We start from the raw sequence: 72,089 nt of genomic DNA, 5'->3' as shown, positions 1-72,089 counted from the left end.
GCCTGAATCACAAAGAAGCTGTACACTAACATCAGTACATTTGTCAATCGTACATGATTGAAATCGGCATATAGCAATTCCCATTAGTCAAATAACCTCTACCCACCAATCAGAAAATGGCATCGTCAACTCATTGTACAATAAAGAAAATGGTGTTCGAGCAAGTCTTGTCAATCACAAGTACATAACCCTTATGGCTGCACTCCGCCACATCATATGAATCTGTGCAGACAGCCAAACAATTTTTAGAAAATGACAAAATACAAACCCCCAACATGGGATAAAGCTGCCAGAAAGGGGGCGGGAAAGGAAATAGAGCCCGCAAAGAGGTGTGGGAAAAGACGCAGGCTCCCTTAAAACCAAACGGGAGAGCCCATCAGTTAACTCAGAGATGCGCATCTAAATCGTTATGAGCGAGGACCGTCCAGTGCGGAGCGGGAGTGGCCCCAGTTGTGCAGCAAGTCAAAGCACATGCCAGAAAACTACCCAGGTATCACAGTCTATTTATCCGATGTGGGAACATCTGTTTGGTCATCCGGCAGCAACAGCCCTTGTAACGCGCACCACATGTTATTCCATGCAGCGGAAATAGGGAATTTACGCAGTCCCATAGTGTCTTCCCGAACCAATGAAACTGCTTCCGCTTTCACCCAGTTCAACATTGACAGAAAACAGGCTTTGGTTGGCAGGGGGTCTGCCGCCTTCCATCGACGGGTGATCAATCGCTTGGCCACCATAAAACCCAGATCCAAAAACCGGGTGGATGCTTTGTGTTCTTTGTTTCTGGGGAAGACGCCAGTAATGCAGGTCTCCCATGTAGTCGGCACTTCCCTATCCGTACATGTGGCCAATGCTTCAAACACCCCCTCCCAGTCAACACGCAGATCGGGGCAGGCCCAGAGCATGTGCAGGAGGTCCGCGCCCATCATCTTACATCGCGACAAACACGCATCTTATATTAATCTTGTCCGGGGAAAGATAAGCCCTATGGACAATATAAAACTGTATCAATTGAAAAAGAGCATTTCTGTGGACCTGTTTGGGGCTTTCCAAGGCCATGGACCGTTCTGTGTCCGAATAAGGCCTTCCTTGGTCAATCTCCTAGTTAGGTCTCAGCGGCGTTAAGTCTGTCAAGGTATGTTCCCTAATGGACTTGGCAAATCATTTGACCAAGTGACGCCCGTACCCAAAACGTGCACATATTGTATCATAAGATGCGTCGGAAGTTCCTGCGCAACATCGCCCCACCAGCGCCTCATCACGACCACCCAGGAGGCATGACTTAGGAATTGGCCTGGAGACACCCCACCCTCTTCCACAATATCCAGGAAGGTCCTTAATGCGCCCTCTCCGTAGAGATCCCCCAAAGTAGATATGCCTGCTCCTTCCCGTTCCATCAAATCAGAACTGCATACACATCCCCGTATGGTCGGCATACCCAATAAAGGCACTACAGGCGCAAACAGTATAACGCTCCACCCACTCAACTCTATGCCACGCCACACCACTATACTCAATGCCATGCCACTATACTCCACCCCACCCTTCTCCCCCCACTCCATTCCACTCTACTTCACGTCACTTCACTCTGTTCCACTCCATGCCACTGTGCTCTTCGCCACCCCACGCCACTCTATGCAACTCTAATCTATGCCACTCTACTCTACTCCACTCCACACAATGCCTTCGATGCCACTCAATGCCACTCCACTCTGTTCTATTCTACACCCAGTGGCGGCCCGTGCAGGTAAGAGCGGTGAGGCAGGGCATGTTCGGGGGGTTTGAAGTGACAAATGATGGAAAAATAAATACATAAATAAAACCACTGTTGTGGCGAGTGCAAGTTAAGTGGTTTTGTTTATTTATTTTCCATATTCTATCGTTCGTCACTTCCACTTCTTTTGATGTCATTCTGCTTTATGCCACTGTATGCCGCTCCACTGAATGCCACTCTACTCTATGCCACTCCACTCTACGCCACTCCTCTTTGATTATCCAGTCAATGCCACTGTACACTACTCCACTCTACCATATGCCACTGTACTGTATGCACCTTTACTGAATGCTACTCTACTCTATGCCACTGTACTCTATGTTACTCAACTCTACGCCATTCTACTCTACGCCACTCTATCCTACACCACTCCACTCCATGCAACTCCACTCTGTGCCTCTCTACACCACTCTCCTTTTTACCACTCTACTCCATGTCACGCCACATCACTAACTTTTAGCCATGCTGAACAGTGGCCACGCTGCTGTACAACATGGCTAAAAGACATTAGCAAAGCCAATAGCTCTCACGTGCCAAAAACATCACTGTAAAGAATAGAATTATGTAGAACACACTTTGACTATGGTGCTAAATAACACGTGAAAGTAAATCAGCTCCACCTAAGCAGTTTGTGTAATTAGCCAACGGACTATGTTTTGGAGATTGCTGGTGTCGTTTGACGGACACCAACATGATGAGTTTCTTTCTTTCTTTTTAATTTTTATTACCCTTGCACTCAAGGTAGGGCTCTAGCGATTTTTGGGGATTTTCCTGTGCCTATGAGTGGCAGGTACATTTCTGGAGACACCTGATAAGTGTCCCAGAAGGGCAGTACATGGTTCTGGGAAACATATTTAATTCAAGTCACAAACCACCAATCAAAATTTCCAAAAAATAAGGAAAGTAAGGCAGCTATGAAATTATTTATTAGTGTATGTGTTAACAATACTTTGTGAAGAATCATAACAATACTTTAAATTCATATTTTACATACAATCAGATGAATACAGTTACTAGACAGTGACAGAGAGTACAAGTGAGCATTTTTAAAATGAATGCACTGTCAAATAGGTGCATAAGTAAACAGTGCTTCAGTAACTATATAGACAAGAGCATCGATACATTTCTGCTGGTGTCGTCACCCTGCTACTGTTATGGATCCACCGACATTCTAAAGCAGTAATATTGTACACCAAACGCTGTTAAAAGTCCAGTTATTTGTGCCTGAAATAAATATGTGATTTAAGATAGTGAGAGGCGATACCTTTTGGCTTCGATGGATCACAAAATAACCCTGGACCTATATTATCATAAACACGTGCTTCCCAATCATGGAAGCCTGCCCTGCAAGTTACACACGCAGGGAGCTCTCTACCCTGGAGAGAGGTTGGGTCTTTCTATTCTTTGTTTACTCCCACAAAACCTACATCGAGCAGCTTTGTACCTGCATCATTTCAAAGTTACAAAAATTCGTGACATTCATGAAAGCCTTCACGAAATGTGCTAAAGCGAAGTCCTGCAAGTTTGCAAAGCGCTAATTCAAGCATTTTACGAGGCCCCTGAAATGAACAAAGACAGAGAAAGGCACGAGGAAGAGAGATGGAATGAACATGCTAGAACACTCTTGGTAAAGCGCCTCACTAGTGAGATTTCTCACAGAATGTGAAAATAGTGTTATTCCACTGTCTGCAGAGATTTGATTCAAGTTTGCTGTAGTGTTCCACAGATTTCATAGAGAAAAATTATAGACTTCCTCAAGGGCAGAGATGTTTTAAGGAATGGGCAAAGTGGGCAGTTGCCCAGATACCCCACCTCTCAAGCGCAGCCACCCTTACCCCACTCCCCCCCTCCAGTAAAGTGATAGGAAAGGTGAAATTCCTGCCAGAATAACATTGCTCATAAACAGCTTATTTTTCGAATTTGACCCCCAGTATGCTCAACAGAAACTTAGGGCCAGGTTTATTCAGGGTTTCTGCTTGGGCAAAGAGAGCAAACGGAGGCAAAGAAGCGCACATTCTTGTATTTGCTTTCTGGCACCAAATGTGCATTGCACTCAAAGGTGTCCTTTTCTCAGTGAAGACAGTGCTTTGTGTTGCTTTGGGTCACTTTGCACCCCTTTGCACCACTTTGCACCACTTTGCACCACTTTGCATCAAGTGGTCGTTACTTGGGTATTTTTGGGCGGATTAGATTAAGCACCCATAGTTTTTGATGTAAAGCTGGTGCTAAAATAGACAGACCAGCGTTTGCGTCAAAGAACATTACACACAATGCATGTGTGCTGCACTGTACAGAACATATACAACATATGGCACATTTACGATTTTATAGAGGCATAGGATTTTGTACTGGAAGGGTGTGCTTCTGGTACAAATACCTTGCCAGACAGCGTACACACACATCATCATCATGGTGCAGATTGTGGGTGGCACTAGGCAGCTTGTTTGTGCACCAGTTAAGGGGTAGTGAGCAGTGCCAGGCCATATTTAATTAATATAGTTTGCCTTTGCTTTTCCCCACATTGGGGATACACAGCACAGAACTAAAAATTGTAAATCTGCCCAGAAGTGCACATGCCTGGCCTGCCCTGCCTTAACCCTCACACTCACGTGCAGTTGGTGGCAATTAAATTGAAGACGTATCTTTAAGTGACTCTTTTCTCTCCTTACTTCACCTGACCTCTTCTATTAAAACCCTCTCTCTTTACCTCGCTTTCTTTCTATACTTCTTTATGTAACTTTGTCCCCTGTCTCAGTTCCCTCTACCTCACTTTTGTCCTCCGTACCTTTCAACTAATATACCCATTATACCTCAATTAGACTCCATTTTTTACTACCTCCCTCTCACAACCTTTCCCCTCTCTGTCTATCTCCGCTTACATCTAGCTGCCACTCAATCCCCTCTCTCTACCTCAAATCTCTTAACATCATCCGCCGCCCCATACCTCACTGTTCTTTTTCCATTTGACCTCCCTGTATCTTTCTTCGTTCTACTTCACTGATCACACCTCATCTCTATCTTTACCTCACAATCTCTCTATGACTCTACTACTTTTCCTTTCTCTATCTCATCAGTCTCCGTCACCTGTTTGTTTAATTTCCCTACCTCACCTCTCCCTTACTACCTCATGTCTTTCTACCCCACCACTCTCTCTTTCTCACTACGTAACATCTCAATTTACTACATCATTAGTTCACTAGTTCACCTCTCTTTCACTCGTTGTACCTCTGTTCCCTTACTTTCACCTCTCTAAATATCTTACTCCTTTCTGGCTACCTCTGTTTCTCTACCCCCAGCCCTTTTTATCTATCATCAACCCCCCCCTCTCTCTGTCTCTCTATTTCACACAAACACCTATCTCTCTGGATGCCCTCCATTTCAATTCACCCCTCCGCCTCAACTATACCTCTCAGCCTCTTTCTTTATAGATCTCTCTACCTCACCATCTATTCATCTCACAACTATCTACCTCTGTACAAAACACACCTCTCTTTCTCCATTTCATGCATGTCTTAACTTTCTCTTTTTGTTATACACCTCTTTTCTCTTTCTGCCCTCTACCTAGCTCTCTGTCCCACTACGGTTTACCTGACAGTTTTCTATACCTCTTCTCATTTTACATTATACCTTACATCTCTTTGTTTTTCTGTCTACCCCTTGCTATCTTTACCTTCTGTTTCACTTCTTTTCTTCTACATAGCCTCTCTATCTCCTTCACCTTTTGAAATACTGTACTCCTATGTCTCGCTCTACATTTCCTTCTCCCTGTGTCTATCTCTGCCACACTTTAAAACCATATCTATTTCTCAACCACTCTTCCTCTACCCAACTATTCTTTCCTCTTTCTACATCTCTTTACCTTTCTTTCTGGCTACCTCACCTTTCTCTATTTATTTCCCTCCCTACACATGTTTCACACTTATTCAAATGCTAATTCCTGGCCAGAAGAATTTTGATATCAAATGCAAATTAACCCCCTGGAACCACAGTCCAGGGAAGATGTAACTTTTTGAAAGATACTTTTCCCCACTATTTATTGAAAATCTCAGTTCACCATTTTTAACCACTATTAAAAATAGCTGTTTAAATATTTTGCTCTCTAGTCTCATTCACGCAATACAGCGAATATCCTACAATGTTGATGTCTTGAGGCTGCTTTTGACAGCCATGTTTTTATGTTATATTTGGTATCCTCTCAACACTTGTAAAAACATCACATAGCCTCTCATTTTGCTCACATGTAATGTATTTCATCCACTGTTAATACTTTTTTTTTAGAGGTCATTGTTGTATTGTCTGTACCCAGACATCCGAGGATGTAAGATTATTTAGAGATGGTAAGTCCAGTTGGTTCTCAGTAGAGTTGATCAATTGCAGTCCATCCTTTTTGAAGAAACCTCATTTAACATTGGAAAAGGCCCTTTGTTAAGCAAATCCAAATCCTGCTTCATGGCATCTTCTCTTCTGCTATATGTTTGTTGAATTGTTATTATTCTTTTGCTAACGTTCACAGGAACAGGCAGGAAGCCTGAGATTACAATTTCCTTCCAGGATTTTCCTGGTTTCTTATAATTTCTTGTTTTCTTTTCGAGTTACCATGTCAACAAAGTGAAAAATATTTAGCATATTCTTCTACACCTCTTACATAGGGGCCTGTTCATTCTTGATGTCTTTCCTGGTTAGTTTTCTAGGTCTGTCTCTCCTGGGATCCATAACTCACTGTAGTCAGTGCAAATCTTCCCGTTAGAATGACTAGTGTATTTGTTGTTAGTTCTTATTTAATTGCTTATGTAAGGCTCTCCTGTGACAGAGGACTTTGGGGTTGTGAGTGGCACCAAGGACATTATTAGGGCACAAACTCTTGGTGGAGTAACTGAGCCTACAGATGGATGCACAAGGGACACATCTTGGTTTCCTCATGGAGAGGCAGTGGAAGAGAGTTCCAGAGGTATGAGGCCTGCTGACGCAATTCCCTGCCACCACACCATTTGAATACTCGCATGCTTGTTGAGAGAACGTGTTTGGAGGCCAACTTTAAGATTCTTGTTAGGCATTTCTGTGAGGAAATGTTTGAATCTGTATGCAGGCGCTCATCCGCGAAGGACCAGGCAAAGAGTTTGGAATTTGATTCTTCGTTTAATGGATAAACGGTGTATAGATCTTAACACAGAGGTGATGTGATCTGAGCCCTTCAGGTTAAGGATCAGTCAGGCAGTGTAATTTTGAGCTTTTTGTAATTTGATTAAGTCAAAATGCAGACTCCATTGCAATACTTGATAAGAGAGAGGTCAACAACTACGGCTAGGGAAGTTACATTTTGGTGAATGGAACACAAGGATTAGTGAGTTTGTAACTATGCCACACTTGGCAAATTAAGGGATTTCATATATGTGAAGTCTGAAAGTCAACAGAATTGTGTGTCTGTACCCAAGTCTACTCATCACCTTTCCTTAACCTGCCACCTATGCCATTTTCATTCTGATTTCTGTGCCCTCCACTCCTCAATGATAAATCTCACAGTTCTCTAACTTGATCACCTCTGCCCCCCACATCTTCCCCCCAATGTTTTCTTCCATCATAGGTACATCAGTCCCAACATATTATACACACTTGTAATCTGATCTAAACACATTTTGATCTGAATTGATGAACTGGTAATCATACTGATATGTTTTTGCAAAACGTCATAATTCATGTCTGCTGTTTCTAAGCAATGTACATGACTGGTACACTACCACCCTGTCGTGTAGTTCCTACAAAGCCCCCTTACCTGGGCATTGTTCGGACAACATAAACTAAGGGATTGGTGTGAAGACTGATTCCAGACACCCCAACAGGATATGTTGGCCTGTAGACCAGCTAGCTCACAGTGCCACAAAAAGCCCCCCTAACCTACCAGGGTTTCTGGCAACCACTTAACATGACAACCCTGATTCCTCAGGAATTGCGGAAACAGTACGGAACCTTTTTTCTCAGTCACTCGTGCTCACTTATTCTCAGAGAAATATACAGAGAATACACAGTTGGATGTTTTCAATAATATTTATTGAACCAAATGTTATTCTTGCATAAAATATGTGTGCTGCAATGATTAGTAGCCAAAAGTAGATAAACATGATTACAAGCACAAAGAGCGTAAATAGTAGATATAGTTCTACCATGTTGCTAAACAATTGTATACATTCAGGCATATAAACAAGGCAGTAATCTGCGGTACTCCTACTATGCGAATCCTACTCTAAGTGTACCTAGAGTGTATATAGGTGTAGAGTAAGCCTGGGTAGAGTTGGCGGCGTTCCGCAAAGTGGAACTCCGCGAGGTACAAAAAAAACCTCAGCCGCGCTACGTGGAGCTCTGCAAGTGGTGGAGTGCATTAGATAAATGCAGTTTGCCGTGATTTTCAGTGCCAGGTGTTTGTCCGCACAGTGCAATCATTGCGAACGGCACCATGCACAGTGCAAGTGGGCACTGCTTCCTTTCTGCCGCTCTAGTAGACATTTTACTCGAGCAGCAGCTTTCTCAACGCAAACGGACGGTTTCTCAACATGATCGGTCATAAGCATATGCGACCAAACGCAATGAGAAATCCGACCACCCATTTTGAGAAATCTCTACAGGAGGCTGATTTTCCACGCTCGCTCTCACCAACTTGACGTTGACGAGTGCTGGCGCAGAAAAAAGGTTTTGGAAACTCCGCAAGCTCCGCATAACACAGAGTGCAGAAAACTCTGCAAACTCCGCAAACGGAGCGGAGTTCACCACCCAGACTTTGTGTAGAGCCAAGAACCCCCTGAAGGGACGATCCAATCCCATTACCTTATGGGTGAAGGACCCTGTCTTGGTCACGAACTGGACACCCCTCACGAGATGTCAGACTGCTGCGTGGTGATTTCTCAGCATGCCAGGACCCTCTGTGTCAGCAGAAGTACCTCCTCTGCTAATCTATTCTGGATGCTCATCTTTTATAATGGAAAGCAGCCTGGCGATGCGGCTTAGATTAGTGATGTTATGGATATATAGATAGCTCTGTCACCCCGTGGATGAAGGTAGTGATACATTTGTATGTAGTACGGAATGAGACCTTGTGCAGGGCATTGTGATAATGTTGTGTGAAGCTAGATGTAAAAACAAGTTTAGTTTCAGGGAAACTAATCCAACATTGTCGTGCATGCAAATGTATACAAAAGGTCACCCCTTTGGAAATGGCATTCGTGAGGACAATATAAGAAATGAGCTGCTGTGCTACATGAGCCTAACCCGGGATTATAACAACCCAGTTACATGGTACTTAATTTGTTAATGATAGAAGGCTTGGTTTGCCTTGCCAGGACTAAAGCTTCTGACTTGCAGATCAGTACAGTGGTGAGCGTTCAGTCACTGAGCCATCTATTAAGCTTATGTCCCATAATGACTAAAAATCACTCATCGCTGCCCCTCCTCCTAGACTTCTACTCTGCCTTTGACACACTCTCCCGCTGCACAGTGACAGACCGCAGCCAGCCACTACACCACATTCCCAACTTAAGCTGCACCAAATCCTTTGTAAGTCACAAAGATAAACAAATCCAAACTGTATTTTTGTCTTTACCTCAACACCGAGCCTAACAGAACCCATATGTCCGATCAAGAGTTTGAGAAACATTTACAGGGGCCTGGGTTAAAAAAAAATCTCAAAACAAGCAATGGCAAGGCCCAAAGGTTTGACATTTGTATTGTGACTGCACACATGCAGATACCATGTGTATTTTGGAGGTGTGGGGCTCGGTAGGCTGCATATTGCCCTTGCCAAAATATGTGCAAAATTTAGCCTACAAGTTGGTTCACAGAGTTGACTGCATGCTGCTGGTGGTTGTCCTCACCTATTTGTTGGTCGTACATTCGGATCCTGACAGGACCAATTCTACATCTTATCCTTTCACGGTTGGTAAAGTATGTACAAGGGAAAGGGCAAACCAATAGGGTGGCCATCTTGAAGTTAAAACATGCACCAGATCCTTCAAAAAACATAACAACAAAATGCCTACAACAGTAAAAAGACAATCTTGCTTTTGGTGTATGATGCATGTAAGAGATTTAAACACAATTGGTTGAATGGGCTTTTCAGATAGAAAATATTCCCTTATGCATTCCACTGGAGTTGGAAGGATACATCCAAATACCTAATTCACTGACTGAGACTAAAATACTTCTGTGGGGTGATCGAAATTGTGATTGACTGTACCTGAAACCAATGGCTGAAGGGCCCTGAATAAGAAGAGGTCAAGGCCTGAAGAAGGTTGAACCAAAGCCCCTTTTTAGGTCTCGCCTAGCGATGCAGCACATGCGCTGCACACCTTGCGAGACAATTGTTGTCGGTTTGGTGGGTGAAGTGGGACAGGACATGTGCGCGGCTGGACAGGACATGTGCACGCGCATGGCGTCTCCTCTCTAGCGATGTTAGCTTTCACACGCTCCCACCGCGTGCTTGATTTAGCTTTCAGTTTCACTGCGCGCTGCAACTATACAAGGCAGACACATACATTTAAGAGCTCAAGCATATTTATTTATTTATTTATTTTATTTAATGAGTTTTATATAGCGCTGGCTAGACCCATAGGTATCAGAGCGCTTTACATAAGGTTCAACAATGTCACAACAATGATAATAATTACATGTTACATACACATTAAAGAGCGAGAAGGGGAGACAAATAGAGCGGATAGGGGGAGACGGGGAGTGAGAAGGGAGAGGAAGAGGGGGTAGATAGTATGAGAGATGAAGGGAAAGTCTGCCCAATGATCGACTGGGTAGGTGACGGCCGAGGAGGGAATCCACAGCCAGTCTCCCCTTTAGCTCTCAAGGTAGCTCCATCGGGCATCGGTCAGATAGCTAGGTCTCAACAGATAAGGGATAAATCACAGAAGAATGTCCAGATGTGAAACAGGATGGGAACTCACTACCAAGTGGGTGAGTGAAAAGGTCAGGAACAGGAAAGGAGATAAGTAGAGTGGAAACGGGTAGGGGGTAGTATGAGGGGGGAGGAGGGAGATAAGGTCAGGAGAGACGAAGGAGAGTCTGCCCAAAGACCGGCTGGATAGGAGACTGCCGAGAAGGGAATCCACAGCCCATCTCCCTAATAGCTAACAGGGTAGCTCCACTGGGCATCAGTCAGAATACCTAGGTTTCAACAGTCGAGGGAGGGTACCCAGAGTAAATGTCCTGGTGGGAGTGGAGGAACAGACTAGGGTGATGGCTGAGATAGAACACCAAGGAGGGTCCCACTGAGGTGGCCATCATGAGGTCAGGCAAAGGGGGGATGAGTTCTTGAAGTTCGAATTCCAATGGTCACCAAAAATCTCTATAACCCAGAGGGCAGGGGGTTTAAGTTAAGCAGTGGCTCAGCAAGAGGATAGAGGCAAGGACCACCAGTCTTCAATGGGGGCGTGTGATGACAAGAAATAACCACCAGAGGGAGAGACAGCCGCCATTGGTGGGTCGGGCAGGGTGCCTCTGGTGTGATACAGGATTGTCCCTCAAGGTCAATATCAAGCATATCAAGCATATCAACATCTTTTTTCTGTAGATTCGCGTGCTTGATTTAGCTTTTAGTTTAACTGTGCGCTGCAACTATACAAGGTAGACATACATTTCAGAGCTGAGATCTATTGTTGTCGGTTTCTCTTCCGAAGCGGGGGTGGCATGGACAGGAGATGTGCATGTGCGGTGTACGGCATCTCTTTCAGCGTTTCAGGACAGGAGATGTGCACGCCAGGACAGGAGATGTGCACGCGCGGTGTATGGTGTTTCTTTCGGCCACTCGCAGGACGCTGCTTTGTGATGGCGCACGCTCCTCGCAGGCATCTCACTGCCTTGACGCGTGCGCACCAATTGCGGGCTCACATGCTTTGAACAGCAGTGCAGTGGTGATGAACAGCGGTGCATGGGTGATGGCTTTGAACAGCGCAGTGGTGATGGCTTTGAACAGCGCATTGGTGATGTGCTTCTGGTCCCACGGTTCGACTAAGCAATGTATGTTATGTGCTTTTCTTTGGTATTTCCCTGCAGGCAGGCTCTGAAGAACAATAAGAGCTTGGCTTGTCCTCTGTGCTTGAAACTTAGGTTTACTGCGGACGCACCCGTTTCACAATGTACGGTGCGAATAAGGCGCAGTTCTGGTGAAACCTAATGGAAAAAAGCTTTCAATGGGAAGTGTCACAGCCTGGCCCAGTTCTGTCCCTCTTGGCTTGTAACAATGAGCTGACTAATTCAGTAAGTAGTTTTACTTCCTCTGCGTTAAGAGTATAACCATGGTTACAGGAACAAAAGTACAACTGGTGGAGGAAGGTAGGGAGTGCAAGCATTTCTGAGATGTGCGAGTGTGGCCCGAGCTAGAAGAGGGACGTATCCGACATGGAGGGTATTGCATGCGTGAATGCGGGGGTGTGGTGCGTGTACATACTTCTCACGAGTGCGAGGCATCCTGTGTGTCAGTCTTCATTCTGTACACATCCTAGGGGGTGCCTGGGTGAGTCTCTGCGTAGAGGGAGGCTCAGGTGTCTCCCTATGTACCCTGCATTCGTCACTGCTGAGGAATGTCAAACATTTGACTTGGATGTCCGAAAGCTTTCAGCTTTGAACATGTTGGTACAAGTCTGTGCTGGCGCTCACACCTCGGGAGCCTGGCTCGCACTGATGCCCTTGGTACCCACTGGTCCAGAGGAGGCGATTGAATGAACAGAACATGGCCTTGGACTCCTAGCGTGGATTAATACTGAAGGAAGCCAGGCAACTGGGTGAAGATCTGAATGACTGCCCCAGTTTGGCGTTCTCCAGGATGCTGCTCTATACTTGTACCCCATGGGTTGTCACGGGGCAGGTCTCAAGCAGTCCTCGGCTCTATTACGGGGATGACTGTTGCTTTTAATCTTTTGCGGCCCAGTGTACTTTCAGTAATAGAAAGGATCATGATGTGGACAGTCAAGCCCTGGCAACCAGTCACGGTGACTGTATAGGGCTGCCGTTCACTGGTAGTGGCGAGTCACTCCTGTGCAACGGTGACCTGGGTGAGTGCCGGACTCCATCCTTTGATGATCTGGTCAGTCACTAAGCCCAGTCGAGCCCGATCTGCCCTCCTTCATATCAAGCTAGAGTCCACTTCAGCGAGAACTGAGGAAGGTGAAGCAAAAGGTAATGATTTTACAGACCAGCCCTTTCCCTCCCCATTTGTGAGACTCCATTCAGGCCAGTAGAGCCTACAGATGTGGACTCACTGCATCGGCCACAGTAAGTAAGTACATTTTATTTGCACAGTTAATAAAAACCATTGCAATTCCACATTATAAAAATAAAAAGAAGATAAAACAAATACATTCTCTACGTTTCCCAACACATACTTAAATTCAGTCTAAAATAATAAAATCTTCCAGATTAAGACTTTCATTATATCATTTCCGTCACTTTGATAAGTTTTACAATAAAAACTATATAATTGTGTACAGTTCATACTATCAAGTGACTCCAAAATAAGTTAAAAAACAGGTTTCTGCATCCTTATCTCCACCTCTTTCATAAATTTCACCAAGTTGCAGTTTAGCCGCAAATCGTCAGGGGAAAAACAGGCAAGCACGGCATTCCTTCGGGTGCGTATTCCTCGTTGGTTAAACAAACATTTAAGCAAACATTTCCTTACTTCTAACAGTTTTTCACAGGAGCATAAGAGGTGTGGCATGTCCTCAATTGCCTTACCACAACACCTGGACTCACTGCATCGGCCACAGTGGTTTGTTCACAGTCCCACAAAGCACCGGGACACCTACCTACTACTGACTCGGTGTAGCTGAGCCGGCCCAAGCGAACTTGGGAGCATTTTATCAAGAACAGCGTTAAAAATTATCGCCGGTTTAGCGGCAGAAAACTGCAGCTAAAGCGGCGATAATGGGCTTGATAATATGCCCTTGAGAATTCCAATAGAAGTCCATGTTCTGGTGTGAACATGGGCTTCTATTGGAATTATCCAGGGTATATTATCAAGCCCATTATTGCCGCTTTAGCTACAGTTTTCTGCCGCTAAACCGGCGATATGTTTAACGCCGTCCTTGATAATATCCCCCATAATGCGCAGCGGGCGACCCGTCGCTGCAATTCAATCATTTCATCAAGTAGGTGTGTGCCTAGTCCTGCACATAACGCTGCAAGTCACAGACAACTAGTTTCATACATGGCACAACACCTTTCTCACAATAATCATGCTGCACTGTGCAGCTGTTAACAGAGACAGCAGAGTCAGTCAACTTCTCCCGTGCAGGCAGATAACGTGCTCTGCATGCACAATACGTTTGGAGCCTGCCAGTGCCTATTAATTCGTGCATGATTGATTAAAGGAGCGGTCGCCGGAGGTTGGAGGGATCCAAGCCGGTGACTAAATCTAATGTAAATGCACTTTCTCTCTTTTCAGCGTGTTATGTGTTGTTTCATTTTAAGACAGAGGACATGGCATACCCTGAAAAACCTGGCTGATCAGAACATACAGCAGCTCTAAATTAGGTTTCGTTCGCAGCAATTCCATCCCGGATATAATCCTTCGCCTCCGGGCCCAAAGTGGAAGGATCATTCCCCACAGCAGATATGGTGTGTACAGCAAAGTGGAGACAGGGCCCTGCACACAGCATGCCCCTCCCCTTCAATGTATGGAGGTCTTTACTGCAGATAGTGTCAACCAGGGAAAGTGCACCCGTTATAGAACTAGTGACCAGAATCGACCACTGATCCAGCTTCGGGGACAGACGTTTGTACTTTTACACTGTTATAGCGCCACACACTGCGACTTCTGGTCACTTGACTAAACACCATGGTATATGCTGAAAAATCACAATCAATCTGAGGACTGACCCATGTGACAGCTGTGCCTCAGTCACACTCTTATTCTGAGGCATAATCATCCGAAACCAAGTGGAATAGCTCGTTTTCACAAGTCCCTTAAGCATAAGATAGCTCAGTGGGTTCAGGCCGAATATGTGGTTTCAGACGTACCACTTGTAGAGCACATTCAGAGCCCTCCACAACCATATCCAGTCACCTGCATAAACTTCTTATCAATCAATCAATCAATCAGGGGTTTCTAAAGTGCGCTACTCACTCGTGAGGGTCTCAAGGCGCTTGGGGGGGGGAAGGTCCTGCGCGCCACTGTATTCTTTGCATGCGCCATACAAATGGGCAGAACAAAGTTGATTTACATTGAGTGCACTGGCACGAACACAAATATAACGTCATGCACCGGTACTTGTTTTCTTCTGTTGCTGGCAGTTACCAACAAGCATTTGCAATGCAATAGGTCTCGCATTTTCAAAAGTTTAAGCTATTAGCGTTGCTAATGACAATGCCTTTTATTTATGTTTTGGCTTTTAAAACATAAATAAAAAGCATTGTTATTTAGATTGTCAATAGCTCAAACTTGTTAAATGCGAGACCCATTGCATTGCAAATGCTTGTTTGTATATCTAGTATATGCTGGGAGTACAATGTGTTATCCAAAAGGCATAACAGTTTTCCCTTATCAGGCAGCTCCTGCATCTGGTACCTCCAAGTGGTCGACTAGAGCTTCTTGTACATTATATATACATTTTGCGGCAGGAGTATGAGGCTCTGAAAAGTGCAAGGCTCGGGGTAAAGAGGGCTCCCCCGCTCCTCCCTTGTGACAGCCCAGTGCTCTATATCTATCTTCCCTGTAATTAATCTACTCATACACGTTAGAGTCACATTCCACTCCTAGCAGACCAGACCCAGTGTACCTTAAGGGGTGAGGACCTCATGGTCAAGTTACCCCCATCTCCAAATGCAAGAATACGATAGTGGTCGGTGTTGGCCGATGCAGCCTGTTATTAAACCCCAGTAAATACAGAGGCCCTGATTCACAAAGGTAAACTTAAGCTTTAGTCTCAGTGTACAATTGTTTGCTGTTCACAAAGGGATTTACGAGTGCGGGGTCTCTGCACCTAAAAAGACCCATCTTTTGAGGTGTGGAAGTTCCGCACTCGTAAAGATACTACCCGTAAGTCCCTTTGTGAATACCAAACAATCTTAAACTTACACAAAAGTGTAACTTTAACTTCGTGAATCATCCCCAGAATGTTTTGTGCTAGGGCATGCAGTACACTTCATTGTCAAGTCCACTATGACTGCCTCACTATCGCCTTCCTTAAACACCTGTGTCTTTCATGACTCCTTCATACCACCGAATTGGTAAGCCCAGAATACGCCAGAACGTGACTCTACAAACCACGGCTTTTATCGAACCCTGGGGCATATCATCAAGGCGGCGCTTTTGGGTCCGTTTTCGGCCGAAAAGTGGCGATAATTTTATCGCCTTATCAGCAAGGTCACGCTATCCCGTGAATCCTTGCCCTAGCGCCCTTCCCCTTAATGCCCAGCTTTGCATCTCTAATGAGATGCAAAGTGGGCATACCTTGCCAAACTTACGTGGAGAATGTCGCTAAACGACATTTCTCCAATTAACAAGGATATCGCTAACCTGCTTAGCGATAATAAAAGAAGCGCTAACCGCGCTTAACGCAGGTTTCTGTACGCCTGCTTTTCATCTGACTTAGCCATGTAATCCAATGGGAGGTGGATTACATGGCTAAATCCACCCTGCCCTTTCAGCAAGGTATTGCCTGTCGCAGTGCGATTATCGCCGGTTTTCCAGCTATAATCGCACTGTTTTGTGGCTAACGCATGGATTTCTATCGCTTTGGAGTTATGTGTTGCTGATAGTATGCGATCTCTGTGATAGAATCCAGCGATAGCCGGCGATAATTATCCTAGTGCTGAGTGCGCTTAGCGATAATTATCGCCGGTTGTTGCTGATATGCCCCCCTGCTTGCTGTATAATATCACTCTTTGGGTGCGGGCGTTGTTATTGGGGTTTAAGTCAGGCATGATCCTGTACTTGTCGTGTTTTCCACTTGGCCCGTACAGCAGTTCCAGCATCGACAAAAGCCCTTGTGATGAATCCTCTAAACCAGTGGTTCCCAAACTTTTTCGACCCGCGGCTCCCTTGACCCGTTGGCCATTGCCCATGGCTCCCTATTGTTCCTTTTTATAGAGGGTGGGGATGATGTAAGCCCAGACTCGGGAGTACTTGCATTTTTCTCCCTGAAAATAATTGGGATGAAGCTGATGAAGGTATTATAATCATATATGCAGGGTGTTTCTTATTACTAAGGCAGCGTCTCTAATAAAATATTCCTAGTTACACTTCTTTGCCCATGCCTTTTTAGAGTACCCTCTCAAACTTTTTTTATCCCTCTTACAGCACTAGATTGCACCCATATGCATTTAGACCCTATTGCCAAAGTGTTTCTGCACTTGAAAAATATTTGCATGCACTTCTATTTCTACCCATGTCGTACGTACCAACACACTTGTCTCAGCAGGGTGACCACGATTTTTAAAATCAATACAGCTTTATTTTTGCTGTCTCCTCCCTAAAATTCCCTCCAAATCAATGCAAGTAAAATAAATTCCTCAGATTTATTTTCATTTAAACGTCCCTCTTTCTTGCTTCCAAATGTTGGCTTTATAGGATTTATATGGCGTTTTACTTCCCTGTGCTCAAGGAGAGCGCAGTCCTGTATGGAAATGTGTGTAGGCTAAAAGAAATGTGTACTGGAAGTACCTATGATTCAAGTACAAATGTCAATACTTAATAATACTTAGAGGCCTATTAGGATGGTGGTCGGAAATTCTCCCAGACCGCCATGGTAGCGGGAAAAGACTGCCCGCAAGGACCACGGCATAACCGCCGGTCCAATTAGGATGTTCCGCAGTCGAAATCAGACTGCGGCGGTCGGATTCTGGCGATTAACATTGAGGCGGTTGCTGCTGCCAGCAGCACCGCCGCGGTGTGAAAAGGAGCACTTCATGCATGTCACTGCACTGCGTGGCAAGCACTGCACAGTGCCTGCCACCTGGTACAGGGACATGTAGGGGGTACCATGGGTACCCCAGTGCACTCACACACACCCCCAACACATTGGGGGCCCGAAATGGGCTCCTGGAGACATTCTCTGCATGCCTTTCCATGGCGGTTCCACTGCCGTAGAAAGGCTGGCTACCGCCGGCATCATAATCATGCCGGCTGAGCCTGGCCCTGCACCATTGTAGCGGTCCAGTTCTGCCCGCTAGGCATGCGTGCGGACTGGTACCGGCAGAAAAGTTGCGGGCAGAGATTCTCACCACCGCGGTCGTCACCTAATAGACCCCTTAGTGTGTTTATTAGACAGGACAACTGTACTTTCCTGATAACTTGCATTGGTTTAAAATGCATTTGGGAAAAAACGAAACTATTAACACGTCTAACTAATAAAAAATCAGGCATCTTCTGCTTTCTTTGGGAGTGTTGGAATTTGGGGATCCAGTAAAATATGGAGGTCATCTCACTCTACATGCCATCAATTAAGCTTTGTTTACAACTAAGGGTCCCATTAGGGTGGGAGGCGGATCGCCCCCGCTGGGCCGGCGGTAGTCACCGCTGGCCCGGCGGGGGCGATCCGCCCGCCATCCACACCTCAAAGACCCCACGCCATAATAGGATGGCTGGAGGGTCCGCAGCGGACGGAAAGCCCGTCCGCCACTTTTACGCCGGCCGACTCGTCGACCGGACGGAAAACATGGTTAATATGGTGGCGGTGTCTGCAAGACACCGCCATCCATATTATGATTACGGCGGAGATCAACTTGGACAGGCATACAGTGTTTGCCTGTAGCGGGCTCCCAGGAGGTTGGGGTGTGGGGGGTGCACATGGGGGGTACCTATGGTACCCCCCTGCAGTGGCATGGACAAGGTGGCAGGCACCGCACGGTGCCAGTCACCTTGTGCATGCCAATGCACAACATGCCTTCCAAGCATTGTGGCGGGCGGTGCTGTGAGCACTGCCCGCCACAATGCTGGGAATAGGGGATGCCACCGCCACAGTGGCATCCTAATTGCAGGTGCGGGACTGCCGCACACCTGGCGGGCGGCCCCGCATTCCGTTACGGTTGTCCGCCCGCCATTGTAATAGACCCCTAAGTTTACAGCTTTAGGCATGTCACTTACAAATCATCAACATCATGCGTTTAAGTCTAATTAGTTTAGCTGAAGCCAACAGACCCTTTGTTGGTCAGGCCACACGAAGGGTTTGCTCCCTCCCCGCATGACAGGGCCCAAGCCCCGGCCCCCCAGGCGCAACCCACGAGAATCACCCGCACCCCGTCTCCCGACGGAACTCCTGCCCTCGGACCTCCATGTATCACGGGCCCAAGCCACCACCGGCTCCCTCGGCCGGGTCAAGCCGCCATCTTGGGCCCTGCGCCACGAGGCCGCGTGGCCTCCCCCCGACCCTAACCCTGGGCCTGGCCGGCCCCGACATCCCGGCACCACCATCCACCCAGGAGGTGAGCGGACCACTTGGCAGGTCAATGGGAGAACGAAGCGCCAAAGACTCTCCCCCGCCAGGTGACGATCGCCTCCAGCTCCCCCAGGCACCGGCTCCACCCCCCGCTGGGTGTCTGGACACCTTCATCCCGGACCCTCCGACCTCCAAGTGCGAGGGTCCGGACATCAAAGGGCACCTGCCCTATAACTGGAGCAGCTCCGGAGCAGGAAGGCAGTTGTATCCTGGAGTCGAGAAACACCGAGAGAACTCAGCCTTGACGGACTACTGGCGCTGCCGTAGCCCTATCTTGTGACCTATCGACCTGCCTGCTGGCGCTGCCGCGGCCTTCTGCAACACCCATCCTCGTCGGGACCTGCTGGCGCTGCCGCGGCCCGTTGTAACGACCATCTTCACCGGGACCTGCTGGCGCTGCCGCGGACCGTACATCGACCATCTTCACTGGGACCTGCTGGCGCTGCCGCGGACCGTGTATCGACCATCTTTCACTGGGACCTGCTGGCGCCGCCGCGGCCCGTACCAGCTAATCTACCAAGCTCGAGGATTGTGAGCTACCCACCATACCACCTCACCTACCAGACTGGTAACCAGACTATCCCGCTACCCCCTTTTTCCATCTTGAGAGACTTGAATCGAGGGGACCCCTGAGTCCAGACCTCCTTGTACCTTTTCATCGTACCTTAAGAAGTGCTTATAAAGAACGCTAACTCATCTCCTTGTGTGGTCTCTGTCTGTGGGGGGGAAGTTATTTGCCTGTAAGATCGCTGGAGACGGCTCTCCCCGGAGACCTCTCCCCTTGTCCTCGGCCGACCCTCCCGGTCCGTCTAACATTGGTGGCCAGCGGCGCGATCCGAATCAACGCGTAATCGTACAGATAGTAGCTCACCCCACGACAAAACCACGATGTCAGCCAAAGATAGCGGTTCCACTGAAAAGTTCCAAATGGATAAGTTGGAAGAGTATAGCCACCGCGAACTTAAACAATTCTGCATGGAACTAGGCATTGCTACCACCGGCCTGAGTACCAAAGATGATTTGAAGCGCGCCCTTGAGTCGTGGGCAGAAACTGGGATCACCGGATCCTCCGACCAAAACAGTGTCGCACCAGAGGGGAACGCCACGGCTCCCGAGGAGCGGGGAACGGGCCTCTCGCAGGAGGAGATCCAGGAAAGAGAAAGGACCAGATTACACGAGTTGAAAATGGCACGACTCAAGATGGACGGTGAACTAAAGTTAGCCGAGCAGAAACTAAATCTAGAGCATCTGCGGCTCCGAGAGGAGCGAGAAGAAAAACAGAGACAGAGAGAGCTTGAGGAAAAAAGAATAACACTCGAACACGAGCGCAAACTGGCGGAAATAGAACTTCGGAAACAGAATAAAGAACCGGGGGTGCCTGAGCGACCGCACACCCCAGGGGCAAACGAGAAAAAAGTCCACATCCCCAAGGATGTTGTCCGAGAGTATGTCCGAGAAGACGACATACAGCAGTGGTTCAAAGCCTACGAGATCGCCATGACCTCCCACCGGATCGACCGGAGTGATTGGGGAGCTGGACTTTGGGGGAGGTTCGTCAACGAAGGTCGCGATGCCCTGTTGCAGCTCCCAGATCACCAAATGTCGTCCTACGACCACATGAAGGCTGCCCTCCTCACCCGCTACGGCCTCACACCCGAGATGTACCGCCAGAGGTTCAGAGATTGCACCCGGATCCCGGGTACAACTTGGGTGGAGTACGTAAACTATTTCAGCCGAGCCTTCGAGGGTTGGATCAAGGGGAGCCATGTAACGACCTACGAACAACTCTTTAACCTCATGGTATGGGAACACCTGTCGAACAACTGCTTCGTCGAGCTCAGGCAGCACCTCCTCGACAGTAAATTGACCGACCCCCGGCAGATCGCCGTTGAAGCTGACCGATGGGAGAGCACCCGAGTGGGCCGGAGAGGACCGCACGAGCAGAACCGAAGCCACCAAGGCCAGCACCGTCCTCGGGGAGGAGGAGGAGGCCAGGGGCGAGGGAGAGACACCCTCCCGGCAACACCCGTGGCCAGCACCCCGCCCCCGGCCGGCCGGGGAAACCCCCCGATGCGTCCAGGGTTCCGAGCCAATGTCACGTGCCACCGATGCCAGCGAGTCGGCCATTACGCCAATGACCCGAGCTGCCCGCAGAACCAAACACCCAAGCCCCGCCAGGTAGCTGCCGCCGCCCTGGGGGAAGAACGACTATCAGAGGAACAGGAAGAGTATGAGCCGGCCCAGCAAGAGTGGGAACCGGCCGCCATGGTTCTAGCGTGCCTAGGGGGAAAAGACATAGTCCCGCGGGCTCCCCTACCCGCCAACACCAGGAAATACGGTCAGTGGGTGACCATTAATGGGCATCGGGCCGAGGCCTTACGTGACACAGGCGCCAGTGTGACGGCCGTCCGCTGTCACCTGGTGAAACCCGAGCAGATCCTGCCGAACATTCTCTGCCCCGTCCGCTCAGCCGACAATTCCGAAAGTCTGTGTCAAATGGCCTGCGTCCCCTTCGAATGGGGAGGGGTCTCCGGCCTGTTGAAAGTGACGGTCCGGGATGATGCCCCCGTGGACTGCCTCCTGGGGAATGACCTTGAGAGTTCCCCGTGGGCCACCGTCGAGAGAAGAGAGCACCTGGGGATGCTGGGCCTCCCGGACTGGGCCTGCGTAACCACCCGGTCCATGGCCGCCCGTACCGTTCCCCGACCAGAAGAACCGGAATGGCCAGCACCTCCGCCCCTGGTCGCCCCAGTAGAAGACAACGATGAGGCCAACCCCCCGGAGCCAACGACCGAAGGGGATGCGCAACTCCAGGACGTCCCCGGCCTGGCTCAGTGGCGCCAAGAAGGGGGGCCCACCCAAGAACAGTTCCGCCAGGAGCAAAAGACCTGCCCCTCCCTCGAGGGACTCCGCCAACAAGCCAGCGCCCAGAGCGCAGGGGACTCCACCGGAACTCACTGGGTCTACTGGGAGAACGACCTGCTATACAGCGAACAGAGAATCGCAGAGCTAGGGGCCGGTCGAGTACTGGTGGTACCTCTCCGCTTCAGAGACTTCCTGCTCAACCTGGCCCACGATGTCCCCCTGGCTGGACACCTGGGCCAAGACAAAACTTACAGTCGCCTAGTGACCCACTTTTTCTGGCCGAAGATGCGGAACGACGTCCTGAACCACTGCCGGTCCTGCCCCACGTGCCAGGCCAGCGGGAAGAGTGGCCGTAAGCTGAAGGCCCCTCTACAACCCTTCCCGGTGGTCACCACCCCGTTCGAGAGGGTAGGAATAGACATTGTGGGGCCCCTGGACCCCCGCACGGCACAAGGACATAGGTTCATCCTGGTACTGGTGGATCACGCCACCCGTTACCCCGAGGCGGTGCCTCTACGAACTGTAACAGCTCCGGTGGTTGGCCGGGCCCTAATGGGGATCTTCTCCCGGGTGGGCTTCCCCCGAGAAGTCGTCAGCGACCGGGGCACGAACTTCATCTCCAAATACATGAAGTCCCTCTGGCAACAGTGCGGGGTCACCTACCGATTCACGACCCCCTATCACCCCCAAGGGAACGGATTAGTGGAGCGATTCAACCGCACTCTCAAGGGGATGATTGGGGGATTGGAAGAGCCCCTCCGTCGCCAGTGGGATGTACTACTCCTGTGCCTCCTCTTCGCCTACCGAGAAGTTCCCCAGAAGTCCCTCGGTTTTAGCCCTTTCGAACTCCTGTACGGGCACCCTGTGCGAGGGCCCCTCAGCCTAGTCAAAGAAGGTTGGGAGATGGCCCCCCTAAAGACCCCTCCAGACGTCTTCAAGTACCTCCTGGCCCTACGTAATCAGACCCGGCGCTTCAGGGAGATGGCCAAGGCGAACCTCGAGGCCAGCCAGGAAGACATGAAGAGATGGTATGATCACAATGCCTCCTCCGTCGAGTTCGAACCTGGACAACAAGTGTGGGTGATGTCCCCCACCGAACCATGTGCCTTGCAAGATAAGTGGACGGGGCCCTTCAAGGTGGTCGAGCGCAAAAGCCCCGTCACTTACCTCATCGACATGGGGACCCCCCAGAACCCCCTTCGGGTCCTCCACACCAACAGACTCAAACCACACTTTGTGCGCTCAGAACTCAGCCTCCTGATGGCTACAGACAGTGGAGCAGAGGAGGACTCCGAACCCCTCCCGGATCTCCTGAAGACTCAGGAGAACGACAGTTCCGTGGACGGGGTCCGGCTCTCCGATGCCCTCACCCCAGAGCAACGCCAGGGCTGCCGGGACCTCCTGCTGCGGTTCGCTTCACTGTTCTCCCTCACTCCCGGGGTCACCCCTTGGTGCTTGCACGACGTGGACACCGGGGACAGTCCCCCTATCCGACACCGGGCCTACCGCGTACCAGATCGGGTACGGGCCTGCATACAAGAGGAAGTGGCCAAAATGCTCACGATCGGGGTCATCGAGCCCTCGGACAGTCCCTGGGCCAGCCCGGTTGTATTGGTCCCCAAAGCCGCTGCCCCCGGCACCACACCGGAACTGAGATTCTGCGTCGACTACCGGGGCTTGAACGCTGTCACCCGAACCGACGCTCATCCTATCCCCAGAGCGGATGAATTGATCGACCGGCTGGGGGCCGCCCGCTACCTCAGTATCTTCGACCTAACAGCGGGCTACTGGCAGATCAGTCTCACACCCCGGGCCCAAGAACGATCCGCCTTCTCTACCCCCGATGGCCACTACCACTTCAAGGTCATGCCCTTTGGCATGAAGAACGCCCCCGCTACATTTCAACGTCTCGTGAACCAGGTCTTGGCGGGGCTCGAAGAGTTCAGCGCGGCCTACCTGGACGATATCGCTGTATACAGCCGCCACTGGTCCGACCACCTCCTCCACCTCCAGGAGGTCCTACAGGCCCTCCAGCGGGCCGGCCTCACGATTAAGGCCGGCAAATGCCAAATTGGTCAAGGGTCCGTGACCTACCTGGGGCACCAGGTGGGGAGCGGGCTGGTGGCCCCACTGCAACTTAAGATTGCTGCCATCCAGTCCTGGCAGCCCCCCATCACCCAGACCGAAGTCCGAGCCTTCTTGGGGCTCACCGGCTACTACCGGCGGTTCGTGAGGGACTACGGCAGCATTGTGGGGCCCCTCACGGGTCTCACGTCCAAGAACCAACCGAAGCGGATTAACTGGACCCCCGATTGTCAAGCGGCCTTCGAAAAGCTGAAGGCCGCCCTGTGCACCGCCCCTGTGCTCCAGGCCCCCGATTACAGTCGGGAATTCGTAGTACAGACAGACGCCTCCGACCACGGCATCGGAGCGGTTCTTTCCCAAGTGAACCCCGAGGGTCATGACCAGCCGGTGGCCTTCATCAGCCGACGTCTCCTGGCCCGAGAACAGCGCTGGAGCACCATCGAGAGGGAGGCCTTCGCAGTGGTGTGGGCCCTCAAAAAGCTCCGGCCCTATCTCTTCGGTACCCACTTCCGGGTACAAACCGACCATAGACCCCTGCAGTGGCTGATGCAGATGCGGGGGGAAAACCCAAAACTATTGCGCTGGTCCATCTCCCTGCAGGGAATGGACTTCACCGTGGAGCACCGACCAGGCCAAGACCACGCCAACGCAGATGGCCTGTCCCGCTTCTTCCGCCTCGACGAGGAGAGTCCCCAAGGAGATGGGTGACCCTCCCCGCCTTCAGCTGGGGGGGACGCATGTTGGACAGGCCACACGAAGGGTTTGCTCCCTCCCCGCATGACAGGGCCCAAGCCCCGGCCCCCCAGGCGCAACCCACGAGAATCACCCGCACCCCGTCTCCCGACGGAACTCCTGCCCTCGGACCTCCATGTATCACGGGCCCAAGCCACCACCGGCTCCCTCGGCCGGGTCAAGCCGCCATCTTGGGCCCTGCGCCACGAGGCCGCGTGGCCTCCCCCCGACCCTAACCCTGGGCCTGGCCGGCCCCGACATCCCGGCACCACCATCCACCCAGGAGGTGAGCGGACCACTTGGCAGGGCAATGGGAGAACAAAGCGCCAAAGACTCTCCCCCGCCAGGTGATGATCGCCTCCAGCTCCCCCAGGCACCGGCTCCACCCCCCGCTGGGTGTCTGGACACCTTCATCCCGGACCCTCCGACCTCCAAGTGCGAGGGTCCGGACATCAAAGGGCACCTGCCCTATAACTGGAGCAGCTCCGGAGCAGGAAGGCAGTTGTATCCTGGAGTCGAGAAACACCGAGAGAACTCAGCCTTGACGGACTACTGGCGCTGCCGTAGCCCTATCTTGTGACCTATCGACCTGCCTGCTGGCGCTGCCGCGGCCTTCTGCAACACCCATCCTCGTCGGGACCTGCTGGCGCTGCCGCGGCCCGTTGTAACGACCATCTTCACCGGGACCTGCTGGCGCTGCCGCGGACCGTACATCGACCATCTTCACTGGGACCTGCTGGCGCTGCCGCGGACCGTGTATCGACCATCTTTCACTGGGACCTGCTGGCGCCGCCGCGGCCCGTACCAGCTAATCTACCAAGCTCGAGGATTGTGAGCTACCCACCATACCACCTCACCTACCAGACTGGTAACCAGACTATCCCGCTACCCCCTTTTTCCATCTTGAGAGACTTGAATCGAGGGGACCCCTGAGTCCAGACCTCCTTGTACCTTTTCATCGTACCTTAAGAAGTGCTTATAAAGAACGCTAACTCATCTCCTTGTGTGGTCTCTGTCTGTGGGGGGGAAGTTATTTGTCTGTACGATCGCTGGAGACGGCTCTCCCCGGAGACCTCTCCCCTTGTCCTCGGCCGACCCTCCCGGTCCGTCTAACACCCTTCAACATTAAATGCATTAAATGCTTGGTGCGCGGCTCCCCTGGCTAGGTTTGACGGCTCCCCAGGGAGCCACGGCGCACAGTTTGGGAACCACTGCTCTAAACGGACGTCGCATTATATGTTTTTTTTAAGTTAAGAATTTTATGCTACAAGATTTTTTATTCTCCTTTTAAAATAAAAGAATTTTAGTAGCTGTGTCCCCGACTCACACTTTTTACTGCTACTGGGCGATGACAGGTTTCGTCTGATGGTTGATTCTCCTTAAAAGTACTTTGGGGCGGATATACAAGCCCCCTACGTCACATTTGCGCCGCCGTTACGTCACTTTTGTGACGCAGCAGAGGCGCAAAGCCAGCGCTATGCTGCGGGGTATTTACAATGTGACGCATCTCGGGAGATGTGTCACGTTGTAAAGCCCTGCGCCACATGTGGGTGTTCCAGCACGGGGGGGGGGCGTTCCGGCGCAGGAACGCCTCCTAAAAGTGGCTGAGTGAAAGCTACAAGTTTTCACTCAGTCACTTTTACGGCCATGCTGCGTCAAAACCCTGCGCCTGCTTGAAGCAGGCGTAAGGATTGATGCAGCATGTTGGGAATAGGGGCACCCCGAGCTTTGCTGGAGCTGCGTCGCGCTTGCGACGCGGCTCCAGCAATGCGCCGCCTTTCCACCGGGGGATGCGACACCCATCTGCCTATCCGTGCGCCACGGTGCGCCGCATTGTAAATGTGGCGCATCAGTGGTGGTGCACGGGTGGGCAGATGCGTCGCAACTCTTCTGGCGCATCCCTGCTGATTAGCAGAGATGCGCCAGAAGTAGTAAATCTGCCCCTTTGTGTGTTATTAACTACGGGGCAGATTTACAAGCCCCTTGCGCCTCTTTTACGCCGCCGTTGCGTCAGTGGCTGAGTGAAATCTACAAGATTTCACTCAGCCACTTTTAAGGCCATGCTGTGTCAAAATCCAGCGCCTGCTCGAAGCAGGCGTAAGGATTGACGCAGCATTTTAAAGATAGGGCACCCCGAGCCTCGCTGGAGCTGCGTCGCGCTTGCGACGCAACTCCAGCAATGCGCCGCCTTTAGGGCAGCAGATGCGTCACGCATCTGTGCATTTTTGCCCCATGGTGCGACGCATTGTAAATGCGGCGCATCCATGGTGGCGGAGCCGTGACGCACAATAACTGGCGCATCCCTGCTGATATGCAGGGATGCGCCAGTTATTGTAAATCTGCCCCTGAGTATGTACTGATTTGTCTTATCGTTCCTAATGTTTTTTTCCCAGACAGAATTTTTGATTCTGAGCTGCAGATCATAGAAGATGACAGAGGAGATTTCTTAAATCACTGAGCCGTCTTGGCAAGTTTGTAAAAGCGCTGCATACGGTCACTGCACGCAGCTGCCTTATGGCTCCAGCGCAAGCGGCCAAAAGTGAGAGTCGAACTGCAACATACAATGCCAACAAGGCTCGCCCCAATATAAAGCTGTTATTTTGCACAGCCCTGTCCAAATCTGTGCACTGAGGCTCAACATGAAGTCTAGTCTGCACCTAATCTGAGTTCATCCACATTTTGCTTGTAATTCCTATCTATGCTAGCGCCCTGATGCAGCCGTGAGCAGGGGTGGGAGCAGAACATGAATGCAAATAAATAAATTAAACATAGAGTTTGCATGCAGCGTTCTGCAGCAGCTTCTCAACTGAGATCCTTACTGTACCAGCTCTTTCGGTAGAGAGAGTATCTAGGCCTCCAGCCCTCTCTTGGCAGCCCCGTCCACGGTGCACAAAAGGCGTTGAGTTCCATCTGGTGGTGTCTGTGACATCCATAATAAAAACATGCAGCCTTGGGCGCCAAATATGCTGTATTTGGAGAGACGGCCTGGAATCCGATCTGTCCTTGTAACCTGCACTTCCTCTTCTGTCCCTCCTTTGATTCATAAGGGCTCTTTTAAAGGGCTCCAGGGCCTTGTCTGCCACAGGAGACTGCCCCAGTTTGCAGGTTCCCAGCTGAATAACTGTGACTGACTTGTTGAAAGGGAATGAGTCCCCAGCAAGCAAGGCACTGGAGCGGATTAAAGCACATGCAGGAGAAATGTGCATGCAACCCGCAGGATTGAATCCTGGGGAGGCCGAGTGAACCCGGCCGCTTCTAGGCCCAGACTAGGCCAGAGCCTAAAACTCGACTAGTTGTTGGATTACCTCAGCGGGCGTTAAATGTCAGCTCTGTGGGCGGGAAGAGAAGGAGGGGATAGCAGGTAATCAATGTTATTTACAGGCCCGTAGTGTGAAGCAATTTAGAAATAAAACGAACGTGTGCTAAAGGCATATTATTCGTATTCCATTTGTTGCAATAACATTGTTATTTTCCATATAATTCTAATAGCATCGCCAATACCAGCCCCCCCCCCCCATCCGATACTATGTCCAAAAGCAAGGCAAAGGCGTACGTTGGAATAAATCAGGAAACATCACCAGCTCTGCCCTACCCTACCCTAGTGAACTAAGAATCTCATTGGACACTGGATCTGCCATTCATCCGTGCCCCCAGCCTCCATCTCTCACTCCAGATACTGCCTAAGCTGTGGCTCCAACAGAGACGTGCAAACAGTAACTCAATCTCCCTAGCACAGCTAGGCTGCTGGGGACAATAAGCATTGACAAAGCCAATAGGTTTCACCATTACAATCTGAGAACTAAGTTATAGGCTTTTGTAATCCTTGTTTGTAAAGCACAATGAAAAATATAAAAACAAAAACTATATGGCCTGCAGTGAGCAGTACTCTGATCCATCAGCAGCTATCTTGAAATGATTTGTCTTATGAGACATATGTGTGGTGTCTCAGCTGGAATCTTGGTGTTGTGCGGTGATCTGGAATGAGATGACACCAAGATTCCAGGGAAGACAATTGCCCAGGCGTCCTCCAGAAAGGAACAATATCCATTGGCACTGAAATAAAAATACCTAAACCTTACTTGATGATGTGCAGTCTCTTCTATTCACTCACTCACCCTTACGGCCACTCACACAGACATTCACTTTCCAATACAGCCACTCACACCCACTCACTTACCTATGCACACACTCAAACACGTGATCACTCACCCATACAGCCACTCACACACCCACTCCCTCACCCATGCAGCCACTCACACAGCCAGTCACCCATACAGCTACTCACACACCCACTCACTCTCCAATACAGTCACTCACACAGCCACTCCCTCACCCATACAGCTACTTGCATACCCACTAACACATCCATAAAGCCACTCACACACCCATACAGCCACTCAGACATCCACTCACACACTGATACAGACACACAGCTACTCAGTACGAGTAGTTACTAACTCAGAAGAATAGCAATTTAACTAATGCTGTAGCTTAGTATGTATCTTTAAGTCTGGGAAACATTTACAAAACACTTACAGTTACGGGATGATGTCATCAGTAATTATCTATCTATCTATCTATCTATCTATCTATCTATCTATCTATCTATCTATCTATCTATCTATCTATCTATCTGTCTGTCTGTCTGTCTGTCTGTCTGTCTGTCTGTCTGTCTGTCTGTCTGTCTGTCTGTCTGTCTGTCTGTCTGTCTGTCTATCTATCTATCTATCTATCTATCTATCTATCTAGCTAGATAGATAGATTACCTACTGGCAGTCGCCAGTAGGTAGTTATAGTTAGGACTGAGGGGCATATTAACAAGGGCTTTATCTCCGCTTTTTTGGCTGTAAAAGCCAAAGAAGCGGAGATAAAAATATCGCCCAATCAATGCAAAATCGCATGTTAGCACCCTTTTTCACTACGCTTCCCTTTGCATCTCTAATGAGATGCAAAGTGGGAGTTCCAGAGCAAAATAATAGGAGAAATGTCTCTAAGCGACATTTCTCCTATTATCAAGCTTCACGCTGACCCCGTTAGAGACAAAAAAAGCAGCGCTAACCACGGTTAACGCTGCTTTTTTACGTCTGCTAATTTTCAGATTTAGCCATGTAATCCAATGGGAGGTGGAGTACATGGCTAAATCCACCATGGGCTATCAACAAGGATATCCCTATCCTTGTAGTTTTATCGCTGCACTATCAGCGATAACCTCCCAAAATGCCGCTATCGCTGGATTTTTTATTGCCTAGGCAGTTAGCGTTGTTAATAACGCGATAACCAGGCGATATTATCCAGCGATAGCGGGCGTTAAAAAAATTAACGCTAAGCGCCCTTAGCGTTAATTTTCCCTGTTCCTTGTTAATATGCCCCTTCGTTTCCATAGGAAAAGCTTTCTTTGTTTTGCCAATAACTTTGGCGCTGCCGCTGTTTGCCGAATCCTCGTGAAATTTTCAAAACTAGCTTTCCACTCACTACAGCTGCTGTCTTTAAAGATTTGGAGTGATCCATCAAGCGATGGCCGCCTTCCCGGGCCATTCCCATCCCCAGGGACCACCACCTCCCCAGGGTGGCCTATGCAAACAAAAGGAGGAGGGCCGTGTGGCCCCCTCCTGGAGCCATACATGCCCTGGGGACCGCCACCTTTCAGGGCTGGCTCCTGCTATGTCTCGAGGTGCCCACATCTGGGACATAGCTGTTTGCTTTTGCTTGGCGAGAACTGTGACAGCTCTCACAGAGCCAAAGCATACACTCCGGTTTCAGCAGGCGGGAGATGTCAAAGCACTCCCGCCTACTGGAATTAGAGGTTTCATCTCTTTTGAGATGAAAGTACTGCTCTTGCATGCAGGGAACTGCATTTATAGCAACAATGCCGGCTCCCGCAGGAGGCGCGGAGCTGGCTGAGACCGTCGGGGCCTTGAGGCTACCCTGCGGTCTCTAGCATCAGAAGGGAGGAAACTGGCAGAATACAGGTCAGAAATTAACAGAGAGAAGCAGAATAAAGGTCAGAAACTAGCAGAAAGAGACAAAATAAGGGTTTGAAATTAGCAGAAAGAGGCAGAATAAAGGTCAGAAACGAGCAGAAAGAGGCAGAATAATGTTCACAAAAGAGCAGTAAGAGGCATGCTAAAGGTGAAGAACGAGCAGAAAGAGTCAGAATAAAGGTCAGACACGAGCAGAAAGAGGCAGAACAATGGTCAGCAATGAGCAAAAAGAGGCAAAATAAAGGTATAAAAGGAGCAGAAAGAGTCAGAATAGCAGTCAGAAACGAGAAGCAACTGGCAGAATAAAGGTCAGCAATGAGCAGAAAGAGGCAAAATAAAGGTGAGAAATTAGTAGAAAGAGGCAAAAAATAGGTGAGCAGAAAGAGGTAATGTAACAGGCAGTATGAGCACAAAATAATGATCAGCACCATGCAGAATAAGGCAAAAAAAAAGGGAAAAACAAGCAGAAAGAGGCAGAATAAAGGTCAGAAGGAAGCAGAAAGAGGCAGAATAAAGGTCAAAAACTAGTAGAAAGAGGCACAATAGAGGTCAGAAACCAGCACCAAAAGGCAAATAAAGGTGAGAAACGAGCAGAAAAAGACAAAATAAAGGTCAGCAATGAGCAGAAACAGGCAGAAAACAGGTGAGAAATGAGCAGAAAGAGGCAAAGTAAAGATCAGGAACGAGCAGAAAGAGGCAAAATAAAGGTGAGAATTGAGCAGAGAGAGGCAGAAGAAAGGCCAGATGGGAGCAAAAATAGGAAGAATAAAGGTCATAAGAGAACAGAAAGAGGCAGAATAAAGGTCAGAAACAAGCAGAAAGAGGCAAAATAATGGTGAGAAATGAGCAAAAACAGGCAAAATATAGGTCAGCAACAAGAGGCAAAATAAAGGTGAGAAACGAGCAGCAGGAGGCAAACTAGAGGTCAGAAACGAGCACCAAGAGGCAGAATAAAGGACAGGAGCAAGCAAAAATAGGCAAAAAACATGCAGAATGAGCAGAAGGAGGCAAATTAGAGGGCAGGAGAGAGGAGGCTGAAAAATGAGCAAAAAATCAACAGAGGAGGCACAAAATCGAAGTCAGCAGAGGATAGCGGACTGCAGACAAGCTGGACAGGATAACAGTGACAGGGGGAGCTGGCACGAGAACCTGCTCCCGTGTGCCCCACTACTTTTTTTTACTGTACACCCACTGACAAACTCACTCATACACTCACACCCACACACACTCATGCACCCACTCACAGACCCACTCAGAGACTCATGCACCCACTGACAGACACACTCAGACACTCATGCACCCACTCACAGATCCATTCAAGCACTCATTCACCCACTCAAAGACTCATTGAGAGACTCACACACACACTCACAGACCCACTCAGAGTCTCACTCACACACCCACTAACAGACTCATGCGTCCACTCACAGACCCACTCAGAGACACACACACCCACTCACAGACCCACTGAGACACTCATACACCAACACACATATCTGCCCAGAAACTCATGCACCCACTCACAGACCAACTCATATACCCTTGCATTCTCTCACAGACCCACTCAGACACTCAATGGCCCACTCAAAAACTCATGTTCCAGTTCACAGACCCACTCAGAGACTCAGGCACCTACTCACAGATCCACTCAGAGAGTAACGCACCCACTGACTGATTCACTTAGACACTCATTCACCCATTCACAGACCCAGTCAGAGACTCTCACAACTGCTCACACACCCACTCAGACACTCACACACCCACTCACTCACCCACTCAAGAGACTCATCCATCCACTCATAGACCTTCAAAGACACTCATGCACCCACTCACAGATGTAGTCAGAGACTCACACACTGACTCACAGACCCACTCAGACACACACATCCAGTCACAGACCCAGTCTTAGACTCATGCACTCACTCACAGACCCACTCAGATACTCATGTTCTCACTCACAGACACAGACCCACTCAGGTACCCACTCAAAGACCCACTTAGACACTCACGCACCCACTCACAGACCTACTCAGACATTCATACACCCACTGACAGACCCACTCAGACACTCTTAACACCCACTCATAGACTTACTGAGACTAATGTACTCACTCACACACTCACTGTCAAAAGTTAGTAGTTACATTTAGGAAATAATATTTAAAAAACCATAGAAATTCACTCAAAAAAACAAAGATTTACTGGGACGTTATAGATAGGAAACAACATTAAAAACCTTAGATATTCACTGAAAGAACAAAGGTTACAGGGACATTATAGTTAGGAAACAGAATTTGAAAAACCTTAGAAATTCACTGAAAAAACCCAAAGATTACAGGGACGTTATAGTTAGGCTCCGATTTCACTCTTACAAAACCAGTGAAATTCAGCAGTTATAACTTACGCCCCTGAAATGCATTGCTTATGACCTCACATAATACACCACTGATGACATCATCCACAGAAGCACTCACACACATTCAGTCATAGCCCTCTACAACCTCTCATATACCTACTCACATGCCGACACGACCACTCACATACCCATTCACAGACCCATACAAGCACTCACACAAGCACTCACTCATCCATAGAGCCACTCACACACCCACTCACTCACTCATAGAGCCACTCACACAACCACTCACTCACTCATGCAGCTACTCATACAACCATTCACTTATCCATATAGCCACTCGCTGTCCAAGAACACTACCAGCATCCAATCAAAGTGTGTTGAGTGCATTTCAGAAGACACCCTCTTGATAAAATTAAACTCCCTCAAACTCAGCTTGGAAAAAACAGAGGTAATTATTTTCGGGAAGGATTCAACTCTCTGAATTCTTCTCTCTAGACCTCGACCTAGTGGCTAACTGAACTCAGACCCACATCCACCAGTTCCACCCAAATCAGGAATGTTGGTTGACAGCAAACTATCGACGGGCAATCAATTCAACTTCGTCCCTTCTTCCTGCTTACACACCCCACGACCCTCTTGAAACTCCTCAGATATCTTCTGGCCGACACCTGCTGAACAGCCACACTAGCACTCATCAACAGCAAACTAGACTACAAAAAAAAGCCCTCTCTGTCAGAATGTCTGCCCAACTCACCAAGTGACTCCAGATCATTCAGTATCCGGCATCAAGACTCACACTCAACCTCTCTCCTCACACCTACATCTACACCCACTTCAAACACTTCACCAAGCACAACCACCCTCTTTTAAACCTACTCACACACACATACAAAGCATTACACAACTTAGGCCCAAACTATCTGAACAGCACCACCAGTTTCCACACATCCACCAGAAATCTCTGCTCAACTAACCTCCTGCTCAGCACTGTCTCAGTCTCTGCCACAGTTTAGGCTGATTGGTGTTTTAAGTAGTTGGCAGTGATAAATGTTGCTTTTCATATGAATTTTTAAGGCATGTGCTGCTTTTTGCCAAAAATATAGCATCATTTTTTAGCATAACTAATGAAAAAAACAAGACATAACACAACAACATATTCAAAGTAACATAACAACACAATTAAAAAATACAAGGGCACATCACAAAAGAACAGTTAAAACAGGATGCAGTACAACAACTGTTGTACAACACAACAAAATCACATTGCAGTAATGCAGTACAAATACAAAGTTGCACAAAAAGTAACAGCAAACAACACTCCCACAAAAAGATGTCAAACAACAAATAAGCACAAATCTTCTCCGAAATATTGTTTTCATAATACAGTGGTTAAAGGGGTTTGAAGCAAGGACTGACTTAACTTACCACCAATTACATGAAATAGCGCACTCTACAATGTATTGTGATCTGGCCTTACGGTTTGGGATTGTACACAATAGGTCCTTCGACAACTGGCACATAGGCAAGACCTTGAAAGCGGCAGAATATGAGGATATCGACACAGGAAGCACTTGGGGAAGAGCTGTGTGGCAACAGGGACGGGGTGGGTGATTTAAAGAGAAAGGGTTCATGTAATGCATATTAGAGACAAGAGGGAGGCTATTCAAACGTGAATGGTTAAAAATAAAAATGTAAACCCCATGGGATGAATAGATAATTTCAGGTGTTTTTACATTTTCACTAACACAGACAATGGGTAACAGTACTTCTGGGTGGTTGAATAGCGCGCTTCAACGACCATACTGATACATAACTTACTGAGATTGAAACCATGGCAATGAGGAGTAAGTATATAATATTTACATTTACTGAAGGATGGTGAAAATCAAGAATGGACTAAAGATGTTTTTCAATATAAGTGTAATATAAGTATAGAACTGAGTGTCCAATAATGATGTTAGATGAATTGTTTAATGTGTGTGTGTGTGTGTGTGTGTATATATATATATATATTCACTTAAAAAACCATAGGTTTCACACATGTTATAGTTAGCTGGACATTTCACTCGTAAAAAACCAATGAAATTCCCCCGTTATAGTTACTGCAGGCAACTATAACTCACGCGACCGCAATCCTCTGCTGATGACGTCAGATATTACATCACTGATGACATATGTGTCTTTATGAAAAATAAATATTTGTAATATATGTATAGCTAAAGATTAATGGAAGAAGACATGGGTAAATAAGTGTCTAAATACAGTGATGTAATATCTGACGTCATCAGCAGAGGATTGCGGTCGCGTGAGTTATAGTTGCCTGCAGTAACTATAACGGGGGAATTTCATTGGTTTTTTACGAGTGAAATGTCCAGCTCACTATGGAGTGAGCCTATGAATAAGGGACAATCCGAAACGCGTCAGGCTAAACTCGAGGTTGGAGTGCTGATGCTGCTCTAAAGAACAGATTGCGGTCTCTCGAGTGCACCCTCAAGTGCTGAGCACTCTTATGGGAATATATATATATATATATATATATATATATTCACTTAAAAAACCATAGGTTTCACACATGTTATAGTTAGCTGGACATTTCACTCGTAAAAAACCAATGAAATTCCACGTTATAGTTAGATCAGGTAACTATAACTTGCGCGCCCACAATAAACTGCTCATGACGTCACATATTACATCACTCATGACATGGTCAGTGACATCACTCATGACATCAATGATGACATCTGAAATTACACATTGTGGATTGCGGTCGCGCAAGTTATAGTTACCTGATCTAACTATAACGTGGAATTTCATTGGTTTTTTACGAGTGAAATGTACAGCTAACTATAACATGTGTGAAACCTATGGTTTTTTAAGTGAATTTGCAAGGTTTTGTAAATGATAATTCCTAACTATAACGTGTGTGAAACCTATGGTTTTTTCAGTGAATTTGTACGTTTTTTTAAATGCTAAGTTATGTATTTATTTTTTATTTTTTTTTCTGGTTTTTCACTGTGCGCACACTCTGCGCGCACGGGGCGCTTCGCGCACCGTGCGTGCGCTGTGGGCGCTTGGTGCGCTTCGCGCACCGAGCGCCCACGTTGCGCATTCCATGCCGTGCGCGCCTTGCATTTTTTTACACAGTAACATTTGTTTTTTTCTCCCTTGTGGGTCCTTTAATTTATTTAATAAATGTGATTGTTACTTCTTTATTTTTTTTTGCCGTGCGCGTACGGTAAGCTTACCGTACGCGCACTCCGCGATTTTTAAAAAAAATTATTAAATGTATTTTTCGTACTTTTGGGTCCTTCATGGACCCCCTGACAAACACTAGGGGGTCTGCAACTCTCTTCGTTGCCCCCTTTTCACGTTCCCCACCTTTGTTTCTCAGTGCGAGAGACAGAAAATGGCGGCCGACACTTCCTGATTTTGACCGATTCGAATGTTTACAGTCATGTAACCACCAATCAGAATTGAGCTCGCGCACGGCACCGTACGCGTACGGTAAGCTTACGGTAAGCGCACGGAGCGCGCTCACAGATATATATATTGATTTAAATGCTATTTTCTCAGGACCTACTGAACAGATTTACACCAGACCTACAAAAGGCACATCCTTGACCTGAGGACTACCTCTCTGCCAAATTTCAAGTAATTCTGTTCAGCCGTTCGGGCTGTAGCTCGGACTAAAGGTCCTATGGGAAAATGCATGGGGAAAACGCGTTTTGGGACCCCCCTTTTTTCTCAGCCCCCGCTTGACGAATCCCCCCGAGACTTTCAGGGTAGGAGCGGAGCGTAGCGCCCCATTAGTTTTGAAAATTTCGCGAGGATTCGTCTACCGGCGCCAAAGTTATTCCAAATAGAATGTTGCGGATTTCCTATGGAATCACGGTCCTAACTATAACTATCTACTGGCGACCGCCAGTAGATAATATATCTATCTATATATATATATATATATAAATATAAACCCCAGTGGGTGAGAAGAGGTAGTTGCAGCGCTCACGTAGTCCCAATATATACCGGCAGCTCAGGCCTCCCTTGTTCCAGTCACCACTCTGATTCGCGAGAAGTGAAGAACCGCCAGAAGCAGCGGCGGGGCTTTCCGCGACCTTGCCACAGCCCACATGGGTGGGACTTCCCACATGGGCGGGACTTCGTATACCAATAAAGTAGGTGTGTCAGATCAAGCCTTGTTTTCTGTCCTACGTTGTGCAGCCAGTGATCAAGGGCGGGATGACGCCCGAAACGCGTTTGGCAAGCTGGAGAAAGGGTGCATGACAGGCTGCGTATGACCACCGGCAGTACGTGTGTGATACCCCCTCGTGAGCGGCTTTCCACTTTGGGCAACCTTTTGTTTTGAATAATTAGCGGCCTGCCTGGTCGCGGAAAGCCCCGCCGCTGCTTCTGGCGGTTCTTCACTTCTCGCGAATCAGAGTGGTGACTGGAACAAGGGAGGCCTGAGCTGCCGGTATATATTGGGACTACGTGAGCGCTGCAACTACCTCTTCTCACCCACTGGGGTTTATATTTTTAATCAACGTTGGCACCAAGGCACCCACTGGGGTATGTACTGCACCGGAAGTTTGTGGCATGAAACTGCAAGAACCACAAAGCCTTGCCACAGCCCACATGGGCGGGACTTCCCACATGGGCGGGACTTCGTATACCAATAAAGTAGGTGTGTCAGATCAAGCCTTGTTTTCTGTCCTACGTTGTGCAGCCAGTGATCAAGGGCGGGATGACGCCCGAAACGCGTTTGGCAAGCTGGAGAAAGGGTGCATGACAGGCTGCGTATGACCACCGGCAGTACGTGTGTGATACCCCCTCGTGAGCGGCTTTCCACTTTGGGCAACCTTTTGTTTCGAATATATATATATATATATATATATATATTTATATATATATGCATACATAGGTAGATGTATATTACCTACTGGCCGTCGCCAGTAGGTAGTTATAGTTAGGACCCTGTTTCCATAGGAAATCCGCAACATTCTATTTGGAATAACTTTGGCGCCGGTCGGCGAATCCTCACGAAATTTTCAAAATAGGTGGGGCGCTACGCTCCGCTCCTATCCTGAAAGTCTCGGGGGTATTCGTCAAGCAGGGGCTGAGAAAAAAGGGGGGTCCCAAAACACGTTTTTCCCATGCATTTTTCCATAGGACCTTTAGACACAGCTACAGCCCGAACGGCTGAACAGAGTTACTTGAAATTTGGCAGAGAGGTAGTCTACAGGTCAAGTAAGTGCCTTTTGTAGGTTTGGTGTAAATCTGTTCAGTAGATCCTGAGAAAATAGCATTTAAATCAATATATATATCTGTGGCAGCTTACGGTGCGCTTACCGTGCGCTTACGGTAAGCTTACCGTACGCGTATGGTGCCGTGCGCGAGCGCGATTCTGATTGGCTGTTAGATCTTAGTAAACATTCGAATCGGTCGAAACCAGGAAGCGGCGGCCGCCATTTTCTATCTCGCACTCTGAGGGGGGGGGAGGAAAAACAAAGGCAAAAAACATGTAAAGGGGCTGTTTAGACAGCTCCTAACCACCTAGCCTTGATGAAGGTGTTCCCAAATAACCCCCAAGGGCAAAAATTCAATTTTAATTTTTTTTGAAAAATCGCCGATTACGCTTACCGTACGCGTACGGTAAAAATAATTAAAAAAAAAAAAAATTATCCACACTCTCCATACCCCGTTTGCAAATGGTGCCCGACGTGCACCATTTGTGCATGGCATATAATATCGTTAAAATGTAAAAGATTACCTTTCACAAAGAAGCGCATAATATGTCCTCCATGTGCGCACGGTGCGCGAAGCGCATCGTGCGTACATGGCCCATCCAGCGTAACGTGGGCACGCGGTGCGCAAAGCGCACCGCGTGCCCACCGTGCGTGCACGGCACTAACTGCGTAAAGTGGGCGCGCGGTGCGCGAAGCGCACCGCGTGCTCACTGTGCACGCACGGAACAAACCTCGTTAAGTGGGCGCGCACGCCACGAATGGCGTAAAGTAACTTAGCATTTAAAAAACCGTACAAATTCACTGAAAAAACCATAGGTTTCACACACATTATAGTTAGGAATTAGCATTTAAAAAACCTTGCAAATTCACTGAAAAAACCATAGGTTTCACACATGTTATAGTTAGCTGGACATTTTCCTGATAAAAAACCAATGAAATTCCCCCGTTATAGTTAGTGGAGGCAACTATAACTCACGCGACCGCAATCCTCTGCTGATGCTAATACTGTATTTAGACACTTATTTGCCCATGTCTTCTTCCATTACATTTTAGCTATACATATTACAAATATTTTTTTTTCATAAAGACACATATGTCATCAGCAGAGGATTGCGGTCGCGTGAGTTATAGTTGCCTCCACTAACTATAACGGGGGAATTTCATTGGTTTTTTATCAGTAAAATGTCCAGCTAACTATAACATGTGTGAAACCTATGGTTTTTTCAGTGAATTTGCAAGGTTTTTTAAATGCTATTTCCTAACTATAACGTGTGTGAAACCTATGGTTTTTTCAGTGAATATATATATACATATATGTGTGTGTATCTGAAAGGTTACATTCGTGAGCAGATCCTCGTAACTCGTATGTAGTTAGTTTGCATTTTATGTTCAGCAATAAAATAATAAAGCACTGTGTTTAAGGTTTCATTGCAGCAGAACCACAGTGTTATGGTCTTCTCTGACACCAAACCCCTTTGATACGTCATGTGATTGATATTTCTAAAGCACACATATGATGTGTTTCATAGCACTATATTGAGCCACAACATAACACATTTCAGATCTCTGGAGCACCTCCCACAACTCTATTAATTTAAAAGCAGGGGCTTGAGTTTCTGGTTTCTGCGGGTAGTGTAATGCAGTCATTACCTCTCGCATCTCAGTGTTATTGTGCGCTTATCTGGGTTGTAATGTTGCTCCTGTGGCATTGTGTAATACTTGCCGTCGGCCTACCCATGGTGCAACGGACACAGCAGCCAATCTGCTTGATGCATATCACACCTCCAATTAACCACGCACGCGGCTGGAGATACCTACACTGTGCTTTCCTTTGGGGACAGAAAATAGAACTTGGCTCCAAAATCAATGTAACGCGACACCTCCCCTGCCCCCCCCATTAGTGAATCAGACATTGTAAGTGTTTCAAAAGACATGGGAGACTGCATGCATGTATGTTTGCTGCTGGCAATATCTGTAGTAATATCAGACAGTGGTCGAAGTGGGTGGGATCAGAGGGGCACGACCTGCCCATACGTTTTTTGATTTTAGAAAAACAGTTCCCATACTTTTTGTGAAATCAAACCAGTCCTGGGACGGTCTATTCCAGGAGTGAAAAAGCTTCAGCAGAAGTGTGAGGAAGGGAGTCTAACCTGCTGTGAAACCGAGAGAGGCGCAGACAGCTCAACAATCCTTCTTGCCAGGGTACCTGCTTCCCTGAAAGAAATGTTAATGTGCACAACTGGTTAATCTGCAAATGTTAAAGGTTCTTGGAAGCAGGTAATGGCTTTAATTGATGGAAACACTAGAAGCTTCCTGATGACACACATTTATTCTTTTTGAGGGGTATCGTAAGGGATCTACCAGCTAATCTGTGAATCGTGTGCTTTTAAAAGACAGTCATATAAAACAAATTGCAATAAGTACAGTCTGCAAAATATCTACATTTTGAAAACACTTTTTATCTTAAACCTTTTTGCTCATTTTGTAGCAGCTTATCTTATAATGTGTTTATTGCAAGTTTAAAATGATGACTTACCATGTTCACAGTGCTTTCCGTCACAGACTGGGACCTCGCAGCACTAAACATACTCAAGTCACTTCTCTCCACAGCACCAACCAGGATTCGGTTCTGTGGCTCTCTGGTGCTGCGCATTAACTAATAGAGGTTTCATAATGGATGACAGTGCATTTGCCACGGATTAACATAACTTGTAATTAATTTTCATTTAAACTGTTTGCTATTTCATATGTAGTTACCTGAAGGTGAAAGACCAAAAAAAGTTACAGAATATTTCTATTAGTCACAACTTTGGTCATGCTCCCACTTTCACTCACCCTCCCCCCTTGCGCACAGTATCACATTTCCCATACTTTTTTTAATGCACTTCGACCACTGACATCAGGGAACAGGGAGCCTAGACTATAAAACAGCCAAAAAACTGACCCACACTCTGATCTGTCAGACCAGCCCTTCTGGCACCGCCAGACTGCATTTTAGGCCAGTCCGACCAAGCTTTCCTTCCTGTGGTGCTCTTCACTACTCTGGCTCTTTGGGAGTTATTGCTTATTAGCCAAAACATACTCCATATTACTAGCTCTACACTGTCGAAGTGCAGCAGTAGTCATATTGTAGTGTGTATGTCCTAGTGGTGGATGCCCCGGTGTAAGCTATATATCGCAGAGACACATAGAGATCTGTGCTAGATCACACATTTTGTCAAGTGGGTAATGGGCCTAAAAGGATATCCTGTTTCCAATTGGCGGACGCAAACCAATTAAGGAAGTGCAATGGGTGCCTTTGTAGTATGGTTGCTCTCCTAATCATGAGCACAGTGGCAGGAGAGGCGGGGCTGCCTGTTTTGGCACACTAGTGCACAGTCGCAGGTGGGTTCAGAGGTCAGTTGTTTAATCACAAACTAATGTTACAGCTAATCTGTAATTAAGTCATATTAACACAAATTTAGAGGTCTATTGCATCCCACCACCAATTACCTACACTTTTGAGTTTTTTTCTGTGTTTACACAAGCTTGACATGGGCAGGAGTAAGCAGCGGTACTAGTGGTAATGAAAATCCCCTGTATTGTAGTGGAAAATCAAAGGCATAGTCAAATGAAGGTGCGGCTAGTACCTAGGATAACCTTTCTAATGGCCACTCTGTTGATACACCACAGGATACAAGTGACAACAAAGCCCATCATTTAGACTGTTGTATAGTGAAAAGATTTTACCAAGTTTCACTAAATCACCGCATGCAAAGCAGCAGTGCAAGCTTCCCTAATACACAGAAAGGCTCAGCAAAGCCTAAAGCAGAACTAACTTCCTGCCATGCTTGTCCAACGGAGGCTGGGGGTGAAAGGGCTAGCTACTGCAACACATAGAGCTTCCATCCCCTGTGTGTATGATGTTGTGTCTGGAGAGCGGATGGTTCCACCTCCATTTGTTCCCTGGTGCCCGTTAGGGAATTAGAGATCCCAGAATCCCTTGGGAGGCAAGGCAGGACGGAAGAACAGGCTCTGCCACGGTGTTGTGGTGCGCTATAAAGCCCCTCCCCTTCCTGGGGTCGGGGCTTGAAAATCAACATATTTCCTGGCTGAATTTTCCTGTTCGCTGAGATGTTTCATCCCATGCTGCTGCGAAGGCGTCTACGTCGCGGGACTGGGCCCAGGGAGAGTGACGCAGGGTTCGGCAGCTCCGGAGTTCCTGGTACTTTGCTGCGGCTACAAGCATCCCCCCTCTCTTCTGTGCTTATTCCAACTATCCATGTAGTACAGAATACAGGGATCCCTTTGGCACCTCCTGAATGCTTTTTTTGGGATCCGAAGAAATTCGAAGTCTTCCTAAGTCAATGCCGGTTACACTTCCTATGTAAACCTACGGTGTTCCAGGAAGAACAGGCTAAGATGGCATTTGTGATGTCCTATATGGAGGGTAATGCAGCTAGCTGGACTATTCTGCTGATCGAGCGAGACGACCCCATCCTGTACAATTTTCCGAACTTTTGTCTTGAAATGAGGAAATTGTTCGACTACAAACCACATATTATGACTCTGGACCGAGAACTAATTACCCTCAGACAGGGATCCCAAGATTTGCTGACGTATATAACAACGTTTAACCATCTGCTGGTGGAAATTGACTAGCCCCTTGAAAAATGCACCATTCTGTTTTACCAAAGATTGCGTGGGGAACTGAAAGACGTCTTGTCTCAGGTGGCTCAGCTGCCCCAATCCTGCGATGAACTGATTGATCTCACGTCAGAGGGAATAGAGTCCATGCAAATCAACGGAATCCGGGGGCCCACTACAGTTGAAGAAAAAGAAAAGAGACAGAAACAGAAGCTGTGTCTTTATTGTGGAAAAAGTGGGCACTTCATCAAGGAATGCCGAGCCCGTAATAGATTCCCAGAAAGACAGAAGATCCAACGGATGCAAGCAGTGGTGCTTCAACAATCGGAGAGAAAAGAGGCGACGGAAAAATAAAGAGCCCAAGACAGACTGAGGTCCCTAGCTCGGGTGACCAACAAGAAGCAATCTCTTCCATATTAGTCAACACCATACAGTCTTCCATAGCAAATCTGAACATGTATATCACGCTACGGATCACCGAAGAAACACCTTTAAAGATGTCTGCCTTGCTGGATTCTGGAGCAACCAGACATTTTATGGAGCAGACATACGCTCAGAACATTGGTGTTCCTTATGAGAAAAAGGGGTCCTACGAAAACCCGTAAAGGCCTTAGATGGGACAGTGCTAATTTCCGGACCGGTGAGGTATCATACCATTCCCTTGGTAATGCGGTTCGGAGAAGACTACTACGAGACCATTCATTTTGACTCAATTGATGCCCCACATTTCCGTCTTATCTTGGGCATGCCGTGGGTAACCCTACATGATCCTGTTGTCCGTTGGGCAGCCCGCACGTCACCCTGGAATCAAGTTTTTGCAGAGAACATTGCACCAGGGAACACGTACATCAGGAAAGAACCCTCGGTCCACAGGCTGGTCTTTTGGCAGCTGGATGCAAGGAAATTCAGTATTGCTGCTCTAGCACATTGCCTTCAATATACGAAGATTACAAACTGGTATTCGACAAACAGAACGCTACCAGTTGCCGCCGCATCGGACCTACAATTGTCGCATCGATTTAACTCCTGGAGCAGCCATTCCATGTAGTCGGGTGTATGCCCTCACTGAGCCAGAGACACAGCATCTGAAGGACTACTTGGAAGAAAATCTTGCGTCCGGATTCATCAGACACTCCTTGTCACTGGCCTCATCCCCTCTCTTCTTCATCCCCAAGAAGGAGGGAGATTTAAGGACATGTATAGACTACAGAGCCATCCACAGGGTGATCATAAGAAAAGTTACCCTCTGCCTCTCATCCCGGTACTATTGGACCAACTCATGGGGGCTAGAGTCTTCAATAAATTGAATCTACGGGGAGCCTACCATTTAGTGAGAGTGAAGAACGGTGATGAATAGAAAACATCCTTCCGGACAAAGTTTGGGTTATACAAATACCAAGTAATGCCCTTTCGGGCTGGGCAACGCACCTGCTGCTTTTCAGTACTTTATGGATGAGGTGCTTCGGGGTTACCTGGAGAAGTTCTTCATCGTCTATATTGATGACATTCTTATCTATTCAGCCACATCACATGAATATGTGAACCACTTGAAGGCAGTGCTGGACAGGCTCCAACGCCATGCCTTGTATGCCAAGCTGGAAAAATGTCTGTTTCATGCAGAAGAGGTCAACTTCTTGGGCTATGTAATAAATGCACAAGGATTCCAGATGGACAGTGGAAAGGTCAAAGCAATCACGCAGTGGAAGGCTTCCCACAATGTTAAATCTGTACAGAGCTTCCTGGGATTCACTAACTTTTACAGACGCTTCATCAAAGACTTCTCCATGATCATACATCCTTCCAAACCCTGAAAGAATGGTTTACTCGTGCTCCCATCTTGCAACATCCTGATGTTCAGTTGCCGTTTGTGGTTGAAACAGATGCCTCACAATATGCTTTAGGGGGAGTGTTGTTACAGCGGCATCCAGACACAGGACAATTACATCCCGTGGATTATTACTCCAAGAAGCTCACTCCCGGTGAGGTGGATTAAAACATTACTGACAAGGAACTGTTAGCCATCAAGAGAGTCTGTGAAGAGTGGAGACATTATTTGTTGGGAGCACGTCGCACGCTGGAGATCTATACGGACCGGACAATTAACAGGGGAGTGCGTCAGTGTAATATCAAAATGAGAGCAAGCATACTAGTAATCGCAGTAAGTTATTACTGTTGAAAAAAACCATTCATTTTTTTATAAAAACCCTCACTCACCAACCTGGTTGGTGACATGCTTCATCATTGGGCCCCACCAGGAGTGGCCGAATGCCACCCTACTGTGCTGCGACGCCAGTTTACTGCGGAGCTGGTAAAAAAAGTGTAAAGTGAAAGTGAATTTTGTGAAATTTAAAAATGCCCAATTGTGTCAAAAACACCTTTATTAATTTTGCCAATCAGACATAGGTGAAAAAATCTGTGTGGGATAACGAACTGAAATTACAAGTTCATATATTATCCCTAAAGGTGCGGTCAACATGTTTCTGCCTACATGAATATTTATCAGGCTTTCATCAGGACCAAAGGTGTTTGGTGTGAAGAACCCGGCGGTATGGGCGCGCTAAGGCCCACCCTGACCAAGTATTCGTAAGTGTTAAAAATATCAAAAAAACACTTGGAATAGATTCCGTCGAATATAGAGAAGAACCGAGTTTATTAAAAAGGTGCAGAGGTTCGATGCACCATGGGTCATGTGAGGGGTGACCTCGTCGGGGTCCGTTTATGAAGAGGGAGTGCTTAGGTCCATAACGGGTGCCTGGCGCTGTAGGCGGTGTGCCACTCCGCCACCACCCCCCTCACGTGACCCATGGTGCATCGAACCTTTGCACCTTTTTAATAAACTCAGTTCGTTATCCCACACAGATTTTTTTACCTATGTCCGATTGGCAAAATTAATAAAGGTTTTTTTGACACAATTGGGCATTTTTAAATTTCACAAAATTCACTTTCACTTTACACGTTTTTTACCAGCTCCGCAGTAAACTGGCGTTGCAGCACACTAGGGTGGCATTCAGCCACTCCTGGTGGGGCCCAATGATGAGGCATGTCACTAACCAGGCTGGTGAGTGAGGGCTTTTATAAAAAAACAAATGGTTTTTTCCAACAGTAATAACTTACTGCGATTACTAGCATGCTTGCTCTTTCATTTTGATATTACACTGACGCACTCCTCTGTTGATTGTCTGATTTATTTGAGGGGAATAGGAGTATTCCCTGTTTTGTTCCCTTCCTCTCCTGTTGTTTCCCGATCTATAAGGACCACCTGCTGTTCTTGAAAACCGCCAGAGCCCTGACTCCATGTCAATTGAGATGGTCTCTTTTCTTCTCTGATTATGTTTTCATCATAAAGTTTCGTCCTGGTCCAAATAACAGAAAGGTAGACGCCCTCTATCGTATGGCAGAACCCAAAGAAAGCTTGCAAGATGTACTCCCTGAGTCACCCTGTATACTTCCCAAGACCGCTTTCCGAAACAAGGACATCGCATTGATCACGTCACAAGACTTCCTAGAGATCCTGAAGGTGTCTTTGGTGGACGTGGATGACCTGGCCTAGAAACAAGAAGACCCCGAACACCAAACAGAAAACGGTAATCTGTTGTACCATTACCACGCACTATACGTACCGGATACCTCCTTGCAACTACAAGTTCTGGCCTGGGCACATGATTCGGTGTTAGGGGGCATCTGGGAGAATACAAAACCATTTCTTGTATTGAACGTTGCTTCTGGTGGCCCACGTTATGTGACGACGCTAAGGAGTACCTGAGGAACTGTGCCAATTGTGCTCAAGGTAAAGATAGTCATACGAAACCAACAGGATTGCTACGTCCGTTACCCGTTCCTCCATGCTCATGGCCCACCGTGTCTATGGATTTCATCATGGAAATGCCACCCAGTGTAGGGTATACCACTATCCTGGTTGTGATAGACCACCTGATGAAAATGGGGCACTTTATTCCCTTGAAATACCTGCCCACCTCCTCTGAATTGGCTATCGTCTTTCTCCAGCACATAGTGCGGGCTCACGGAATACCCTGTGTTCTCGTTACAGACCGGGGAACTCAATTTACCTCTTGCTTTTGGAGAGCACTTTGTGACACCATGAAGGTGGAAGTCAGATTGTCCACCAGTTACCACCCTCAAACGGATGGAAAAACAGAACGTCTCAACCAGACGCTAGAACAATGCTTACTCTGTTTCACTTTGCAGAACGCCATGGACTAGCACACTTTGATCTGGATGGCAGAGTTCACCTATAATAATGCAGAGCATTCCACGTTGGGCTGCTCTCCTTTCTTTTGCCTCTATGGGCACCATCTGAACATGCTTCCTTTCGAATGGCCTATGGTTTCTAGTCACCCTTCCATACATGAACACCATGCCCATCTAAGAGCTGTGTTGATTGATGCCAAAGACCACTTGGCTACAGCACAAGACGCACATAAGCATTTCGCTGACAGGAAGGGGCTCTGGAACCCGACAAGGTGTGGTTGGCCACTAAGAATCTTCATCTAAAGGGGGTGGACAAATTGAAACCAAAGTATGTTGGCCCCTATAGTATCGAGAGGGTGATTAACCCCGTAGCTATGAGATTGTCCTTACCCCATTCTTGGCACATACACATGGTCTTTCATGTGTCTCCGCTCCGTCCCTGTCCCATAACCACTAGATTACAGGTAAGGCCTCACCCATAGAGTTGGATGATCACGACGAGTATGAAGTGTGGTAACTTCTGGACTCTCGGCTGGTGAGAGGGAGGGTGCAGTATTTGGTGGACAAGAAGGGGTTTGGGGTTGAGGATAGAACCTGGGAGCCTGTTCGCAATCTCCACTGTGCCCTTCTGTTGGAACGCTTTCCCGCCCTGCCTCCTGGTAAACCTGGGCGGCCGCTGAGTCGTCGGTCCTTGAGAAGGGGTTCTGTCATGCTTGTCCAACGGAGGCTGGGGGTGAAAGGGTTAGCTACTGCAACACATAGGGCTTCCATCCCGTGTGTATGATGTTGTGTCTGGAGAGCGAATGGTTCCACCTCCATTTGTTCCCTGGTGCCCGCTAGGGACCTACAGATCCCAGAATCCTTTGGGACACTAGGCGGGATGGAAGAACAGGCACCGCCACGGTGTTGTGGTGCTCTATAAAGCTCCTCCTCATCCTGTGGTCGGGGCTTGACAATCAACGCATTTCCTGTCCGGATTTTCCTGTTCGTGGGCTGTGTTTCATCTCCTGCTGTTGCGAAGGCGTCTACGTCGCGGGACTGGGTCCCAGGGAGAGTGGCGTAGGGTTCAGCGGCTCTGGAGTTCCTGGTACTTTGCTGCAGCGACAGAGAAGCCGTAAGGAATTGCTCAAGCCAAGAGTGAAGCACAGGAGCGTTCTTCTTGCAACTTTGACCTCCTTCTGCCCAGCTCCGCTGTCCATACAGCGGGTGAGCGTGGGCTGTTTTGCATACTCGCTGCGCTGTGACTTATAACAGCGTATGAGTACCTTTGTAGTATAGTACTAAGGCGCTCCTTTTTACAGTTTTGATATTGACTTTCACCCCACTACGTTGGTAGTCCCAGCGAGATTGTGGGCGGTTTTGGCTATACTCGTGACTGTGCTTTCATACAGCTGCGGGGTACAGATGGTCGCTGTGCTACTAACAGGGTGTGTCTATTTTCATTATGGATTGTAGCCTGTAGCTGAGAGGGAGCCCTGCCTCGGCTCGTTTTCTTGTTTGGACCTTGTGACATTTCTCAGGATTGTGGCAGTTAGGTGGATTTACCTTTACCATGATTTAACGCTGTAAGCTTGTGGGTGATATTGATTCCTCCTTCACATACTTTTTAACAAAAAAGTCTAACCCTCAATACCTGGGCTACTAGTGTCTACTGATGAAATTTTCTCTCTTGGAATGGATTATCGTTTCTTGACCTGTTGTTCATGTATTGCTGCATAAGTGTTTGTGAGTATGTGTAGCAGTCCAGTATTTACTAGTAATACATATTCATGTTTATCCCCATGCTCATTCTTCCATATTTCTTCTTTCTTCTAATACACAGCACTTACCGGTTGGGTGGCTTCTGAAGACATACCGCGATTCTTTACCAGCCATAGGTATCAGAAGACACCTACCTGGGCTGCATAGTTTGTTGTTTTATCCACTTCCCTTTTCCTCAGGGTGTTTCCTCTGAGAGCAGTGTACCATCCCGTGGGAGTTTGCGCTCAAAGGGATAGGGGGGGCCTTTCTGCAATTGATCGTCCCCGCTGGCGGACCTCAAAGGGTAGTGGCACATTTGTTGTCTGGGGCTGCTGACAGATCCTGACACTTCCCTCACCTACATACAGAGAACTGTTACAGCATGTGCAGTCACAGTCTTAGCATCCCTTATGCAGAACAGTAGGGCACTGGGAACAGCACGGCAAGTGTCCCTAACACCAGCGACGACCAGTGCCGGTAAGAGCGGTGGGGCGGTGAGGTGGGGGGAGGAGATTCAACAGACGATGATGAAGGAAAATACAATTAAAAAAAAGAAAACCACTACCTTGGGCTCGCCGACTTGGGAATGCGTTGAGTGCAATCAATTTTTTTTAAATGTTATTTTCCCTCGTCATTGTCTGTTGAACCCCCCCCACCCCCACCGATGTGCCCAACCGCCCCACCACTCTGACCCGCACCGGCCGTCACTGCCTAACACACAGAAAAGGCATAGCAAAGTTAGCTGCAGGACTAGCTTCTCTCACCTACACAAACTACTTCTACAGCCGATGTAGGCACATTCCAAGTATCCCTTATTTAGAACAGCTCAAGCACTGGCAACAGCAAGGACAGCTTCCATTGCCCTTCAGCTTCTCTGAGTTATCATATTAAATGACTTTCACCAGCAAACTGTTCCACTACTAAATGACCTCATACACTCTGGCCTGCACCAGACAATCTCCTGTACCAGATGCACTCCCTTAAATAACCGCTGCTTCATCAGTTACATTTGTAGCACCTTCCACTTCCTGCAATACATTAATGGACCCTCGTGGGAAACTAGAAAGCAGTCTATGCTCTACTCTCTTCCTGATATTTCACTACACTCCCTCTGTGAACACCAGTCCAGGAGGCCCACTCTGGAGTATTGTCTTCAGTACTCTTGGGACACATCTGGAGTAGTACCTTCAGCTCAGTATGTCTGAGAGGAAACAGTGAGAGGTGATGAGAGGAACATGTAATGGCTGAAAGGGAAGGAACACACCGTTAGAGGCTACAGTCTATATCAGAAGGACACTAGCTGAAAAGGATTGGGTCTCAGGAATAACAGGGTAAAACTAGGGGAGGGCTGATCTCACGGGTTTACATAAAAACTCCACGAGTTTCCACAGAGTGCAGGGAGAGGGCAGAATCCAGCAAGTTGAGCTGCTCACGCTGATTTTTAGCACCGGGAGCTTGTCCTGCACTGTAAAATAAGCGCGACCTGCCGGGACAGCCTGCGTTGAGAAAATCTCGCCATGAGGCATTCTAGCACCCAAACATCACGCTAGGGAATGCAAATTCTTGTTTGCCAACTTAACGCTGGTGAGCCTCGTGTGAGAAAAAAATACTTGCTTAGTGCGGAGTGGGCATAACTCCACGAACTCCGCCGGCGAAGATGAAATTTTCCTCCCACCCCTAGAAAAAAACATTTCTCATGGAAGGAAACACATCAGTGTCTGAAATAACCCCAGTAAAGGTGATTGATAGAGCAGCAGTAAATGAGTAAGGGAAGAAAGGCTCGGAGCAGGTAGAGGGAGCAAGGCAAAGCCATGTAGAGCATGCAAGAAACAAGCAGAGTGTGACCGGTGATGGTAAAGCTGGAGACTGTGCAGAGTCTCTGAGTAAAGAGGTTGCAGGGAGTAGAGTGATACTGTCAATGGTAAGACTGGAAACTATGAAAGTATGGAGCAGAGCATGATGGGTGTATGAGTGGTAAAGCTAAGGGTCATTTAGTGCCTGTATCTAAGGAGCAGGTAGGATTTATCAGTGACAAAGCTAGATATCAAGTATTTTCTGTGAGGAAGAAGCAGAAAAATGGGGTGGCAACATACACCAATTAGCAGTAAACCGGAAAACGTTTATACCCGACAAGAAGCAGATAGGGAGCCCGTGAAGCTTCACTTGGTATAGTGACACTTGAAATCAGGTAGATCCTGTATTTAAGGAGCATAGAGAAAGAAAATGATTCTTGCCATGGTAAACCTGAAAACCATGTAAAACTAGGAAGAATCGGGAAAGATGGGGTTAGTATTAGAAAAGCTGGAGACTGTGCAGAGACCCCCAGAAAAGGGCGGGCAATGAGTAGAGATTAAAACTGAAATTATGGAAGAGCCAGTGAGTGAGAAGCTGGGCATGGTGAGCATGTGTATGGTAAAGCCAGAAATTATTTGATGCTATTTGAGGTAAGGCGGGTGGATCTCGCAGTGGTAAAGCCGGAGACATGTAGTCTGTGCATACAGAGCCAGCAGGAAAGATGGCAGCGTTCACTGGTTGATGGTAAGCTGGACAGCCTGTAGAATCTGCAAGGCGTATCTAGGGAGGTGAGGGATGCAACTGGCATCAGGAAAGCTGGGGACCGCACAGTACATGCAAGTAAGGGGCAGGCATGGAGCAGAGCAGGATGGGCTTGGTGGAAGTCATCTCTTGCCTTATCTACACCACCAATCACCCCTGCCATTGCCCCCTTAATATAAATACTGATAAAATGGAAACATTTGTACTGAGCTGTTAATCTGAAAAAACACAATACTCTATATGAAAAAGTAAACTTAAGATAGTTAGCCAATACATTTATTTGTCCATTATATTTTAGAAGACTTTAACCAGGGCCCAGTGCATTAAGTATGTTACTGACCTATCTTTGCTTTGATGTTTATTTTAAGATGATTTAATAATGTTTATGCAGGTCTGGCAGTCTACCTCCTAAGAAAGGTATGTTAACTACTTTATATGGCCCATCAGTATTTCCTACTTATGGAATGCTCAATTTAATACTGAATGAAGGTGAATATATTGGAGTTTAGATTGACCCATTTGTTTTAATAGTTGAAAGTATTGTAGGATGTCAAACTATTATAAACTATATAAATATAGATTAAAAAATAATAAGTGTAGACTAGAGAAACAAAAACTGTTGATCTGATTAAATTAAGCATCCCAACCCAATCTAAAATTAATTAAAATTGTGAGGTTTTCACTTTATTTGAGATTATAAATGTAATAGGCAGGACTGGAAAAACTGTAAAAATGATAAAGTTACAAATGTTTTGTTGAAGAGTTCAAAAGGATATAGAATCCGTATATCTCAGATTTCTATGATCCAGAGGGAGGCTATTGAGAATTGGCGACAAAACTGAAACTTCAAGTTTGAAGGTGACAACGTTTGTTTATAGTGTAATGGATTTTTAATCAAGATTAGAAGAGAATGTTTTCCTATTAAAACCGAGGATGAAGTATTGAAATACTTTCTTCATTTATCATTGAACCCAGCATAGAAGGAAGGAAAATATGAATGAGGGATATTTGCATTTGAATGGAAGATAATGCCACCATATTGTTCGTAGGAAGATGTTGTATTAAATTATTTTTCGTGAATGATCCATTTTTGGAATCTTGCACAATTCATCAAAGATGTCAATTGAAATTGCTGGTTTGCTAACTATTTAATTTATCTGTTAAACATCTATGGCTTGCTCTGTACTCAGGTTCATACATGAAAATAAAGAAATGGACCATAAATGAATTGTAGGTCTAGTCAATTGAACAGGCTTCACCTCACTACTTTCTGTAGTGTTTATACATTTATAATCTCTATTAGGGGGTGACAAAAACTTAAAATTCAGAAGCAAGTGGAATTTGCTGCAGAATATATATATATTTTTCGCTAGAGGTTTTTACTGAAGTTTTTTTAATGTGTTCAAGTTGTCTAGAAGAAAAGTAGGTTTCATATGTTTTTTTCCACCTGTTAAATCTCTTTTTTGTGTGATTTTTCACATGAAGTTTTTTCCCAAAATATTCCACAAAGTCAGCAAAGCTAATTTGAAAAACATTTCCCTCCTCAAATTATAATAGTAACTGGTGCTTAGAGAAAAGTGCTCGATGAGAAACAAGGGGCATATTTATCAAACGTTCACGTAGTGCAACGCAGCAAGTCACCTTGCTGCACTTCATGCAAGGGAAAGGGCAGGAATATCCCGTACGCCGTACTTAACATTATACAGCACTTTCCTGTCCATTCTTAGCACTCGCGCACAATGTGTTACCTAGCGCCAACGCAGGCACCAGATGCAAGGGTGCTTGCATTGTAAGAAGGTTTGTTTTTGTGCAGGAAGGGACACGTTCCTTCACAAAAACAATCCGTTAAAGCACTTTCCTATTTCTATGTGTGCTGCAGAATGCAGCACACATAGAAACAGGAAAAAACGAGGAAAAATAAAGATATCTCTCCTTGTTACGCCTTCCCTGAGAAGGCGTAGCATTTTGACACATTCCCAGGTCTACCACTAATAGTAAATCTGGGAATGCACCTAAATCCATGGGTGGATGTGAGGGAACACTCAAGCTCCACCCATGAAGCACCTCCCTGGGGCAGAGTAATGCAACACAGCGATTTGTGCTGCGTTGCGTTACACTGGCTATATCAAGCCATGCAGGGCTACCGCAAGGTGACCTTTAGTGGCTTGATAAATCTGACTTTGTTGTTGCATTGCCCTTGCACCCCCTTGTGTGGTATAAGGGTGATGCACCAACAATGATAAATATGCCCCCAAGTGTTAAACTGTACAAGCCCTTGAGACATTACCACATGTGCTGAATATTTGCCCATATTCACAGGTATTGAGAGGATAGTTTCTGCCATATATACAATTAATAAAGCAATAAATGTATTATTGAAGAGTTACTCATTTGAACTTTTTATTGCTTTGGTGGGATATGTGGGTAAAGTGCGAATGAGTCAGATCATAGCTAAACAATGATGACAGTTTGGAAATCAGATTAATGATGCCACATCCTTGAATAGCCTATATAATTAATACATGAAATAATTTCTTCTCTGTTATTCTCATACATAGTATAATAAATAGTGTATGGGCTTTGAGGTCAAAGGGTCTCCCAAAGTGCCACCCTCTTTGTGAGAGTGGCAGCTGTCCCCTCAAGGCAGGCTATGAGAGACTGACAAGAGTGGCCGTGTGATCTACAGGCGGGGTCAGAGGCCCTTTTACCAGCATCTCCATAGAGAGTCCATCCAGGTGAAGTCTGTGTGGTCCATCCTAAGTGGACTCCTTTACCTCCATGATGTCGAAGACATGCATAAGGATTGCCTGCACATGTCTATGTGTGTGTAATGATTTCCCATATGTATCTGAACAGTTTGATGATGGCGTCCATTTTGATTCCACGCCTACGTGTAACACAAGATGATGACTGCTGGGCGTTGCACTGTCAGTGCTCATCTTGAACATTGGACCCTTCATCTCCACATCTTCTTTCTTCATCCTTGAAACTAGTTGCCTCTATTGGAGGGAAAAGGTCACCCGCCAGAGTCCCTAGCCACAGTTCTTATGTCATAGGTACACCTGCACTCTTCTCTTTCCTGTTGGTGATCTAATTTCTTTGGGAATGGATCCATATCTGAAGCCATTCCATATACCACCTAAATGACCCCAACTAGTCTCAGGAGGGGCATGAGCGGTCCATGACCCAGACAAGAGGTGGTCCTGGTAGGATTATTCTTGCATAGGAATGGAGGATCCTCTTATGATTTGGAAAGTTAGATCACCTGATTGGCCAGGTCTGACTATCAAGAGAAGGCGAGTACAGTGATCTCCAGTCAGTTTTTTTTTCAATATTTTGGCTCTGCAGTCGAGAAAGACCTGCACAGCTGTGAAAGAAGACAAAAAGGTAGTGACTGGCTCTTTACCCCTCTTCCAGACTAAGCCCAAGTCTGGGAAACATCTTTAGAGCAGCCTTGTCAGACCTACCTTTCACCGGTGGTACCTTTGCCACCAGGAGTGACCAGCTTCACAACATTGACCAGCTTCAGAACATGCCAAAGCCTGCTGCTAGAAGGACCTGCCTACATGTTCAGAGCATGCCCAGAAACAATGGGTTGGTCCACTCTGCTGTGCAGGAGAAGCAACACGAAGCATAATGGCATCTGGGTCCAGGAGAGGCTCCACCACTTTCAGCCATCGAGAAGAGTGAGCTTGTTGTGTCACCGACCCACTTGTTATATAATTTTATATCGCGCTCAGCTACTCGGCAGAGTGTCCCGGCGCGTGCAGAGGTAAAGGAAAAGTGTACCAGAGGGACAGCTAAAAAAGGAAGGTTTTAAGCTTTTTCTTGAAGATCGCAAATTGAATGCATTGGAGCAGTGCTGAGGGGTACAGGCAGACTCCCTTTCAAATTAAAAACTAGCAGGTACTCAGTACCGGATGGTACCTTCCCATTTAAAGCACTAGCTAGGCATTTCTGGTTTTTCTCTTCCCTATTTTAAGTGTTGAACATTTTACATAGCCGAAAATAATGGGGTTTTTTTTAATAAGGAAAGAACTATATGGACATTGAAATTATTGCCTGCTTTGCTGGGAATGCAATTTCTCTGGGTGTCTTGGCTCGGCCACCTCCTCGAGTAATTCTTGACTGCTCCACGCTGCCACCATAGGGAGTCGATATCCACAAAGATGTAGTTGGGTAGTACGTAATAGGATTGGATTATGGGTCTGTGGCCCCAGGACACCAGTGGTAAGCAATTCTAAGTAATTTCTGACTGCCCTTAGACTCCAAGAGAAAGAGTCTAAGAGTCAAAAAGTGAACATTTATTTTTACTGACGTATAGTGTTATGAAGGCAGATTTAGCAACAGCACCACAACAAATTACACCTTCTTTCATTGTATAGAATAAGGCTATTGTGTACAATTTAATACAAGGTGAGTTGAAATGTGAGGAGCATGATTTGCTTGACCCATCTAATTGCTTGATGCGCCCAACAAACCTCCCAAAAAAAGACCAGCGCCAGTTATGAATGTTAGTCTGTAAAGTAGGCTTGTTCAAAACTTGCATTATGCGTGTGAAATTCACAAAGTTTGCATTGTTTGAAATTTTCAAAATGCTGCACATTTGGAGCGATTGATCCACAAATATTTATCGGGAGCAGAAAACGTTTGTCTCAGAAGATACTTTCTACTCAAGTCTGTCCCCTTGTCAGCATCTCATGTGACGTCAAAGCCCAAAGCATGCCCTCGTGTTCAGTTCTTACATGGGATACCCACAAATTTTGTTTGATAAAACTACTTCGAATTTCCACAGCATTTTGTGAAATTTTACAAACGGAATTTGTGTAATTTAATTTGCACAGGCCTATGGCAAATGATTTTTATGCAAGTAAAATGATGAAAAGTGTCAAGTAAAAGATGTTTTGACGATCACATTCATGCAAATAAACATGTAGTTCTGTTTCCAAAAATGCTAGATTGCTGCGGGTGCATTGCCTATCAATGCCTAGACTGCTTGTGGGTGACGTGGGATCAGGTGACATATTGTAGGTTAGTGGAAAAGCATTTATACCTGTCCCCACTCCCCTGCCCTCATTTATACCTGCCCCCACTCCCCTGCCCTCGTTTATACCTGTCGCCACTCCCCTGCCCTCATTTATACCTGCCCCCACTCCCCTGCCCTCAGTTCCGCGCGGGCCGTTTCCTCTTCCACCTGCCTCTTCTGATCTCTCATGAAGGTCATTCATTAGCACTCACCTTTGACCCTCTGCAGCAGACTGGTCTCTCCTTCCCAAGCAAGTAATTTGTCTCAAGTTTGAGATCACCTGCCAGTGTCTCTTTACTTGTGTAGTTTTTTTTAGGTCTTGTTTTCCCTTTTTGCCCCTGGCATTCTCCTCCGCCTTCCAGCTGCCCCCTGCTCCCTTGTGATGAAGTAGGAAACACGTTTATAGACCACGTGCTGCAAATCCTGGGCTCTCTGGGATTTTTCTGCCGGCAGAGAGCAGCCAGGTCCCGGGGGAGAGATGGCCATACTGTTTAACAAGACTTCAAACGAAAATGATGGGAGTGCGTCACACGGTGGAAAGACCTCCATCAATACTGGCTGCTAGTCAAGGCCTGCGGTGGCCTCTGACCTCTCCAGGCCTTCTTCCAACCAGAAAACACGCTCACTACAGGCAGGGTCAGACTGGGACAAAAATTAGGCCGAGCATCTAAATAAAAGTGGCACCCATTAGCAAACCAGACAGCTAAAAGAAAGGCGCACGTTTGCACATCAGGCCAGTTTTGAACTAGTAAACTCAAGCTGTATGGGCATGTTGCAGGGTATTGGAGACTGTAAGTATGTGTCTTTGCTGCAGGCAATGTCTGTGGTAATAGGGAAATCAACAGTAAGAATTGCCCCCCTCTTACCATAAAACCAGCCCACAAACTGCAAAAAAAGCCCCACACACTTACCTGTCAGACCAGCCCATTAGGCACTCGCGATTACCCTGTAGGCCTGTTCACCCTGGCTACAGGAAGAGTTGGTAAAAGGGCCGCAGCTGCTGGGCCAATCAGCGCGTTCCTTGGCTCAATGAAGAGGCAATCATGCAATCCCCTTCTGGGAAGGTCAGCTAGAAAAGGACCTCAAAGCAAAGCTTCCTTCATTCCATGTTCCTTCCTTTCTCCTTCTACGTCCCTTTCCTTCCATCTTTCACGCTCTCGTTGCATTTGTCTCACACGTATGTTTTTCCTGTGCAGTGCACTTTGCCATCCCATTGACCCCACCTCCAATCATTGTCACAGTAGCTCTGTTCATGCTGCGTTGTATGTTAGGTTCTGCTCCATCTTGTAGGCGGCATGTCACACAGTTTCCATCTGTCCGGTTGCACCCTCGCTGAAGCTGGTATAGCGTGTGCTTCCCATGGCACCTGACAGCTGGAATGAGCTTTTGATGTTTGTTACAGACATTAATCAGACACTCATGCACATGTCCCTGGCAAAGTAACCCCACTGAAGCCGATACATTCACCTACCAAGCCCTAGCACTCTGCCATTGGTGCATAGCCACCCCAGGAACCGGGCTCCGGTCTGCCATGAAACTCTTGAAGCTTGGTGGAGTTATGCACTAGGTGCTACGAGGGAGATTGCACGCACTGCGCAGCTTTACCGTGCACCCAAAAGGCTTTTACATTGGGAAGTAAATTGACTCAGTGCTTTGCGACATTGCGCATCGCTTTGGGTCACTTTGCAGAACATGAGCAGCTGTGCTAAGGCAACATCGGCCCAAATCTGGAAGTCACCCACATTCCCTTGCGGAATGTGCGCTATACAAATACCTACTACCAGCAATGAAAGTAGAAGTTGTCTGGGAGGAAATGCTTGGAGGTCAGCAAAGTGCCTCCTTATGTAAATTAGAAAGAGCGAGGGTCTCCGTGATCTAAGAAAAGTATTCAGCTCGCATGCAGGGGTGAGAACAGAAGGATAGCATGAGGCGGGCCATCGCGCGCTGTCAGGGCAGCCACCAAACATGCACTGTGCCTCTCATGGGCAGGGTCCATCTGAGCCGTCGGCCGGCTAGGGCTGCTCGATCGGTGGTTGTCCACCTTTACGCACCTTCGAGCGCTTGAGAGGGGCTTGAACCACTGCTCACAATGTTGGTCACCTGGGCCTGATAGCAGTAGGTGGAATCTGTGCCTTTTAAAGATGGTGTAGTTTCTGCTCAGGTTGCCAGCCTTTATTGCTCTTCCACTTCCTTTTTCCTCATGGGATGCATTTGTTCAGCTTTAAAAGAAGAGTAAAACACTACTACTCATGTCATCAATGTCAATGCTGGCCCTTTGGCATCCTTCTACATTCAACACCAGCTCTGCCTGCCGCAAATCGCCACAAGGGTTACTAGGCCTTCTCCGACCACTACCTCTCTTTTGATGTACACACACCTGGCCAAGTTAGTGCTGTGTGGTTACCTATATATTATCATAATAATGTGCGCGTGTGTCACTGACAAACCCTCACACATCACACCACCAGGAGCTGCGCCCCATAACACAGAAACACAATAACCACACCTCGGTGGCCACCACACTTACCAAGAAAATGCTTCCCACATGGGCTCAAAACAAAAACAACACCCTTCTACCACACAACCTACCCGGTGTAGCTTGCTATCTTTGTAAGCGCTTCAGCGCTCCACATACGGGTAGTAAAAGCTGTACAAATGCTACCATGCAATCAATGCTACAAATATATTTAAGGTGTAAATAGGATGTCAGCAGGGAAAAAATCTTATTCTAATATGATCACGCAAATGGAATTTTAGAGAACAGACCCCAGAAGGACTGAACAGTGATGTCATCTATCAAAGTCAACCCAAGTTAATGAGGAATGTCAACTAATTTGGAAAAGAACTAAAAACATTTCTAACATTTGTTTATCCTCACTTTACTTCATTTTTAATGTATGATACATGATCTAATGTGTATTGTAGAATGATTATTATACTTTTATGTGTGTAAATGTTTTAACTACGTACTACGTACAGAGTTGGCTGTCCAAGTGCCCTGAAGATGCCCAAAGGTTTGGTGTCCTGTCAAGAAGGCTCAATGTTTTTAGATGTCTCTGTGCATTGCAGTGCAACACTGCAAATCCCAGCAAGGCAGACTCAGCCCTTCATCCTTATGAGATTGAATTTATAACATGTAGCAACAGCGGAAACGCTTGTATTATGGATAAAGTGTCCCATACACCAAAACAAGTGAGCGTGAGTGGGATTTGAGAGCTTGAAGGTATGGACACTGTTTCCAGTATAGAACGTTTGTGCGATAGCCTTGTCAATTCTGGGTGCAGCAGTCTTAATTTGATTTCACTCAACTAATTAGACTAACGCTAATTGCTAATTGACTGAAGTAAATGCTTTTTAGGTAAAATGTTTGGGATGGGAGCCAGTATCTACAATGACCTGGCGTGGGATGGGGACTCTAGTTGAATTGTGCATCACTGTTTTTGGCTTCCATTGCGATGTAATTACTCCTCTCTGCCACTAGACGTCTCTGTTGCTCGACTGAACAAGAGCAGTGGTATGATGAGTTGGCTGTCTCCTGGTGGTCCTGGCGCCTCATAGAGACGCAGCCAGTCTCGCTGCCTATTGAAAGTTGTGCTTGTGGAAGAACTGGACATTTCTGAGATGACTGGTGTAGGCTCCTTCAGACCTCTCCAGCAGTTTTGCTGAGTAAGCCGGTCACAGGTCACCCCTTACATAACCGAGAGAATAACTGCTCCCCTGGACATACCAGCTCCAGACTTTAGCTCACTTAAATGAGCTTTCCATGACCTCGGCCTTAGAAGGCTCCCACCTGCTCTGCAACAGGACTTTGCTTAAGAGCTTAACAGATGGCCCTGGGCAGTTGCCCAAACTGGCCTGAGCCCTGGCTGTTGTTGGACCTGCTGCACCGGTCAGTAGCTTGGTTGGAAATTCCAGCATTTAGGGCCCAGACCTGACAGAGAAATTCTCTGTCTCAGGCACACTGATTTCCTTCTCAAATCCTGAATGGCGACTCAAAGAAACCATCAATCACAGACTCACGACTCTCATCAGAAAACCTAAAACAAGTTCAACAGCAAAAGTGTGAAAAGCCAACTTGACTTAACCCCCATGCATTACACACATTAGTGCAAAACATCGGTGCCCTTTGCACTGCTGTCATGTCGATCTTTTGCAGTGAATTCCTGGATCTGCTATTGCAGACAGGTGAGGCTGTTGCAAGCATTGGAAACAGTACACCTGTACTGGAGGTCAGATGTGTCGACGAACAACAGTACCAAAGAAAAGATACAGCAACAAAACAGTATCAAAACCAATACAACAACAAAAATAACGTGGCGGCGCCCAGCAAAAACAACAAAAATAATTCATTGTATCTGGAAAGAGAAAAGGTCAGCAGCGTAGCTTTATCAAGGCACAACTGCCGGGTATGCAGACAAAATGGAGCCGACAAAAGCACAAATGAACAAAAAACACAAGGGCATATCAGCAACAACCGGCGATAATTATCGCTAAGCGCACTTAGCGCTAGGATAATTATCGCCGGCTAACGTGGATTTTTATCGCTGAGATAGCGTGCTATTAGCAACGCTTCTCTCAAAAGCGATAAAAATCCTAGCGCTAACTGCCAAACCCAGCGATAATCTCACGAAGTTTGGCGTTAGCTTGATGATAGGGCCTTACATATTTAGCCATGATATCCACCTTCCATAGGATATCATGGCTAAGTCAGTCCTGAAGCAGGCGTAAGGAAAGTAGTGATAACTGGGGTTATCGCTACTTTTCTTGCCGCTATGTTTCATAGCGTGGGGCTTGATGATAGGAGAAATGTCGCTTAGCGACATTTCTCCTGTCATGTCAGGTCAGGAACGCCCACTTTGCATCTCATTAGAGATGCAAAGCTGGGCATCATTAAGAACCCGGGCACTAATGCAAGATTTCACGCGAAATCAGATGCAAAAGCGGTGATAATTTTATATCGCCTCGTTGCTGATATGCCCCACAGTTCCCTAAACAAAGAATGGAGCTACACCTTCCCTCTGTAACCTCAGGAAACAACATATTCTAGTCTAGACGGAAAAGCTCCAAATTATGAACAATGAGAAGACGCAAGAGAAAAGCTGAGCTAAGCTTATGGTAAAACTCGAGTACCTGTGCTGGAATAAAATGTGTAGCAGACAAGGCACGTCAAAACCCTATGTGATAACGTAAATACACAGAGTGCAGGTGCACAAGAAGGAGGAAGCAGGAAGCCCCTGTCATATTCACTGTCATACTCACTCTCTCTTTAGGTTTTTGTAGTGGATACAAAGTGTGAATAAACTAGATTTCTGGTCTGCATCACCAGATCCCACGCACACTAACAGTGCTTTCACTTGGACTGGGTGGTATGAGTGGGAGGATTTACGTCATTTTTTTCTGGTGAAGCATTGGAATTCTCTCAAGAATTATGGGTTTTATGTGTGCTACAAGACAGATGCTACGAAGGAGAGACCCCATTCTAAGCATCTATTCGCGAGAGTAAATTATTTTGCAAACATTTCTTTGCAAATCCTAATTCTCGCAAGACATTTCTGCTCAAACCCACATTCCCACAAACTGTACATTTGGGGTAGGGAAACTGAAAATTACAGGTTTAAATGCTGAGGCTAATAATAGGGAATTGTGTGAGATTACCCTTGCAGAATAAAATTACTCACAGGCCCACTGCACTCCTCCAAAGTATCCACAATTTAGCGGATTACTTAATGAACAAGAAAGGAGCCAGCACCCTAAGGTTTGGGCTACTTATTCCACGGCTTGCCTTGTCCATCTTGTGTTTGTCCCTCTCCAGGAGCATAACCCCTTTACTTGTGTACTTCCACTGCTCACTACTTTTTTCTTTTTACTTGAGCACTCCTGAGAGTGTATGTGTTTTCCAGCTGTCTAATCATGTGCTTCTTTCCTCTCCTCTCTATGTTGCTCTCTTTCTGCTGTCTGTTTTTCTCTTCCATGTTCTGCTCTCTTTCGTTTCTTTTAGCCTTCTGTTTGGTGTTTTTCCATATTTTACCTCCTGCACCTGCTCCTCCATTACCACCCAATGCTCCAACGCCTACGGTCATTTCTTGTTGTTTGCTCTAATAATTCTTTTTTTTAAATTACTGATCCAAATGGCGTCCACCATCTTGGATCAGTGAATGAATAACTAAAGCATGTAGTGCCCACGTTATTCCGCTAGCATGCATATGTATTCTGATGCATGTGCGCATCAGTGGAATGACGTGACTAACATTTTATTTTTTTGTTTTGATGATGCTATCCAGTGTTCTGACGCTATACAATTCCCCTAGAGCAAATGACGAAGCCAATAGGCCCCAAGGCGAGACTGACTGGCTTTGTCAATGCTTGCTTCCTGAATCCTACATTCGCTTCCTGCGCCCAGATTTGTAGTTTAACAAACCTGATTGGCTTCTTCTTCTTGCATTTTTTGATAGACATGAGCCACTGTAGGAACATTGTTTCACCTAACGCCTCCCCACATCATTAACTTGTTACTTTGTCACATATGTCGTTCAGTCCAAAGCATTAAAAAACACTGAAGTATTACACTTATAAAAAATAAACGACTTCCCAGTATTGGGGCATGGAATTTATTGACTTACCTCCCAACTCCAACACAAGACCTGCTTGAAGTGTTCTCTTTGGCTTGATTTTGGTGTGCAGCCTTCAGTGGCGCTGGAAGGAGGGATGTATTAGTCTTGGATTCTTTCAAGCCAGTGCATGAACTAGTTCTAACGACAAATCCTTTGGGCACGCTGAGCTTTCTTGAAATTGTCTAGTTTATAACTCCATCATCCTATATTGGCATTTTTTGGATATTCAGTTACATTTTGTGTGACTAAGCAACCTACCTATTGGTGCATCCTACAAATCCTCCGTCCTGACGATGACCCGTTTCTAATTAATTTTGCATATTGTGTCAAAACGTCATCAAAACTTCCAGTGTAGACTGTTTTTTTAAATATGACTGTGGCTCTTCGGCACTTGTATCACGAGTGTCGGTAGTAACATTGTGACATCTCAACCAGACACATGCATATATTGAGATTGTAAATAACACTTGGTGCACTGAATGCTCACTATACTCACTGCACTGTGCCGTTACTTGATAAGAGCACCTATTGTATTTAATTTGGTTTATGTAGTTTTTTGAAAATTCCACTTATTTGCAACAAAGTTTTTGGTTGCATGAAAAGAATATCAAAACTTACCTGTGAGGATGGTTACTTATTTCTAGTACAACTGCTGTGTAAGTCAAGGCCTACACTTCCCCCTGTAAGGACCATTTTTCTTATATTTGGAAGTAGGGATGTGGTAGGTGCTGCAGCACCCCCAGAATTGGAGTCATCGCAGAAAGACAATGGACTTTAATGAGACCTTCTGAACAATACTTTTCCATGAAGCATACACTTTTTGTTTAGACATTCAAACATAAGTAAGTAGAGCACATAGGAAATCTTACAAACCACTGCGCATTCCTCTATCCTGTGATCTATCTATACCTTTGCCTATTTGTCAAGCTATCCTTGTGCTGGCTTCTTGAGAACATGAAAGGAGGAGGCACTTACAAATGCTAAGACTTATTTTTAGCTCCCTTTCTGAAGGTTACACCGATGTTTAAATTGATGCCCATTAGCCACCTTAAGACTAAACTGTAATGTGAATAAAGTGATGAAATAAAAGGACTAATAAGTGTTGATCTTACCTTTGTGTGATGCTCAAGGACTTAAGTAAAATTATGATGTATTATTGATCTTTTTTTAATAGTATTTCTTAATTAAATTGGTAGATTGCTGAACCACAAATCAATGTATTGTAGGCCAGTGAACTCCACTTTTAGCTGCTGTGTTCCATTTAGCTTCTTGATCTGTGGAGTTAAATATACATTTTAGGTTATGCCATACTATGCTGTGCTACATTATTTAAATACAACAGACTTACATCCGGGCCACTAGTCGTTTCCACGGTCTCGGATAGTTTGGAATCTGTGCAGTATGTACCTAACCCCCTGAACTGTTTTGGCATTGCAGATGCTAGATGAAAGCTGGCTAAGTGACCAGTTGCAATTTTTTTTAACATGCTACATCTGCTCTCAGGGACATCTTAAGGATTTCGGGGGCCGGGGGCAGTGGGCCAAACGTAATTTGGGGCCCCCTGTTCAGAATAATTTTGGATTTGTTGTGCAATTTCACTCTTTTATGCCCTCTTTGGCCCGGTCACTGACACACTGGTTCACATTCTAAATGTGTTTACATCAAATACTCAAGCATAGTGATGTGTTAACATTAGGCTATACAGCAGCTCACTTATATTATCGCAAATAATCTTTGTAAGGCCCACCCATTTCCCATATGTGAGGCCTTGTTTTGATCTAAAAGAAACTTTTTTAGGAATATTGTATAATGTTGAAAAACAAACAATTCTCTGCAAAATGTCTGTAATAGACTCCCATACGCCATCGAAATTAAAACGTAATTAAAGGAAAACGGTACTGAAAACACTGTTTAAGAATCATTCAAGGTCATCAGGACAAGACTCCCTGTAGAACAGAGCTGGCAGTAGATTCAGGGCCCCCCTGAAAGGATTGGGCCCGGGAACAGGGCCCTCTTTGCCCATGCCTTAAAACGTCTCTGTCCGCACTACATACACAGAAGCAAACAAACGCACTTCTACATGTATGTTTGTGATCATGTGCTCTTTCAGTAGTTCTCAGATTGTTGAAAAGTCCTATGCTTTTAGGGGGCTGAAGCCACTGGCCAGCACCCCACTCCCAAAGTTGTTCAGCTGAACTTAATTCGAGGCAGCCAGCAATACTTTGGAGTATGAAAATGTCTTCCAATGTTTGAGGTGGGGTGTTCGGAAATACTGGAAAAACTAGAGAGACAGTCTGTACCTAAAATAAAGCAAGAAGGGAAGCGGAAAAAAAGCAATCAACTTCTCTCCTCTCTGACTAAAGAGCGAATTAATCGGGGAGCTACTTAAACACCTGTGATAGGCCCCTTGGCGGCCATTATGAGCGCGCACAATCGGAACGTTTGATAATTTGTTTTCAAGATGCATAAACAAGCACTTCCAAAGGCCCACCGCTCCAGTCGGATAAATTAAAATCGTCATTATGTTGACCTAATGCTTTAGAGAAAGCGTGCTCTTCGCGCGTCCTGGCAGGACTGCTGTGTTTCTCGCACGTTAGGGCCTTGACCCCTCTATTGTGTGTCCCGTCTTGTGATCCGTTGTCTTACCCGTTCGATGACCTTTCATCTGTATCCATTATGTGGCATTCGCCTATCGCCGTCCATGGTGTAAACACATGCATGCGTAATACAATGGGAGTTTGCGGCCTGCCAATCAAACGCTCCTCTGGCAGCGAGAGGAGGGGGCCGCCTCCAAACTTTCTTTTTCTTCTTCTCAAGTCCCCCCTCCCGCCTTTTCCTCTCTTTGGCTTGATAGACAATGAGCAACACAGAACATGATGAAAGACGTGCTTCTCCACGCAAGGACGTGGATGTGTTTGTACGGGGCCTCATCTGGCGCCAGGGACCCTCAAGGCTCTTGGTCTGTTGTGTTCTGGCTGCCTTTGTCTCATTAAGTAGTTCACAGCCTGTTATATTTTCGAATCTCTTCTCAATTTTTAATGGTACTGCCATATCTGTTTGCCTTCCTGCACACTGATGTCATTCGCTCCCTGTGCGCCCATCTATTCATCCATTTAGCCATTCAGCCATCATCCATTCATTCATCCCTTAATCCATTCATACACCCATCCATCCATTCCCTTTATAAAACAACTTGGACACATTTGCAGCCACGAGATCCTAGAACCGTGCACCCTTGTCCTCCGTTGATTATTCAAGAAGGTAGGGTTAAGGTGAGTGAGCGTCAATCAAGGAATGGAGAGCGAATGAGGGTTCACAAGGATGTGTTTCAAGTTATGAGCAGTGAGTTCAAATACTTTTATAAGTAGTAGGACTTTGACTGATTTATAGCGCCGTCAGTCTCTGTTTGTCTGGCTTTCTGCCCGAACCATGAAGTTGTAGCTATGCCAATGGTAAGAAGTCATATGTTCTGTACTGACCATTGTGGGAGCAGAACCCCAAAATGGCCAGGGAGGCTAGCCATATTTATTTTATACACACACAATTTGATCAGATATTTAAAAAAAACATCACATTAACCACATTATTTCATATTGCTTACAAGTGAAAATCTAACCTTAACAGAGACTCTAGTACATGGGAGTCACCTAACCATAACTAGTTTGTTCCTGTGCAACCAACAACATAACCGTTCCTGAGTGAGATCATGACTGGTTCTGTGACCCTTCCATTTTATCCCCAACCCCTGTTCAGAGGACGGAACCCCCTTATGGGAGGCCCCCACCTTTTCTCTCCTGTCCCGGGAGCTCTTGTGCAAGGGGCCCAGCTGCCCTTAGGATACCTATTTCGAGCACCCCCTGCACCCTAGTTCCTCATCCGCCCAAAGGGCCTGTGCTAGTTCACGCCAACTGCACCTGCACGGGTGGTTCGTAAGCCTGGGCGGAGTATGCAGAGTGGCACCCAAGGACCCTTCTCCTGCCGGAACTGCAGCTTCAGCAGCATCCGCCCGCCAACCCACCGACCAGGAAAGAACCCAACTACCTCAGATGCATCCTTCTCAATACCCGCTCCGCCCGCAAACACACAGTTGAACTCCGGGACCTACTCGACTCAACCTGCCCAGACGTCGCTTCCTGACCGAGACCTGGCTGAACCCCTCCGCGGCACCCAACATCGCCATAGCCATCCCAGAAGGCTACAAGATCACCCGCAGGGACCGCACCAACGGAGTAGGAGGAGGAATCGCCATCGTCCACAGGAACACTCTCAGAGTCTGGACCAACACTGACGACACCCTCAGCACCGCCGAACACCTGCACTTTCAGATCCACACCGATACCAACACCACCCTCAGAGGAACCCTGGACTACAGACCCCCCGGACCCCGACCACAGTTCAGCGACGCCATCGCCGACTTCGTCAGCACACACGCCCTCGCCTCCACGGACTACATCCTCCTCGGGGACCTGAACTTCCACCTTGAGAGCAACAACAACACCAACTCCACCACCCTGATCGCCAACCTCGCCAACCTCTCCAACCTCGGACTCTGACAACTTTTCACAACACCCACCCACTCCGCCGGCAACATGCTTGACCCCATCTTCTCTGCCAGCCCCCACGTCTCCTTCCACCACACCACCGAACTCCACTGGACCGACCACCGCTGCATCCACTTCACCTTCCAGAAACCCACCACGCACCACCACACCCAACAGATCCCTCGCCGCTGCTAAAGCAAAGTCACCGAAGACCAGCTAACCACCCCCCTCGCCCGGAGCCCACCCGCTGACCCCTCCGACCCCGACACCGCCGCCCGCAACCTCAGACAGTGGATCGACGACAGCGCCAACACCCTCGCCGCGTTCAAGAAACCCTCCAACAGCCACACCAGCAAGAAAGCCAGCTTGTTCACTGAAGACCTCCAGGTCTCCAAGCCAACCTGCCGAAAGCTAGAGAAGAACTGGCACCGTGAACGAACACCAGACATCTACCCAGCCCACAAGAACGCCACCCGCAGACACCATCACCTCATCAGATCTGCCAAAAGGGCCTCCTTCAAAGACCGCCTGGACAACAACGCACACAACAGCAAAGAGCTCTTCAACATCGTGAAGGAACTCTCCAACCCCAGCTCCAACACCAACGACATCCCACCTTCGCAAGACCTGTGCGACTCGCTTGCCACGTTCTTCCATCGCAAGATCGCAGACATCCACTACAGCTTCAACGTCACGACCGCCCCGACAACCACTGAGACCTCCGCCCCCACGACCACCATCTGCACCGACCGCCTGCTCTCCTGGACCAACATAAACGACGACGGCACCATCAAAATCATGAACACCATCCACTCCGGATCTCCATCAGACCCATGCCCACAAGACATCTTCAACAAAGCCAGCACCGCCATCGCACCCCATCTCCAGAAAGCCATTAACATTTCCTTCGAGACAACAACCTTCCCGGAGAGTTGGAAGCATGCCGAGATCAACGCCTTACTCAAGAAACCCAAGGCGGACCCCAAGGACCTCAAGAACTTCCGGTCCATCTTCCTGCTCCAGTTGCCGGCGAAGGTCATCGAGAAGACTGTCAACAAGCAACTGACCCGCTACCTCCAGGAGAACAAAGCAAAAACCAAAGGAAATGATGGACGGAGTGTTGAACATTGCAAACACTCATCCCCCGTCAACTGATCTGGGTTTAATCCATCACTGTTCTTTAGCCCACTCTGCCACCCCAGTTCAGACATGACCATATGCAAATCAGTCTGACCCTGTTCCTCATGGGAACAGTCCAGCCCGAACTGCCAAGCCATGTCTTCCCTGGACCGGAAACAAGCTTCCTAGGACCGGTTTCTGGCATTTCAGCCGTCTTCAGCCAGGCTTGCTTGAATCCAGTGGCAAAGTGAGCAAGGGACTCACGTCTGAGCATACCCTGCCAACTTATGGCGAACAAAGCAAAAACCAAAGGAAATGATGGACGGAGTGTTGAACATTGCAAACACTCACCCCCAGTCAACTGATCTGGGTTTAATCCATCACTGTTCTTTAGCCCACTCTGCCACCCCAGTTCAGACATGGCCATATGCAAATCAGTCTGACCCTGTTCCTCATGGGAACAGTCCAGCCCGAACTGCCAAGCCATGTCTTCCCTGGACCGGAAACAAGCTTCCTAGGACCGGTTTCTGGCATTTCAGCCGTCTTCAGCCAGGCTTGCTTGAATCCAGTGGCAAAGTGAGCAAGGGACTCACGTCTGAGCATACCCTGCCAACTTATGGCGAACAAAGCAAAAACCAAAGGAAATGATGGACGGAGTGTTGAACATTGCAAACACTCACCCCCAGTCAACTGATCTGGGTTTAATCCATCACTGTTCTTTAGCCCACTCTGCCACCCCAGTTCAGACATGGCCATATGCAAATCAGTCTGACCCTGTTCCTCATGGGAACAGTCCAGCCCGAACTGCCAAGCCATGTCTTCCCTGGACCGGAAACCAGCTTCCTAGGACCGGTTTCTGGCATTACAGCCGTCTTCAGCCAGGCTTGCTTGAATCCAGTGGCAAAGTGAGCAAGGGACTCACGTCTGAGCATACCCTGCCAACTTATGGCGAACAAAGCAAAAACCAAAGGAAATGATGGACGGAGTGTTGAACATTGCAAACACTCACCCCCAGTCAACTGATCTGGGTTTAAGCCATCACTGTTCTTTAGCCCACTCTGCCACCCCAGTTCAGACATGGCCATATGCAAATCAGTCTGACCCTGTTCCTCATGGGAACAGTCCAGCCCGAACTGCCAAGCCATGTCTTCCCTGGACCGGAAACAAGCTTCCTAGGACCGGTTTCTGGCATTTCAGCCGTCTTCAGCCAGGCTTGCTTGAATCCAGTGGCAAAGTGAGCAAGGGACTCACGTCTGAGCATACCCTGCCAACTTATGGCGAACAAAGCAAAAACCAAAGGAAATGATGGACGGAGTGTTGAACATTGCAAACACTCACCCCCAGTCAACTGATCTGGGTTTAATCCATCACTGTTCTTTAGCCCACTCTGCCACCCCAGTTCAGACATGGCCATATGCAAATCAGTCTGACCCTGTTCCTCATGGGAACAGTCCAGCCCGAACTGCCAAGCCATGTCTTCCCTGGACCGGAAACAAGCTTCCTAGGACCGGTTTCTGGCATTTCAGCCGTCTACAGCCAGGCTTGCTTGACTCCAGTGGCAAAGTGAGCAAGGGACTCACGTCTGAGCATACCCTGCCAACTTATGGCGAACAAAGCAAAAACCAAAGGAAATGATGGACGGAGTGTTGAACATTGCAAACACTCACCCCCAGTCAACTGATCTGGGTTTAATCCATCACTGTTCTTTAGCCCACTCTGCCACCCCAGTTCAGACATGGCCATATGCAAATCAGTCTGACCCTGTTCCTCATGGGAACAGTCCAGCCCGAACTGCCAAGCCATGTCTTCCCTGGACCGGAAACAAGCTTCCTAGGACCGGTTTCTGGCATTTCAGCCGTCTTCAGCCAGGCTTGCTTGAATCCAGTGGCAAAGTGAGCAAGGGACTCACGTCTGAGCATACCCTGCCAACTTATGGCGAACAAAGCAAAAACCAAAGGAAATGATGGACGGAGTGTTGAACATTGCAAACACTCACCCCCAGTCAACTGATCTGGGTTTAATCCATCACTGTTCTTTAGCCCACTCTGCCACCCCAGTTCAGACATGGCCATATGCAAATCAGTCTGACCCTGTTCCTCATGGGAACAGTCCAGCCCGAACTGCCAAGCCATGTCTTCCCTGGACCGGAAACAAGCTTCCTAGGACCGGTTTCTGGCATTTCAGCCGTCTTCAGCCAGGCTTGCTTGAATCCAGTGGCAAAGTGAGCAAGGGACTCACGTCTGAGCATACCCTGCCAACTTATGGCGAACAAAGCAAAAACCAAAGGAAATGATGGACGGAGTGTTGAACATTGCAAACACTCACCCCCAGTCAACTGATCTGGGTTTAATCCATCACTGTTCTTTAGCCCACTCTGCCACCCCAGTTCAGACATGGCCATATGCAAATCAGTCTGACCCTGTTCCTCATGGGAACAGTCCAGCCCGAACTGCCAAGCCATGTCTTCCCTGGACCGGAAACAAGCTTCCTAGGACCGGTTTCTGGCATTTCAGCCGTCTTCAGCCAGGCTTGCTTGAATCCAGTGGCAAAGTGAGCAAGGGACTCACGTCTGAGCATACCCTGCCAACTTATGGCGAACAAAGCAAAAACCAAAGGAAATGATGGACGGAGTGTTGAACATTGCAAACACTCACCCCCAGTCAACTGATCTGGGTTTAATCCATCACTGTTCTTTAGCCCACTCTGCCACCCCAGTTCAGACATGGCCATATGCAAATCAGTCTGACCCTGTTCCTCATGGGAACAGTCCAGCCCGAACTGCCAAGCCATGTCTTCCCTGGACCGGAAACAAGCTTCCTAGGACCGGTTTCTGGCATTTCAGCCGTCTTCAGCCAGGCTTGCTTGAATCCAGTGGCAAAGTGAGCAAGGGACTCACGTCTGAGCATACCCTGCCAACTTATGGCGAACAAAGCAAAAACCAAAGGAAATGATGGACGGAGTGTTGAACATTGCAAACACTCACCCCCAGTCAACTGATCTGGGTTTAATCCATCACTGTTCTTTAGCCCACTCTGCCACCCCAGTTCAGACATGGCCATATGCAAATCAGTCTGACCCTGTTCCTCATGGGAACAGTCCAGCCCGAACTGCCAAGCCATGTCTTCCCTGGACCGGAAACAAGCTTCCTAGGACCGGTTTCTGGCATTTCAGCCGTCTTCAGCCAGGCTTGCTTGAA

This window comes from Triturus cristatus, chromosome 4_2 (assembly GCF_964204655.1).
Source record: "Triturus cristatus chromosome 4_2, aTriCri1.1, whole genome shotgun sequence".
Classification (NCBI taxonomy): Eukaryota; Metazoa; Chordata; class Amphibia; order Caudata; family Salamandridae; genus Triturus; species Triturus cristatus.
The sequence above is the reverse complement of the archived record's forward strand: the minus strand, read 5'-3'. Positions refer to the sequence as shown.